Here is a 72,089-nt window from a genome sequence, read left to right as displayed (position 1 = left end):
AGTGAGAAGGGATGAAGTAATTGCAGGCTGCCAGGGGAGCTGTTTTATTGAGCCTACCTGCAGTTAACTTCAGGCATGTGTGATAAACCCTGCATTTTAGTATTCTTACCCTATTCCCCACTGGGACATTTCTGCCTCCAAAACTGTGCTTCAGCTGAAAGCCCAGAAAGCTTCAACCAGCTGGAAATCTCTTGACAAGTACTGAATAATCACACTACAAAATAACTGAATAAATGGAATGCTGTTTTCTTGGCCTCGTTTATCTGGTGCTTTAACAACAATCACATTTTGCCTGCAGCAAATCTTGTGGAGGCTAAGTATTGTTTTATTGTAACCTAGAGAAAAATTAGGCTTAGGTTTTAGAACTGAAGATGATCCTTTTCCACTGCATAGAAGGTAGTTGGTTTTTGCCTTTATTTTTTTTTTCTTTTGGATTCCTTGCTCTGTGTTATTATCACTTCAAACCTCCCATCATCCTCCTAAATGCAGGTGTGTGTTTGATACCAAGGTCTTAGCAGGCCAATTGTTTCACTTAAAACTAGCTTAAAAGAACAAAATACCCTCAGGTAGACCAGCTCCTATCAGCAGCTGAGGTACCAGATCCATCTGTACCATTTCTATTTGGAGCAATAACCTTGCAGGATTATTTTCCCTATCAGCTTTTCCTTCTTCTAGGTAAATCATGTAGCCTATCAAAGCCATTTCTGTGATCTCCCTCAACAATGCATTTGAAGGTGATATCAAAGAATTGCTGCTGGTGTTACACATATTACAGTAAGCCCCTGATAGCAGATGTTAATGCATTTTATGATTGGGAATGTTGTCTCAAGATAAAAACAGGCAGTCCGTGGGAATCAGCGAAAACCCACTTAATTTCACACATGTATGGCCACTGACGTGTGCGCAGTGAGATTAGGCGATGCCCTTGTCGGCGAACTTATCACAACTTTCTCCAAACAGCAAATCCCTAATTAGTTTATCCTGTGGCTTTGCAGAGGGTAAGCATGGCTGGAGAAGAACAAACCAGCTGATTTCACAGGAACATGCTTGCTTAGCCATTGTGAGAAGGTAAATGCTGCGTTAAAGGAAAAAAAGCGCTCGAACGGAGAGATTCATCTGGTTTGTTTCAGCAAGGCTTGCAGATTTATCTAGAAACTTCCCAAATCCCCAGCATCTCAATAAACTGGAGCTGGACTACATCATTGCTAGAGGCTGTCTCTTAATTTAGATGCTATGTTGTTGGAAAACCTATTGGATTTGCTACTTACTGGTCATTTTTCCCATTCAGTGGCATGGTTTTTATTCAAGCAAGTTGATGTTGTTTACATCAAATATCTCTAGCAGCATCCTGCTTCTGAGGGAGCTATGGCAAAGGAAAATGTCAGAAAAGAAAGGCTGAGCTGAGCTCATTTCTACAGACAGCAGAAATTAAAGCGGGGGAAAAAGCATCTTTCAAGACCTTCCAGTGCCATCAAACCTGGGGAGTGAAGTGAAGGACTAATGGGGGATCAAAGTGGTTTGGACAGATTTTCTCAAAGAGAACTCCCTGGAGAGAGGATATAAAGGTTGTGGTGGTTCTGCTAATGAGTTGTTGAGGTCCAGGATCTACTGGTCAGCACAGCACCAGGAGATCAGAGCAGGGCCAGCAGCCTCAGTGACCACAAGAGGATGAGGAGGGCAGGGAGACAACCACTGTGAATTATTGAGTGAATTCCTACACGACAGCCACACTGAGTTGCGTTAAGAATAAGGTATGATTTTGCTTTGATGCAGAAAAAAAAATAAAACTTCTGTTCTAAGTATTCATTTTAAGAGTGAAAACCATCCTGGAATAACTGTTGCATTCAAATGTGAGAAATCCATCCTTCAACATCATGAAATCAGCTCAAAGAGGCCACTCATCTGCCTTCCTTCAATTTCATGTATCAGTTAATATATATCAGATTACTGACTTCTAAATTACTTCTCAGCTCCCTGCATTTTCAGACACAAACTTATTTCCTATGATCTTCCCCTTTTTAATACATACAGAACTCTATAAGAGACATAATAGGGAATTGGAATGGAAACATTAACTGGGCTATTTATAGATTTATCTACAAAATAATGTTCCAAATGTTCTGATTGTCCTAAAACCACCTCTCCAGCCCCAGACCTTCACCTCCATTTGCTGCAGCCTTCTCAGGCCACCTGTGCAATTCCATCCTGACTTTTCTATACAAAATACAATGAAATAAATTTTAATATTTTTTTGAATAGGAACTACATTTTTTTTTTAAATTCACTTCTTTTTTTTCCTCGAATTCCTGTTCCACTTCTGGAAGCATCTCCTGGATAGGTAAAAAGTGTATATCCAAGGAAGTATAATTTCCTCTAGTACCCCTCAGTCTCTGCCTAAAGAATCACTTCTAATCACAGTGAAGCACATGATGGATAAAGGTTAAATTATATTTATTTACTCATTAAAAGATTGTTTGAAAGGTTTATTTTTTTCTTCACCATAAGCAGTGTAATTTTTTTTTATACTGACAAATGTACAATATACTTCTATATAAAGAATTTATAACTCCTCAAGAACAAAGCAGTGTTCAAAAATTTCTATTCTAATTAAGACTGAAAGAGAAAAAGGGAAAAAAAATCACCTTCTGCTAGACTCAAGATCATGAGCAAAACCTTCAGTTGCATCCAACAAAAAGATTTTTTAGCATTCTGGAAGCTTTAGCATAGTACTTGAGAGGAGCTTACATTTGGCATTTTCACCCTCCAAAAATAAGGGGGTTTTAGAGCCATAATGTGTTCCTGCACACCCACTGAATTTAAGGAAAGGCAAGGATAGTGATACAACAAAGTAACATCCACAAACACAATTGAATTGCATTTTAAGTACTGTAGGAATAAATCAAGTTTAACTGTAAGATACTGGAATATTCTTCACATATTGTCTATACCCACATCTCTCATGTAATGGTTCTCTGGAGTAATTTACCTTTTTTTATTATTATTCCAAGTCATATTGTTCAGCACCAAGGGAAAGAATATGTAAATCAGAAACATAAATGCACCAGTTAAAGCTGCCAGATTGAAATAATGAGGATGTTATAGCAATGACACAGCTACATTTTGATATTTTTTAAAGGGCTAATTAAGGCTTCCTAATTACCCCAACCAGTGAGAGTATTACACTCTTGAATTGCTATGAGTAATTAAGTTAAAGCAATTTTCAAAAGAAAAGTAATATAAGCTTCAGATAATCTTTGAATACCCCAACAGCAGCTGATGGATTATGTGGGAGAAGGAGTTATCCTGGCAAGAGCTTCAGTTCCTGAGAGGGACACACAGGAAATGTCAGTTCAACTGCTTGGGGAAGGTGAATGTGCCATTTGAACATAGATTGAGAACTGGGTTTCTATTCAGTTTTCACCAACAGAAAAAAGTAAAAATTCAACAGCATTAAAAATTCAATAGCGTAAAGTCACCTGTGGGTTTCTGTGGAAATATCTGAAGTACAAAGAATATTCTCCATATAAAAGAATTTTAAGATTAAAAGGGCACAATGAACCCCCCTGAAAGACAGCACAAAGGTTTCATAAATACCATCACATTAAATAACAAAATGCTGCAAGCAGAGCATTCAGAGCTGTCACCACGGAACAGAAAATGCCACAAGGAGTTTGGACAAAGCTCTAATCTGAGTTCTGCTGCAGGAATTAGGGTTTGTCTAAGTGTGCCTCACTTGGAGCAGCCAGGTCCCACCTCTACTCTTGCATGAGCCAAAGCACCACATACACCCAAACCATCACTTCATCCAGGGTTAAATACTCATGGTTACAATCCACAGCCCTTCCTGACTCCTACAAACCACAGAAAAAGCCTTCAGAGTCCTTCAGGAAGGGCAATAAATACAGACTATTTTAAATTAGCAACTTCCTAATAAAAGATAGAATCGGCACATTGGTGAGAAACTGCACGACCAGACATTTGGATCCGTGGCTTCTGCCCATTCAGTGCCACCACAGCTCCTCTGTGCCACCACCTGCAGAGCATCTCCAAGTTCTCGTTCTCCCTGCTCACTGTGCACCAGCAGCCAGAGCAGGGCAAGGCTATCACACCATAATTCTCACAGAAAGACTTACCCCAGGTCACACCAGCAGGTCTGTGTGGAGCCAAGCAGGGAGTGCAATGTCACCGTGAAATCATCCTTCTCCAGAGCCTTTCAAATGCCTCTTCCTCTACCAGGGCTGCTGTTTTGTGTCATTCCTGACTCTGCTGCCAGCCCACAGCCCTTGCCATGTGCACAGCACGTAAACCAAAAGGCCTCACCTCTCCTAAAACCATTTCTGTGAAGAGATGCTTTCATCCCTAAAGCAAATTTTACTTGTGAGTGCTTCAGCTCCTGCCCTGAACCAGAGGAACAACCTTCTCCTTTGCTGCTCACAGGTAATTTATAAACCTCCCTGCTGCCCTGATCCCAGCTTTCCTGAGTTACCAGCACATTCACCAGGTGGTTTGAGTTGCTCTGAAGCTCAGGGCAGCAAAGGCTGATGTTTTTGTTTTGGCCAGAGTATCATTTTGAAGGTTCAGTAGAACCTTTTCCCTGCAGCTTTCTTTGAGCACAACCAGAGCTGGTGTGGGAGATGGTCACATTATCACACCCCTGGCTGAGCTTTACTAAAGACTATTTAGAACATGAAAAAGGGCCATCAGCTAACTAGAGGGTATTTCAGGGTATTGACATGGGACTAATCCATGTAGGCCAATTCTGGCAGGAAGAAAGGTTTTAAAATAGAAGATGGAGCTTGGGAGACACTGTGGAATAAGAGTTTATAGACATACACACACAGACCTTTCCCTGGATCTTTAAGAGGAGCTGGGGGCTGTGAAGAGCCCAGCACAGCTCTCTACCAGAGGGATGTCACCAGAATGGTTTGGGTTTGAAAGGCCCTTAAAGATCATCCAGTTCTGGCCCTCCTGCTGTGGGCAGGGATAATCTATAATATAGATTATATTGTATACCTATAATATATAACACCCATGACATCTGTGATAGTGACTGTACACAACTCACATGCCTCGCCCTGCCACCTGCTCATTTTGGCACATCACTGCACACCTCTGAGGCAATCTGGTTAATTGATGGGAAGTTCCACACTACCACTCCTGCTCTGTCCCAATGCTGTCACACCCAGCCCTCATGCTCAAACTAAGCTCCACTGTGTCATGCCAGCTCTGTGCCCAGGTGCTGGATTGCCACAGTGATTAACAGAATGAAAAATCCAAAATCCTGATGTGGAATGGAGAAAACACCCAAAAGTTTGCCCTGTAAGCAAGGAACAACTGCTTTTATTTTTGGGTGCTGCAGCAGACTCCAAAAGGTCCCTTTTAGGCCAGGCCTAAAAGGGTTTAAAGTAAAGGAGTCAGCTGCAAAGAAGGAATTAAATCCAATTATATCCGTCTTTTTTCATATACCTGGGTCCACAACAAACAAATGAGTCAATCTGAGAGGAAAAAACTCAATAAGCAGCCATGCACCAGTGAGTGTGGCTTGTGCATATTGCTGTTCCAGGGGTGTTATCAGCAAAGCCTGAGTGTCCAGTCACTGCAGTGCTCATAATTGTTTTTATCCCCTTGAAAACAACCTGGTTAGGAGCAGAATGAAATTGATTTGTGAGCAATGTTTACCCTTTTTCCTCGCCACCAAGCAGACAACCAATTAATGGCATTAAAGATTAATTAACGGGGAGGGACCGTGCACTACCTGCCAGACTGACAATTGTGTGTGGTGTTATGTGTTCTGTCCTAAGCAAGAAAGACCTGCAGTTCTGCTTGAAGTTTCTCTTTTGAAAAACTAGAGTGCAGCAAAATCGTGGAAAATGGTTTGAAGAAAAAAAAGAAAATTTAAAAAAAAGGAATGAGAGGTTAGGGGATTTTCAGCTGTTATTTGCCAGTGCCTCATTTGCAGGGAAAGGTGCAGAGTGCTCAGTGACTTTGGGAGCATTTGGCCTAAAATGGAGTGGAAATGTGGTCTGAAGAGCTGGGTGTGTTTGTGTAAGTTGGAAGGAGGGAGAAAGTATATATTAGGCATTTCTCACACACACATACCCCACACCTGCTCCTGACAGCTTGTTCCATGTTTCCTATCAAATGTATAAATAAAGTATATACATTTTATATATAAATGGAGTAACGCAAGCCCTGCCAACTCTCCATCTGTATACTCAGACACAAAAGCATAGACAGAGCTAGAAATTCATGTGCACAGGGATATACAGGCACTCAACATTTCAATCCTTCCCATCCTGTGAAGTTGCAAAACAAACCCTTCTTCTCCCCTGAGGTAATAAGTCTCTTAATTATATTTCTTGTCCTGCTTTTCCTTTTTATTTTCAGACTAATCTGGTTTTTCTTTTTCTTCACATGTGTGTGAAGTGGAGGGTTTATTGGTATTGGTTTTGGGTTTGTTTTTTTTTTTTTTTTTTTTTTTTTTTTTTTTTTTTTTGCTGCTGAAGGATGTTGAGAACATTTTGCTTAATTTCTTGTGAAGTACCAAAGGGACTAAAAGCAAAATCAGATTGTGCCTCCTGCATTTTCTATGCTGACTCTGTCCAATCTAACAGGTTGCAGTAGGAATCTTCTGTCTCTCTTCCTCTCTGCTTTGACCCAGTCCACCCTTGCTCAGAGCTGTTCCCCTGAGCACAAAAAGCAAGCACAAAACAATTCCTGCTGTTTGAGGTGAGGGAGAGCAGGCCCTGGCTCCCAGCCCTGCTCGCTGCAGCTGCTTGGCAGAGCCACTGGAGTGGGTAGCAGAAATTATTAAGAAAAAAAAAAAAAGGAGGGGCACAAGAATTTTGGACAGGATGTGAAATAGCTGAGCAGGCAGCCAAAGGCTGGGTAACACACTGCAAGGCAGCAGCCAAGGGGTCTGGGGGCTGGGATCACACAAAGCCAGCTTGACCCACTCCTGCGCACAAGGCCCCAATGGTACAGAGGGTCTTGCAGAGATTCACCAGCTCCAGCTTTGAGCCTGGCTCCAAACCTTCATTCCTCTTTCCCTTCCCCCCTCCATGATGCTCTCTTACTTCCAAACAGGGTAGATTTGGCCCAAGTTCTGCTTTAAACATGATTCCCCCTTACTTTCATGTTTCCCTCCTCTGAAACTTCCCTGCTCTCCCCATTTGCTCATCTGGTTCCTCTCTCTCTCCACCAAGGCCTTGAGGTTCCAGCAGACCCCAGAGTGTATTTTGTGTATATCTTACATGAAATGAAGAAATCAAATATATTACAATCCTGGACTGAAAGTGGCTCTGGGAGATTCTGGAGGAGAGTTAGGACCCAGTGCAGGTGCTTTACAGAGCTTTCACTGACTCAGGCTGGCAAGGTACAGAAGATTCCTCTGTTGGAGCGAGGGCAATGACCTCAGGAGTCAGCAGCAGGTGACTCAGAGGCTGTTTCAACATTTTCCAGGAACACAAAGAGAGAAAAACAGCAGCTGCCATAACAATTTCATTTTTCAATTAAGAAATGCTTGCATTTATCCAGCTGCAAGCCAGAGGACTTGAACAAGGAGTTGGGTGACATCCCATGGCTGGCATGTGCCTCAAGAGAACAGCACAGCAGTCCTCCCTGGCTCTGAAAATCTCAGCACAGACCCAAGGAAAGTGTCTCTGAGTGTCTGACAGGGACTTTAAACAGAGGAATCAACCTCTGTTGATCACAGCCCTTTCCCTTCTCCAGGGGGACACCTTCACCAGCACGAGCACCACCACAGAATGGTTTGGGGTCTTAAAGATCATCCAGGTTTGGGGTCTTGAACATCATCCAGTTCCACCCCTTTGCCATGGGCAGGGACACCTGCCACCAGGGCCAGGTTGCTCAAGCCCCATCCAGCCTGAGCCAATCCAGATTCTCCCCCCACTTTAGTTTTCTGGCTCTGGAATAGAGGAGCCATGCAGGCTTTCTGTCCTCTCTTCATATTCATCAGCTGGAGAGATATAAAGACAGACTGTGATGGTTGCTATTTAATTATCAACAATTTTGTGTTCATTTCTGAGGCATCTTTCAGGTTTGACAAGAACTGCCCACTGCTGGTCTGAATGGTATGAGGGTCACCTGGGCCAAGGGAACATTTATCACTTTCTTCTCCAGGGAGATAATAACAGCCAAGATTTTAGTTTAAGCTTATTAAAGTGCCCAGTTATCTGTTTCAGCACGGATAATTTAATCAGACAATTTAAATATTTATGAGGCTGCACGTTATTGTCGACGAAAGATAAAAATGTGCTTTAAGTGCTATTCAGAATAAGAATTATAATGATGATTAAAAAAGCCATTGGTAATGACACTTGATATTATTATTGTTAGCTCCTAGGATTACTGAAGCATCACAGAGGACTGCAAACAAGAGCCCAGGAGCTGGACTGAAACACGTTCCCTATCTCTGTCCATGCAGGTCTTGTGAAGAGATCCAAGGCTCAGCAGCACCCAGGCATGCAGCCCGGAGCTGTGCTGTGTGTGCTCAAAGGATAAAGTGTTTTTTCCTCAGCCCAGCAGAGGAATAAATCATTTCAGCCCCTCCTGCCATGATTTAAAGACAAAACCCACACAAGTGACCCTGGGAAAGGAGCCACAGCTGTGGCTGCAAGGCACCGGAGCTGCAGTGACAAACCTGAGTCCAGCCATACCTGCAATGCCTCCCACCCCTCACAAAACAGCCAAAACTGGCCAGTTACACACACTTCCCAGCAAGGAATGGCTTCATTCTCACCCTGGGTCCTCAAAAAGGGGTATTTAGCACAGGTTCTCCATTAAATGAGCTTTCCCAAGGTGAGCAGCTTCACTCCTGGGGGTGCAGAGACCTCAGAGCTGCTGCCAGGAGAGGCCTTGATCAGCAGGGTGTTCACACACCCAGCCAGCCCTCAGCACACGGACAATACCCACTGGTTTGAAACAATGGCAGAACACATTATTTATCTGAGGTCAGAGCTTCTGAACCGAATATTTTGCTGGAAGCAGACCCATTTAAAAAAAAAAATTAAATGAAGAAAATGTGTGTGGGGAGAGCCCTGCTTTCTACTTCACTGGATTTTAATTTTTTCTAATCTTTATGACCATTAAAGCTCAAACAATTTGAAGGCATATAAACCCTGCATGCAAGCTGAATACACAGAAAGCAATGCAGCCTGCCAGCTACTTTTGCTCCACCTCACCTAATCTCAACATTTTAAAATTATATTCACTCCCTTTCCTAATGTTCAAACTCTACTGGGTCACTATTTTATTTATGAGTGCCAGCTATATAAGCAGGTGGCAAAAAGATATATTTTATTTATGAAATATAAATAGGCAGCAAATCTGAATTAGCTGAGAGAAAATCTCTCACTTTGGGAATTTTTTTTATATTTGAGCTCTTATTAATGCTACATTGATGTCATGTATCATCTCAGCATATACTTCATGGGCTTGGAAGTGTGACATAAGTGGAAGATGGATATTAAAATTCCTACCATTATTTCTTCCTTCCCTACTCATAGTGAAGACTACCACTTCCACTAGAACAGAACAGACAATAAAGCCATTTGAAAACAGCCTGTCATTTATGTTATTTTCATTATTTTACTTCAGAACCAACAATACAAATTATCTAAAAATTTTGGTGGTATGTCAGGTAATATTCCAGCTGTTCATTAGCTGAGGTTGGATTTTTGGGGAGGGTGTCTGGTGTTAATTTGTTTGACAAAAGACATTATTAAACACTTAGTACAAAAGGTATTTCACCTTTTATTCTCGCTATTCTCTGTCTCAAAAGCAAGCCAGCTAGCTCATCCTGCCTGTCACACACATGCACCAGGTGTCCCATGCATAATTATGCAGTGCTGCTCAGAAACACTGAGCCTGAAGGAACTTTTCATTCTTTGGAGGTGGAGAGGAAAATTCTCTTGTCTTCCTGATCAGATGAGGAATCCACTTTCAAGGAGGAGAGGAAAAAAAAAATCATTTTTTAAGATTTAAAAGCTTTGACTCATTTTCCAATCAATCATTTTCATTAACAAGTGCCTCTAAAATGCTGCTGCTACAGAAAAATATTTCAACCTGTCAAGGGCTTTCTTCCCTTCCTCCCTCCTGCACCCAATTAAGGCTTCTCCTGCAGTTATTCCACTGTCTACAGAAGGCTGAGCCTTTTTCAGACACGTCCTTCCCTGCGGAGAACTGCCATTTACTTGCAGCTCTGAGACACTAAACCACAACAACTCCTATTTAAAAGCTGTGAAAACCCTTTTGGAGGCAGAACTAGGGAAAACACAGCCCAGCAAACCAGTTGATCTGTCACATATTGATGGGATAAAGCTGCATGAAAATTTGTTTAAAAAAAAAATATTACTGGAACCAAATTCATGTAACTTGTTGAATCAAGTGCTAATAAATAGATATTAATACACAACAAGCTCCCAGTAAAGACAATGAGCTAATGTCTTGTTTTCAAGTGAAACTGAGTCCCCAGAAGCACTTTCCTAAATATGTGAAAAGTGAATCAGAGGAGTGTTTTCAATGTAGATTCATTCAAAACTGCCTCCTGAATTCTGCTTTGCTTGTTTATTTACAGGTGCCTCACTATGTGGTTCTTGATCCCTCAGCAATGCCATTATGCTTTTGAAACAACTTGGGAATTAACAAAAGATTTTTTGAAAACTCATGGAGGTTTGCAAAACTTGGTTCCACCAGCTGTCATCTCCCTCCCTCGCCCCCAGCTTACACGGTCAAAATGTTGAATTAATTGAGAATTCATTATTTCAAATTTAACAATTTCAGTGATTCTCTCAAACACTGCAAAGCCACTGAAACCTCACAAACATTCCCTTGGGTCCAACAAATTCTCCTCACACCATCTTTCTTCTGGCTCCTCACCAGACCTTAGCCCCAGTGGGGATATTTGGGGTCAGCATCTCCACACAAATGAGGAGGGAGATGCTGAGGAACAAATCCAGCCTGTCCCTGAGACCAAAAGAGAGCAAACCCAGCCTTGCCCTTTATTCCAGCCTCTGTACAGAGCCAGGGTCTGTCCCAAGCCAGCAAACTTCATGTGGTCTCCTTGTGTGATTTCCCACCCTAGGTGAGGCTCTGTGAATGTGGGGGTGAAGCAATACTGATACAAAACTACTGGAAGATCTGATTTAAATTCCAGATCTGATTCCATTACTGTGAGTGAGATAATAGCTTGCTTCTGGGTAGGGAAAGGAGGAGGAAAAGGCAAAGATGGGGTTGACTCTGTGACTGCTTTGTACATGTTTTAGCAGGCCCTGCTGTGACAGGACAAGGGGCAATTGTTTTTAATTTAAAGGAGGTCAGTTTAGAGCAGATATAAGGAAAAAGTTTTTTACAATGAGGCTGGTGAGGCACTGACTCAGGCTGCCCAGAGAGGTGATGGATGCCCCTTTCCTGGAAGTATTCAGGGTCAGATTGGATGGGGCTCTGAGCAACTTCATCTGGTGGAAGATGCCCCTAGTTACAGCAGAGAGCTTGGACTAAATGTCCTTTAAAGATTTCTTTAGGTCTAAACAATTCTATGATTCTATATTTTTAAAAAATAATTTTAAATTTATATAAGCAGCTCTGGAACTCTTCCTGTCCCATCTCTCATCGTTCACAAAGTACACAAAGTACAGAGCACTGAGAGCAGTGTCCTTATGCATAATGGAAATGAGGCATGAATAGGAAAAAGACAGGTTTGTCTTCTTTGTTAACAATCTGCCTCTCCCCCCTCAGAGGCAAGATGTCAGCTAGATAATTTATTAGAAAATATCACCATAGTGTAATACAGTATGTACTGTCCTTTGGGGGTTGAAAATCAAATATCCACTTGTCACTGGAAGGGCTGATTTAATTGATACACATAACGATTCACCCGATGGCTTTAAATGTTTTAAAGCAATGTGGGCTGGATTTTTCACAGTAAGAAGAGGTGGGGTTTAACCCAGATAACTGGGAGCAATCACCAGAGTGACATACAAAGGTTCATGAGCTTCAGACCCCAAACACCCCAAAACCCACTCAGACAGTCCCTGCAGCCTGTGGCACCTGCTGGCCAGCCCATGGGATGCCCCAAAATCCAGCTGGGAAGTGTCAGGCCCTGAGCAATTCCTCCTCAGCCCCACGGCCAGGGAAACAAGGGCCACACTCCTGAAACCTGAGATTTCAGCGAAACCCAGAGGATTCTGAGCCCAAGCAAGACCTCCCACAGCGGGCTGTGTGCTCTGCGCCAGCAGGGAGTTTGGGTTTGGGGAGGAGGGATGGGGGGTTTTGGGGTTTTAATGAGTTATTTCCTAATTTCCCAATAACTACTTTGTCATTCTGGTGGCAAAGACACAGAGCCAAAAGCAAAGAGCCAATCAGCTCTGCAGGGTAACCAGACCTCCCAAAGCATCTCCAGTGTGCCTGCTTGGTTTGTCCTGTAACCCAGGGAGCATCAAGAGACAGAGAGATCCCAGCAAAGGGTTCCTATTTCCAGGGATCCACTAATTCCCCAGGGACAAGATGGATGGGGGGAGGAAGCTGTGATGAAAAGATTTTCATGGGCAGGTGTCTTCCCACCAGCAAGAAGAGCCTGAACTGGAAAAACTCCTTCCTTTACGCCAATGGCAGGTATAAAATAATCCTGGGTTTCACCTGCAGAGCCAGCACCTTGATTTGGTCTCTGACCAACTCAAAGACTGTATTTGGCAGAGTCAGCCAAACCAATATCTGTAACTTCCTTAAAAATGTGTATTTCAGTTAATCAAAATTAAGCTGCGTGTTTCTGTCAGTGTCAGTACGTTGTTTTGATTGTGGAAATATTTGGTTTTAAAACAAAATTTAAAATCCACACAAGTGGATTTTTAAATAAGCTTTTTTTAAATAAGCTTTTTTTTTCGGATGGAAGTGACCTTCATTTTGTAGTTTGTGCTTAAAACAAAAAAAAAAAAAAATCCCAAATATTTCATTTTGAATATATAAAACATTAGACTTGTTTAAAAACAGTGTAAGGCATTTTTATATAAGGGAAGGAACAGAAAACCCAAACAAATCCATTTCACAGTAACCCACAGTGAAATGTATTGCCAGTTTTTCATTTGGCCAGTGACCTTGAAAATCATAACTCCAGTTTAGGGTCTGTCTGTCTCTCCTCTAAGTGACAGCCAATGAATCAGATATGTGTCCTGGCACAGAATTAGAACTACATCCTTTTGATATTACAACTTTTACAGACATTACTTATACAAATTCACATTCCCATGCTTCTTGAGGTAGTAATTTTTCTGGTGCTGTTGTTTCAAACCCGTTCTGTTACCAGCTCCAGTGTTTAACTGGTGCTCTGTGTTTAAGGAGGGAACCCAGCTGCATTGTTGGGCTTTTTTACAATCCCTTTCCAGGCTGCATCTGCACTGCTAATGAATAGTGACATCAAACACATAAATTAGACTGTAGGCTGAAGATAATTAAATTGAGAAAGTTGACAAAAATAAACTGTATCAACTAAATCCCCATTTGCAAATGATTGCATGCAGTCTTCAAGGTTTCAGGAGAACAATGGATGCAAGGGGAGGAATACAGCAAGGTTTAAATTTCACAGGGATAATTTGATATTCTATCTGCGCTGTGAGCAAGTCATGTTGCATCAGATCAAATCCCGATTTCATTTCATTGTGAAAAAAAATCTATTGTTGCCACTCTTTCCCCTATTTCTTCATTATGAGGATGTAATTTATCGAAGCACCCCTGAGAGCTTGCAGCAGGGAATGGCTGTAGCTTTATATATTTCAAATAGCTTCTTTGTTGCAGAGTGCTGGTTGTTAATAGGAAGATAATGAAAATATGGAAATTAAATTAATTTGGTGCTAGGGCTGAAAAGAATACTCTCTTTAATTTGCAGTACAGCAAGGTTATGAACAAAATTTGAAGAAAGAAAAAGGAAATGTGACTGCTGCATTTTTCCAGGGAAGCTGGTAGGGTGGGGATTATCCTGCATTATCCTGAGCTTGGAGAGAAATCAAGTGTTTTGCATATTGCTTACTAATGGTGAGGATCTAGTTTTGGATAGCATGGGAAAAAATGTTACTTAAACGGCATGATATGGGAAGGCAAGATATTGATCAGTGACACTCCAAGGAGGGAAACCAAAGTTTGAGTCAATAAAAAGCAAAAGAAGTTCATGGATTGCCCTAAACCCCAGCAAGATTTATTACCTCCATGAAACATAAATTCTAATTAAAGGCAAAGTCCTTTCTGGCTTTTTCAGACTACACCTAATTAGCTCAGGGAATTCAAAATTCATTATTGGTGCCAGATACTAGTTTCTGAATTGAGAAGAACTTTGCAAGAGTGCGTGGAGTTTTATTTCTGGGTGTGAGCAGCAGTGAAAGAGAGAGCTCATCCCATGGGATGCACTGGGAGATCAGCAATTCCTGCTGGCCAAGGCCACTGCAGGTGGATGCCAACCTAGACTCAAATGATTCCCTTCACTGGGAAGGGAAGAGCTCAATTCCAGCAAGTCAGCCAAGCCCTGCATGAGCCTGCTCCCATTGCAATGCTTTGGATGCTCTAAGAGTCCAACAAACTCAGATTCACCCCATGATGAAGACCGAAACAAACCAACTCACCCCCACAGACATCAAAGCACGTTCCTGCTTCCCCAGCATGACCACACTGCTCATTGAGGTGCTTAGCACAACATTTCCCTCGCCCTCCGATTAAATAAATATCCTAACGGGTCTTGGAGAGAGATTTGACACACCAGCTTGCATCCTTTATGGATCTGGCAGGCAGTTTAACAGAGTGCTAAGTGAAACACTAATCACTCAGGCAGACAAAACACTACTGCTATCCAAAATCGTGTTTTTATCACTGTAGACACAAACCAGCTATATTAAACCTGTAAATATGATGATGATCAATGGTGCTGTGTCTGCTCCCAGCTGCTGTGAGGAGCCAGCTCCTGCCTGTTGGGGCACCTGAGGGTGCAGCCCCCTCACCTCAGGCTTATTTGGTGTCCTCTGTTGCTGTCACCTGGCAAACCATGGGTCTGAATTCCCCACTTACCTGGATTTATAGCCCTCACATGCACCCATACCTTTTACATAGTCAAACATAAACGTGCCAGGGTTTCTAAAGCTGGATCAGACTGTCCAAACAACTGCCTCGCAAAGATTTCTTCCCACCATTCCAGAAAATGAGAAATGCAGCAGATTAAGCTTGACAGCTTTTTCTTTCAAGTATGATTTCTCTATCTTGTCCTCCCCACAGGCTTCCAAGAAGCAATGCATAAATATGAATAATAAAAAAAATCTCTAAACTATGCCAGCAGAACAAAAGCAATATGGAGATGATAAACCATTGTACTTCAGAAGGAAAGCCAATGACTTCTGGCCAAGTTTTCAACAGGGCAACAAACAGAGCAATTTGTTTCAGAGCTTCAAAGGGGACATGAGCTCATCTCAAAAAGCTGGCCTTGGGGTGAGGGAGAAATCCCCTCTTCCCTCATGGGCACCCAACACCATCCACGAGCACATCTGGGGCTTCCCATGGTTGAGGCAGGATGAAGCAGCAGATGGATCCACGTGAGCACAGATGTGATTATTCCTGTTGGCAGCAGGGGTGGAAGGGCAGGATAGGGAGCTGAGCTGCCTTTCTCCAGAGGGGAAGGACACAGCAGCCCCAGGCAGCAGGGATCTGTCACCACCTTCAGGCACAGACCCAGGCACTCGATGGGACAAGAAGCTGAAAAGTGAAATCAAAGCAATCAGCAATTAGTGACTTTGCTAAACTTGGCCAGGATTGCAGAGCTCGTTGTTTCCTGATCAGCCACAGAAACAGCAGGACCACAAGTGGTAAACATGACTCTGTGGAAAGGGTACAAACAGCTATGAAAATACTGTAGCAGTTTCTTTGTTGTGTTTTTTTTCCTTTCTCTCTTTCCATTATTTTCATCCTCATTTCTCAGAATCTTCCTCAGAATAGTTTTGATGTGAAGCAAGCATTGGCAGGAGCTCCTCTGTACTTTTTCATTCCCTTCATGTGGAAGAGCTGCTTGTACAAACTGCATTACACATTGGTGGAACAATCCCGGGCTTTGCGGACCAGAGAGAACCAGTGAAATCTTGACTCCATCAAAACTAATTGCAAAACACTTGTTGCTGAAATAAATCCTGGGCCTATCTCAAAAGTTAAAATAAATTAAAATTATGGCAGGCAGAAATCTCATGTCTGGGAACATCACATATCAGGAGAAAACCATCCAAGGGTACTATGAACATGAACATTACTGTCACGATCATTATAATGAGAGAAGGAGATTCTGATTTACTGAAATCAGGCAAAGATCTCTATCTGGTTAGCATACTCCTGACTGCAGTACAGTATATTTCAACACTGTGGTTGCAAAATAATCTTTATTTTTTTTCCATGGGAGATTGCTCAAACCGCGATAATGCGTTTTTCCAAATTAAAGAGATAACTTTACAGACTGTTGGGTAATAAAATACGAATAAACACGGAAGACATACCTTATTAAAAAATTAGCTTGTCATTTTTCAGGCTCTTCTTTTGATTTGCAAGTTAATAAAAACCACAGCCAGTTGCCATAGGGAGGATAATTAATTATCCATCTATAAAATTAATGTGGGGGGGTAAGGAGGCTTTAATTTGAAATATTCATAGCACATATATTCAAGCAGTAGAGATGGTGTTAGAAGTCTCCCACACAGTCTGACAACTAAACCTAAACAAGTGTAATTTGAGTGGGTTTTTGACTGAAGAACAGCTCTGATGGTGCTAAAAGGCGGTCAAAAGAATGACTCAATTTACCAGCTCTCCTGCTAAATGTAGCACACGTGTCTTCCTCTGGAAGGACAAAGAATTGCAGGGCTGGATTCAGACAATGAGCTCTGCAAGCTGCAATCCCTGTTCTCCACCAGGAGTTTGAATGGGGCCAGTGCCAGTGCCAGGTCTGCCTGCAGCACATCCAGAGCCATCTGAGAAAGCTCCTGCTGCTCACACGGACACCCCGGCATCAGCTGCACCCAGAAAACCCCTGGGAGCTGACTCCAGACACGGCTGGGTGAGCACAAGGCTCCCAGAGATGGATCTGGGCACCAAGTCAAGCAAATCTCTGAGGTGCATCCCAAAGATCAGCTCAAGAGAGGTCAGTGAGAGAATTCAGTTCCCAGCCCAGTGTAGGGCTTCCCAGCCCAGGAAGCCAGAAAAAAAATTAATAAGAGGAGATAACGTCCCCAAATGCTGTGTGAATATTTTAAAACTGAATATTTATTCCAAAGTGAATTAAGGCAATTTTAACTTTGCATGAATGCTTCCCCCCAGAAGGTTTGAATAATCCACTAATGTAGTTACTTAGTTAATTTGAACCATTTTCTCTGTATCCTTTTCAGAATGTTACCATGTCTTTAAATTTGCTCTGATGCTGCTAGTGAGGAAGAGGATAGCTGTGGAGCAGTTCTTGTGGCTGAATGTACTCCCACATCTCCTAAAAAACTGAATAAAAGACATATATACCTAGCTCATTATCTCATAGGACGGCAAAAATGTGCTAAATAAGTAGCTTATTTCTGAATTCTTATTTGGACCAAATTTATGATGTTAAAATAATGAATATGAATATTCTTTATCTAGAATATAAAATTATTCAGATATTATCATTACTAATTTTTTGTCACCATCACACAATGTACTGACCCCACCCTGGCCTGAATGAGGTCACCATCCAAAGGCAAGAGAAGACAGGAATGTGCAGAAAGAGGAAAAATTGCAAGGAAGTGGTGATATCAAGATGAGGACTGTGGCAGGCACCTTCCACAGACCCAATGATTATCATCAGGCAATGGGGTAAAAAGAATGGACTCCGAGGCTGATAATGGCACTTCTTGAGGAGGGGGCTGATGGTGGCTTTCCTCCAGGAGTGGAGGATTGCCTGAGAGAAAGGAGCAGAAAAGTGTGATTGAAAATGTAATGAGCAGGTGATGGAGGGCAGCATTATGGGCTGATTGGAGGCAGGAACTTTGCTCCTGTTTGATACAGACTGCAAGATAAGTGGGGAAGAGTCTGTGAAAGCTCTGGGAAATGAAGAAAAGCCATTTAGAGGATTAGAGAGGGAGGAATGAGTGCACAGGTAGCACAGTCACTGTGATATATTCAGGTCCTGTAGCTGAGCCACACGGCACCTGTCAAAGCCAGAGGAAAAATGATGTTGCTGAAATGAAATAAAAGCTACCACCTGGACATGAGTTTTATTTAAATCAGCAGACAGAACAGGCTGCTGACTCAAATATTACACAGGACCTAGACAAGAAGTGGATGTAAGACTTCCAGAGTTGCAGGAATCTGAACACTGCCTGGATGGGCGACATCTGCAATGAGCAAAAGCACGGTGGTGATGCTTCAACCATAAAGGCGTTTGGGACCGCGAGTTCAGAAAGCTTCAACAACACTGATCTGATGTCTAGACATTCCCAAGGAGCTGTTGGAGGCCTGTGTTTGAGCTTGGCAGGGAGGGCTGCAGAAGGCATTTGGAGGAGCTGTCACACACAGACAGCAGCACCATCCTGTCCTCGCTTCCCTTGCGTGGCCACAGAGCTGCCTGTGCCCAGACTGAAGCAGCCTGAGCTGCTCCTCTCCCCATCATGTTTTCAAGCTGTCAGGGCTTCACTTTGACAAACATTCCAGTGGGAATAGCATCACGGTGTCTCACAGGAAGAATAACTGCAATCATCTGTGAAGTGCCTTAGAAAAAAAAATGAAATACAAAGCTCCGCTGCAGTGTTTGGGCTCCTTCTGGAGAGGACATCAACTGCAGTAAGAGTGTTATTAATTATGGCTCATAAAAGGAGGAGAACTACGCTGGATGATAAAATGTTGGGTTTTTTTTCCTGGGGTCTAATAATTTCACACTATTTTAAAAGTAAATAAATGAGGCTGCCGTTCTGAGAAAGAAGCCACAGTTTATTGCCCTAATTAAGCCTCTATTTATCACAAAACTCCTGGTTCACCCTCCCCTCAACACTAAAATTATGTTATAAATAAGGATCTGAAGATCCAAATCCCACTTAACTCGGCAATGATTCATTTTGCTAAACTGCTGTTACCTGAGGGTAGACATATTTTAAACCACACTGAAATAACTACTTGGTCCTTGTGGTGTTTCCTGAAGTTGAAAGCAAAATATAAAAGTTGACATTTGCTCTACAGCAGGACAGGTAAGAGCCCACCACTGTTTCTACATGAGTCAGCTTCTTAAGTGAGAAATTCTCATTAATCAGGAGCTGCTTGGGCAGGTTAAGTGAAGCAGAAGAGAAAAATTCTGTGTTCCATCACAGATCCAATGGGTGACAGTGTCCAGCCTAGAAAATACATTGCCCTGGGGATGTTTGCTGTGACAGTCTCCATTTGTGCCTCTATTCATTTACCAAAAACATTTCTGAGCAATACCTCATCCCTGATTGTTAAGGTGGCATTTACAAAATGCCACAAGTCCTGGATGAAATGTGTCAGAATGACAGCTTCACAGATGGAAATCTCCTTTTCTGACCCTTAAGATTCACATAATCTGGAAAACAAAGATATTAAGATGATGAGGATTTGGAAGTTTAAGTACCTGATTTGCAAGCACAATTAAGTATTTACATTTCAGAATATCGCAGAATTTCAGCCTGCAGACGAAGATAGGAGCAAAAAGAAAGGCCTTGTGAAGACAGATAACAGGAGGCTGAAATTTGTGCCACTATTTGGCAAGATTATCAGAATCCTCTGCCCAGAACAGCCCTCACATCATCATTTTCTCCTGCTACCTCTGAAACCCATGGCCAGCTACTTCTATCTATATTTTTCCCAGCTGACAGTTGCTAGATCCAGCTCAGGAAGAAATTCATCACTAATAATGTTGCCTGTGATTGCTCTTTAGTTTCTTGTGCAATAGCTTTTCCCATTTTCCCAGATTCTTCCAGCAATGTTGAGGCTGGAGATGCCCAGCCTGCAGTGACCAGGGCCCTGTGATAGGAACCTGCTCCCCATAGAAATAAAAAGGTGAAAACAATGCAGTTCAGATGGACAGCATCACAAACCACATTGCTCATCTGCTGCTCCTCTCACCACCATGAAAGATCCTCCAGAGACACAGGGAAGGTTCATTACCAAGCACTGCATGGATGGAAAAACCCAGAAGCACACAGTTCGTCAGCTTACACTGGGAGCAAATAGAGGTCTTCCAATATCTGCCTCAGCTACTCAATCAACAAAGGATTTGCTTTAAAAAAAAAAAAAAAAATAATTTGCAGGACACTGTTATATTGTCCTGCAAGGACACAGTTTTGCTCTGCTGGATTGTGGGGTGGCTGTCCTTGCTCACTCACCCCTCACAGCAACACACTCTCACCTTCTCCTGGCAGTAACTCAGCAAGACAGGCCCATATTGAACTCTGGCTAAGCCAGGCAGGAAGAAATGGAAACATTACACTGTGTTTTCTGAACAAATTAAAATTTCACTCCTGTTTCTCCGAAAGCCTGAACACCAACTACTCCATTCACTCTGCCCTGCGTGGGCAATGGGTATGGGTAGATGTGAGCAACAAATCACAGTATCCCTCAAATGGGATGGATGCTCAGCACTGCAGAGCTGAAGGATTTAATTTCTCATCCACAGACAGATCCAACCCTTCCCACCTTCACCTCCTCAGCAGAAGGGACCAAAAGAGTCTCACACTGAACCATGGCTTACTCTTCTGACTGAAGAAACATGGAATGAACCATGCCATTGACTCACAAATATCTACAGGGACTTGCCAAGCAGTGATTTGGCTGGGGTGTATCTCAAAATCTAAGTCCATAATTCAATATTTAACCTGGCCAAGGAACAGCTCAAAAATATTCCTCCCATGGAGGCCCAAAACATACATGCTGTTAAATCTAAAAATGGCATTCCCCTGGGTTTTGTTTCACGACTGACAGATGCTGTTCATCCTTCCAGTTCTAGTAGCCAGAAAGGGTTATAAAAAGATGACTAAAAAAAGATGAGCAATTGGCAGAATAAAGCCTGGTGAGAGTTACCAGTTTGTCTTGCATGGGTGAAGACATGGTTGAATTATTATAAACCTCTCTATTTTTGATATTTCTATATTACATTCTAAAGGCTTTCAATTTCAAACCATTCTTTAAGGTTTTTAATTATTATTAGTAGTAGTAGTAGTATTAAAATAAATAGACCTGTAGTTGAGAAAATCCCTCTAAGAGTAATACCTCCAGCGTTCAATCAGATTTTAAGTTCTGTAATTGGCCAAATGAAAATAAACCACATCTTTATTTCAGCATTGCACTCTCTGAGACAATAATTCATGCATGAGTTTAATCATAAGATAATAGAGTTGTATGTGACCAAAACAGTGTAATTATATATCAAAAAAAACTATGGAGAAAAATGAGATTCCACAGTAAACATGGTTCCCTACATACACCCACCCCACAGGAAATATCCATAAAATAATAACAGTTTTTATATAGAAAAAGAGTACCTTGGATAATCTGGCTAAAAACAAAACATCCTCAGTCCTCAAGACTTCCAGAAATCTTGCAGATTTTTGCTGAAAACTAAATACCCACTTCATTTCATGACAGGCACTAACAAGCTTGATTTCCTTCTTTGTAAGTGTCATCAAACCCAGAAATATTGATTTCCAGTTTGGACAACCGGTGTCAGATACAGCACCGTGCTTTCATGTAAAATTCATCACAGAAATCCTTGCAGCCTTCTCATTAAGGTCTGTATATATCTGCCTGCTAATAAGTGAAATTACTTATCTCCCTCAGAAATATAAATAGTTGTTGACTAAACATCAGCTTTTAGTAATCAAATGCAAATAATCTCTCCTCGATATGAAAATTGTTTCTGACATGAAGTAATGTATGAATCAGGCTCCTCCAAATGAGCATTTCTGCACTCCAGTTCAACATGGAGAGTTATGCTCGTGTGGTTTGCTGCACACACAGTAATTACACGTGCAGTAACTCTCCCATTGGGTCTGAAATTGTCTTTTCTTTGAGGGTTTATGTCCACATCCACATGGAAAAGTCAGATGATCCCAGAGCTTTAGTTTTTTGATCACACATTTTGGGTGCCCCATCCCTGGAAGTGCTCAAGGTCTCCCTGGATGGGGCTCTGAGCAGCCTGGGTTAGTGGAAGATGTCTCTGCTCATGGCAGGGGAGGTAGAACCAGATTATTTTTAATGCCCTCTCCAACCTAATTTTAATTAACTTAATATTTAATGAACCTACTTTAATTATGTTGCAAGGGTTTAAGCCAAAGAGGAGGGAATCAGAGAGGCAGAGTTAGCTTCTGGAGGAATTGCCAAGCCAAAAATGTAACTGTCTCTCTTGCCATCTGCTCTGAGAATGCAAAAAGAGCAGCTCAAGCATGAAAAGAGCAACAAAAATTCCTTTCCAAGAGCAGCAAATATGACACCCTCAAAGCACCCACACCCAGAAAAACATCTGTGTAAACCCTTAATTCTTTGTGAATCTGCATTGCTTTCCACCCCATGTTCTGGCTTTCATGTGCTGCAATGACATCCCAGGCTCTCCCTGTGCATTGTCCTGCAAGTTCAGGTATCTCCTTCAGAGCTGTGCATCCAGAGCATCTCAGCAGGGATTGAAGGGACAGTTCGTTATTTTAGTTCCTTTGGTGACTTGCCCCTTCCATTTACTCAGACTTTTACCTTCCCATGAAGTGTTGAATATTTGACAGATATTTATGAATAATTTTAAGATCTTCCGATAAAAATTACAATACAGGTGCATGTTGTTATTTCTCATAATTAGAGCAAAGGGTTCCAAGAGTTCCTAAGATCTAAAACAGCTGCTAATGACCTCTGGCAAACCACTCATATTTGCTGGTTTCCACACATACAACTTAACATGATCCAGAGTTTTAAGAGAGAGGTAGAAAGTGGAACCAGTAAGTAACAAATAGCTCAGTAAAATCTTCCTGATAGTAGACAAGACATAAGGAAAACTAAATAGTCTGAGACCACGAAATAGCTGGGAAAATTGTGAGATGATTCAAAAAGAGATTTAAAACCTAGATGTAATTCCTGACTGATAGATCCTTTGTTTCGTCATTGGAAAATTCCACAAGGAAAGAGGCTCAGCACTCATGAAGGAATGGGAACACCTCAGTTTGCTACAGAAAGCTGATGTGAAATGGTTCACACAGATGTGTTAGCAGATACAGGTTTGCATCAAGACAACATCTCTGAATGCATGATCTCACTGCTATAAAATGATCTTGCAGTAGAGGGAGGGAGAGGGAACAGGGAGGAAGGATGACTGCAGATTATCTCTTGGAGATGCTCAGAAATACTAATCAGGTTCAGCTGCCTCCCCAACCACTCTGGTTTGCACAAGAGAGTTTGCTCAAGAGAGTTTTTTAAAAAAAAAAAAACTCATATAACCAGAGGGGAATCAAATGAAGAGAAATTAAATCAGAACTGGAGCAAAGGGAGATGTGTCCAGCCACAAGAGAGTCCACAACACAAGACATTTTGCAGAGTCAAAGAGGCTAGTGTACTGTGTGAGATAGCAGGAGACAGGATCATCAGCAATTGTGTGCAGGTGCAGGATTAGGTAACCACCAGCAGTTGCACATAGCTGCAGGGAGAGGCTCTTTGTTCCCTAAATTACCTGTGGTACCCATTATCTTTGGGATGAACTTGGCTAGAGACACAGAGAATGCAGGAGATGCCATCTCAGCTAAATGAAGAGATCCTGTCTGTTTTCCAGTAGCTTGTGTATAAAACAAGTAGTTGCTATTCCATGGACTCGCTCCTCTCAAGACTCTGATCAAACCCTAAAGCAGTTCTGGAAAAGGAAAAGGAGATTAAAAAGCATATATAGTTCAAATAAAATCCCATGCCATCCAAAAATGTACTCGGTAGGTGCCCATTCCCTGCTGGTAGGCTGAGAGTCAATGAGGCAGCTGAGTTAAGGTTTGATGATAAAAACTCTTGTGAGTACCTGGACACGGGACACAGAGAAGATGGATTTAAAAAGGAGTTTCATCCAAGAAGGAACTGGAATTTGTCTTGCAGTTTCTCCCTGAAAATGTTGTTCCTAATCATTATTGAATAACTCAAAGGCCAACAGTGAAATCTGTTTTGTGAGCCCGGAGTTTTTTGCCACAAGCTGAAGTTAAAACAATTTGTGACAGAAGCAGCATTGTTATATCAACAGCCTATCAGGGTTTTATTAACACATACACAACCTCATTACAGCCTGAATCAATCTCAGCTCAATCAGATATTGCATATTTTATAAGACAGACCATCACAGACAGATCACCCAGACAGCCTGAGCAGAGCAAGCAATAGGGCAGGTTTACAGGACTGTCTTGGGATTACTTTCAAAGAAATAACCCTAAAAGCTTGAGGGACTACTTCACACCCAAATCCCAGTGTGGAACACCATAAATTCCTTCTCTCAGCTCCACTTTCAACCTGACCTCATAAGCCAAAGACAGCCAAAGAAGCAGTGTCACACATTCTCTCCCTGCATCACTCCACACTATTCCAGGATTTGGGCATGCAGGTTTTTGTCCAATTACCATTGCTAAATTTTGGCAGGGTTTGTCAGTTTGGGGTTTTCTTTTTTGGTTTTGTGGTGTTGTTTCTTTTTTTTTTTTTTTTTTTTTTAATATTCTTATCTGGAACTTGCTGTCTTAATTACCACTTTAGCTACTGCCTGAGAGGGCCATCTGAATATGCAATTTCCCAAAGCCAGCTCCCTGTTTTGCAGGTCACTCAGCCAAGTGTTGGCCACAAACCCAAGTTCCCTGCATCGTTGGGTTATTCTCCCCTTTTCTGCTCCTCTCTCCAAGCACTTCCCAGATGAGAAGAGAAGCTTATCCAGAAGATCTTTCCACAAGGTCCCTCCACCCAGCTCTTCCCTCCAGCTAGGGCAAACTGCAGTCTGGTGCCAAAACCAGCAAGATGCAGCATGTGTGAAAGCACTGTTTATTTTCTAGGGGAATAACTGCAACCTGTCTCCTCATTTCCACCCTCCTAAAGGCTACAGACACCCCAAGCACCAACTCATGCATTTCCAGCTGCACTGAACTCTGCTGAAGGAGCCCACAAGAGGGTTCTGGGAATGGATGTACACAAGAAGAGCTGGAGTCCACTGAAAATATCTGCAGGGAACTGAAAATTTGATTTTTGTAGTGAACTCTTTAGGAAATAACTATCTAGCACTCACCCATGGCTACGTCAAAAGACAGATGGCCCATACAAGAGCTGCAAAACACTTTCTCTGTGAACATTTATGCTGTAAAGCCTTGGCTGTTTATTGTAGAGGTTAATGAAGCTGTGAAGAGAACATGGTCTTGCTGAGATTATTGCTTCTGGGCAGCACGGAGCACCAGCCATTCTTAACCCAAACGAAAGGCATGACAGATAGACCAATTAAAAGTGTTTCCAAACAAGCTCTGAGACACAGGGCAGCTGTAACGTGACCATTTTTTCTAATCCCCCTATCCTACAAGCACTCTCTAATTGCAGTGCCCAGTAGTCTCTGAATTCAGCACCCTCAAAAAGATTTGCAGTGCATTGCTCGTATATGAACCCAGTCCATTCACATGATCCAGGTTGACAGAGAAGCAAAAAATCCCCATCAGAGCAAATTTGCTGCTTTTTTATTTATTTCTTGCTTCAACAGCCAAAGATTATTTCTGAATGCTGTCTGGGAAAAGCACAAGTATTCAGAAAAGTGCTGCTTATCCAGTCCCCTTGGTAGCTCAATATTTTTCTTAAACCATCACAAAAGCTTTTTACCCTGCAGAGAGAGTCCACATGCACTCATGGCTGAGCACATATATACACACACTGCTTGGGAAACTCTCCCATAAATGTTTTCTCTGCTTTGACATAATATCATACAAATATACATCATAAAATTCTCTCTGAGGGAGAAGTTTTGTTCTCAGGTATGTGGTTTGCCTTAGTCTGTCTGGAATGCACAGAAAATCCATAAAGGAGAGGGACCAGATACAACCTCTGTTTATAACAATCATGGGTTTATGGCTAAACAAGCAGAGAAAAGCAAAAAGAAATAAAAGTTTTTCCTTCTTAAATCCTCAGTAATCATTCCTACTCCTTTACAGATCCTTACCTAGAGGAGTAGAACAGGCACCTTTAGGACTCAGCAGAATAGGGGCCTCTACTAGGTGCAGAAATTGGAGTTATGCCTGAAACTACATCATTCCCACCATCCCAGAATTACAGACTAAACTCGCTAAATAGGTGTTGGTCAGTGAAAGGCAGGAAACTACATTCTCACCCTTGCAGTGGGTTCTACCTACTATTGGTGGACCATTAAGCACAATAAAATGCTTCCAACTCTTGGCTGGCTTTTTTTTTTTTCTTGACTGTTCATTGTTTTGCATCTATTTTGCAAGAATGGGCTGCTCCAGATCTCACTGGAGAAGTGGAGCAGTGTCACAGACATCTTTTATGAAAAATCCTTTCCTTAGCATTTTTCCTCCTGAGAAGCTGAGAGGCCTCAGGAACAAAATGTAAACAATGATTATCTGCTGCTGTGGAATGCAACAGGTGCATCTGTGATTGGTGTCATAGAGTTGTTTGTAATTAATGGCCAATCACAGTCAGCTGGCTTGGGCTCTCTGTCCCAGCCACAAACCTTTTCTATCAATCCTTTCTATTCTATTCTTAGCCAGCCTTCTGATGAAACTTTTTCTTCTATTCTTTCAGTATAGTTTTAATGTAATATATATCACAAAACAATAAATCAAACCTTCTGAAACACGGAGTCAGATGCTCATCTCTTCCCTCATCCAAGAACCCCTGTGAACACCATCACAGAGCAGAGCTCAACACTCCTATTTTCAAACAGATATTAGCACCAAAAGAGGAACAGACCAACTTCACAAGGAGTTCCTGATCCTGCATGACCACACCTGAAAACCTTCAGGAAGGACTTGAGCCCGGGGGTAACAGGCTTCAAGTGAAATCTGTGCCCTGGAACTTCCCTCAGACTCCGTCAGTGTCTTTGAATCCAAATGCTGGGACTTTTTCAGCGATCAGGATGTTCATCAGTGACATCAGTTCAGGATGTCGCAGAGTCTGTCACTGGGATGTGCCTCTGCTCACCTCAGCTCCCCTGCTGCTCTATTTATCTGTGCTGCTGCCACTCATTCAGGTGTCGGTTTGCAGGAACAGGACTGACACAAACTGCAGAGTTGCCATTTTCTTAAAAGAGAAAAGAGTCTTTCTCGAGCTGTGCTTTACATTTTAGCGTTCCTCCAGAGTGGCCTCAAATGATTCTGTTTTGCCACAGACTGGGAGACACTGCTAGGGGAATATCAATAATGTGGAATTTAAACACCTGGTCTCCCCAGTTCACAGATTAACCAGTCACAGAAAAATGAAACTGTAACCCAAAACTCCCTAATCTCATATTCCATTAATAGAATAACAAAGACCATCATTTGAGGAAGCTCCAAAGACCAAAGCTTGCTGGTTCTAGGTGCTGATGGATATTATTTCAATGAGAAAACTGAATGGATATATAGAGAAAACTAAATAAATATATACAGCATTGTATTCATTTTACATGGAGATTTTTCAAGGAAAAAAAGTACCTTTTCTGGAGAGCATGTTGTTTTAGAGGTAGATTTTTCCATGAAAATATATTCCCTCCCTTCTTCCTGGCTCTTCTCAGATTTTCTGGCTTTCTTTGCCCAAAGGTGTTGGCTCCTTTTCTCTGGCTTGGCCCTCTATGGGTTTCAAGATTATTCCAAGTTGTTTTTTACACAGCCTTCTGGATCATGTTAGGAAAAGGTGCTTTAAAAACATGTTAAAATAATGTTATTTTTAAACAGAGTTCAGGACTGACAAAGGCACTGGGCTGACTGATGATCCAATTTGTTTCCATTAGGAATACATTACCAGTGGGCCAGTCAAAAAGCATGTAGAAAATGTTTATTGACACTTCCATGTAAATATCTGTCATTAGCTTTTCTTTAATACAACCAGGCTCCAAACCACGTGCAGTTTTTAGTTCCTTCTCATTCAAGCAGTCATTTACTGTGCACCTTGCAGGTGTGTGGAGGAGCACCAAGGCCAGAGCCAAGCAGGAGAGGCTGCCAAGGACCCCATTCCATTCCTTCCTGCACCAGGGATGGGAGCAAACCTGAGAAAAACCCTCAGAAGAGTCTCCACACACACCTCTGTGCTTTGCCCAAGCTCATTTGGTGAGATTTCACTGAAACAGGAGCTGGATCATCTACAGGTCAAGTAAAGGATGAATTTGTGCCCTGCTGCCTCATGCTCAGGGGACAGCTTCACCTGCTTAGCCTCACATAGTTAAGCCATAATCAAATCTTGACAGGACAGGTTCAGGCATGAAGACACAGAGCAGGAGGAAATCCATCCACAAAAAGGGCAAATGCAAGCAAACAGAACAGCCCTTGCCAGAGCAATGCCAAAGCGTCAACAGAATCCTGCCCAAACCATCCTTGGGTGCTCCTGAAAGCAAACTTGTTCTGCCATGGGTTTGGGCAGAGAGCAGCTCTCATGGCTCACAGCTGGGATGTGACTTCAGCTGCGTTCCAGAGACAAAAAATACTCAAGATTCCCTGAAAGCCAAGTCCAAGAAGGATGTTGGGCAGGTTTTACACACACAATAGCCACAGCGGGACAACGCCTCTCTTGGCCATCAGCTCATCCCTGCAGCAGAGAGAAAAGCACAGAAATCCCCTTCACACCCCTGGGTTGTTCAAGGGTGTGTTTGTTCCTGGTTTGACTCCTCTCCTTTCAGATTACACAGACCTGAACTTCCTGCCTGGCTGTGTGTTCAGTGTGTGTCATTGTGCCTTCATTGTTGTGAATTGTTTGCTGATTTCTGGGCAGCAGCCCCACTTTCCACACCACTGGGATTATGTAAAGGGGGCAGGGATGATGCAGAGCCTTTGGTCATTCATTTCTCAACAGGAGAGCTCATTGATTTAACTACAAAAGTTTGCACTGTGCTGAGAGCTCTGAATTTCTCCATACCACAACTTCAAACTTTTATAAAGATTACTATCAGCATTGCTATTAAAACACCGTTTCTGCTCTCAGAAGAGGAGAAATCTGTCCTAACACAATAAACTACTGATTGTTTTGAAAGCTGGAGTTGAAAGATATAGCACTGCTAGCCCCAGGACAAAACTTAGAGACCTAATAGTCTCTGAATTTCACATGCCTCATACTGAGAAAAAAAAATACACTTTTTCAAATAAAACTGGTCATTTTTTAGAAAACAATTTACAAAGATACCAACAGAGAGGGTAAGATTCAAGCCATGTGCTGAAAAACTGACTTCTTGGTGTTTCCTGAAGTCTCTTCCACTTCCTGATCCAAACTCCATCAGTTCCAGCTCCATCAGAAGGGATCCCCATCTCTCTCATTAAGGGGAAGCCATTGCCATGCCTAGCTCTGAAATGGAGCCTATATAATGCACGGTAAAAAAGGAGAGCGTTCAGAATCTGCACTTCAAAATGTGATGTAAGGAAGGAACAACAAAATATCTGTCGCAGACATTTATTATGAAAAATCCTTTCTTTAGGATTCTTCCTCCTGAGAAGCTGAAAGGCTTCAGGAACAAAATGTAAACATTGATTATCTGCTGCTGTGGAATGCAACAGGCGCATCTGTGATTGGCCCATGTTGGTTGTTTCTAATTAATGGCCAATCACAGTCAGCTGGCTCAGACTCTCTGTCCGGGACAGAAGCTTTTGCTATCATTCTTTCCTATTCTATTCTTAGCCAGCCTTCTGATGAAATCCTTTCTTCTATTCTTTTAGTATAGTTTTAATGTAATATATATCATAAAGTAATAAATCAAGCCTTCTGAAACATGGAGTCAGAGCCTCGTTTCTTCCCCAATCCAAAAACCCCTGTGAACATGGTCACACATATCCAGCTACAATAAACCCAGAAAAATGTAGTCTCACTCCCACAAAACTCCTTTGCATTGTTTCAGCAATTTTAAAAGAGAGTAAAAATTTAAATAATGCAAATTTTAAAATATTAATAACTACTTAGGGTATTTTTGAGTGTGTTTGCCCCATGACATCCAAGGTGCAGCTCTGAGTCCCCATGGCCACAGCCAGCCCCCCTTGCTGTTCACAGAGTGCACAATCCCACACTGTCCAGCCAGCTGAGGACTCCTTTTGGGCTCAGAGGCAGCTGGACTGCCAGAATCTCACACAATGCTTAGCAAGAAAACTTATTCCAGCTAATCAGTGCATCTGACAAACAGGAAAAGGGTCACAGCTCTGAGAAATGGGTTCCCAGTGCATTCCCTTCACACACACAGCCCTGCTCTCCCCAGCTGAACAGCTGGGAGCCAGCTGAAATATAAGAACCTCTCCCCTCCAGACTGGGCTCTCTATCTGGGGTTTAAGACAATTACACAGTTATTTGGTGTAAGAAAAGTCAGTCAAGGGGGAGACAAATTGTTTTATTTCTCACCCAGCTACATTATAGATTTCTAGGAGTGCTAGCTCATCTGTCTTCCCACTATTTTACTTTCATTATAAGGTTGGGAATGGGAAATCATTTTTCACAAGGAGGATCTTTAACTGGTAAGAAATTAAACTGCCCAAACTGGAGTGTCCTGCAGAATGGAACATCTATTATCTGGGGCCCATGGCTTTGGCTGCACCTTATTTATCACCACAGCAGGTCCTGCTCCAGAGCCAGCCTCACTCACCAAGCTCCCAAGACACAAAGACGAGTGAAAGACATGTGACAACGAGACAATAAGGTCCAAAAATCCAAAACCTCATTATAAAGTAAGGCAGTTGTGTGACGGTGTTCACAGGGGTCTCAGGTTGAGGGAAGAGATGAGGATCTGACTCCATGTTTCAGAAGGCTTGATTTATTATTTTATGATATATATTACATTAAAACTATACTAAAAGAATAGAAGAAAGGATTTCATCAGAAGGCTGGCTAAGAATAGAATAGGAAAGAATGATCACAAAGGCTTGTGGCTTGGACTCTCTGACTGTGATTGGCCATTAATTAGAAACAACCAACATGGGCCAATCACAGATGCACCTGTTGCATTCCACAGCAGCAGATAATCAATGTTTACATTTTGTTCCTGAGGCCTCTCAGCTTCTCAGAAGGAAAAATCTTAAAGAAAGGATTTTTCATAAAAGATGCCTGCGACAGCAGTAGAGGATTCAAACTGAGCAGCTGTGCTGAGAGAAACAGGACTGTCTCCCAAAGCAACCCAGGCTCCCAAGCTGAGTGGGCAGATCTGGCTTTCATCATGCCCAGCCTCTCCACCTCAGCACAGCCTCCATTCCATTGCTGCTGCCAAGCTCCTGTCCTGTCAGGAATAAACAACACATGGGCATCATCCCTTGTGACCAGTCCCAAGCAGATCAAAGCCATCAACACTCCCACCACCACGATGGTACATTTCACCATGATGAATGTCCCCATCACTGGTGAATGTCCCAGGCCCTCAGAGGACCTGAGCTGGAATGGGTCTAGCTTCTTCTGCAGTGCAAATCCAAAATGCACAACTTAGTCTTCCCTAATTCTCCTTCTGGGGCAGCCCAGAAGGGACAGAACACCATTACATTTTTACTCCTGGTATGTAGGGAGCATTTCACTTTTTCTTGGCAATTTATCTATCTTTATTTATTTATTTTGCAGCTTGTTACAGCAGGCAGCTGAGCTGTGCTTCATCCTCTCAGATGTTTAAAGCATGAGGTGGCTGCAGTGGGTGTTTCTCATGGGTAACACTTGCTGCCATAATGTTGTGCAGATCCCTGCACTCTGCTCCTGGTTGAAACAGAAAATTAGATTCTTAGGAAAAACAAACACATGAGGTATAAGCAATGTTTCCCTGTGAGGATATTGCCACTGTAACCAATTTGCTCTAATAGCAAACTTCAACCACTGGTAAAAGTTGCAAAAATAATAATGATTTTTAAAACCACCCTCTTCAGCTGCTACCCATGAGTATTTTGGGGCTTTTTACCCTTATAGGCAGTTTTCTGTTATGCTTTCAGACAGATAGCTCTGGTTTATTGATTTTCTTCAAAAAGTTGATGTTAGTAATGATCTCAGATTTCTCACTAGGGGATGAAATTTTAAGACTCATTCTTGTCACTTCCATTTTTTTACTGCCGCAGCTTCCTTTAAAGAGGAGGAAAGCACTTCATCCATGTGTTCCAGAGGCAAACATATTTCCAGTACCTCTTTGTTTACATGTCATGCAAGCACACCTACCCTCTCACCCACCACAGATCGCTTATTTCCAGTCTCAGCTGAACACCCTAAAGAGCCCAATGGTCCAGAGCTGCTTCCTTTGCTGTTTAACAGGAGTTCAGTAACTGCCATCTACTATTTATGAGACTAAAGCTCCAAATTAATTACTTCTAAACACTATCATTTCAATCACCAAGAGTCCTTATAAGTAATTACATGGATTTGAGAGCACATGAAAGAGTAAAAAAAACCCTAGAAGTCAAACCTTTTTGCACCAAAAGTTTGCTTCTTTCTTTTTCCATAGCCAAAAGAATCCCAGAGAGAAACAGGCTGAATTATTGTGACCTTTCTGCCTCCCAACTTTTTAATTAGTAGAATTGCACAGCTATGGCTTAAAATACTGTCACCCTGAGACTGTGGTGATTGACTTTGACTTTACTGAATATGAAAGGTGTATTTACTGTATAAATTGCAGGTCTGTGCACTTCTGAACGACACTTGCATTCATCTGAATGTCACACATCAGACCACCTTATAAACATGTTATTTAAGACTCACAGTATGCCAGCAAGCAGAGGCAAAGGTTGAAAACCTTCTCTACTGAAACTGTTTCAATTGCTGTCTTCATCCTCTATTTTACATCAGGAAAAAGTGGAAATTACAGAGCACCAAAGACTCAGGAGCAGAGTTCAGGGCTGTGAGAACGAAAAAAAGTAATCAAGATAAAAACCAGGATATCTATTGCCAGGAAAATCTCTCGTGGAATAATGAGGAGAATTGTTTTCACAGCCCAAAGACAAACTTCCGAGAACAAATCTCAGCTCAAATAAATTCATTGCTTTGTACAAAGGTTCATAGCTTACACACCTGCACACACCATGACAGCTTTTCTTTCAAAAGGTGCCTCAAATATGAGTAAAACACAGTGCTCAGTAAAACAAGAGGCAGGTCTTGGCTTTGAGCTATGACGGCCTTTTGTCAAAAACCTTTTCACCTGTTAGTGCCCTGCTGAGGGAAGTAAATACCCAAGCACAGAGTTGAACACAATGAAGTTTCCTCAATAATTCTATTTTTCACTCTGTCACCTTTTGGCCATTAAAATCAGTGTATATACACAAACAACCTTAATAAAACCCACAGGAGCAAAGCTCTGTTTCCAGATCCCCTGCCATGGGTGCCACCAGACCAGGCTGCTCCAAGCCCCATCCAACCTGGCCCTGAATGCTTCCAGGGATGAGGCAACCACAGCTTCTTTGGTGTTTCAAGTGTCTATCTAAGCTGTAAAAGTGAATATTCTTCAGGCAGTGCTACTGGGTTCACTGAGAGACTTCACTCACAAACATTTCTCACGCTGCCTCCGGTGCTCAAGCCAGCTTTGAGTTAGTTCATATATCAGCCAAAGCACAGGTATTGCCTTTGCTGGGGGGACTCATAAAATTCATTACCAGGACTGCGAGGATTTATTAGAATTTATTTCATAAGGTCAAATCAATCAGAGAGATTTGTGTGAGTTTCACTGAGCAGCACTGGGGGTGTTGTGGCCCTGGCTCAGCTCCCCTTGCTAACACAACAGAAACCCAGTATCTGATCTTCCTAAAGGAACTGAGTCATGGTTTCAAAAGCCCCATCCAAGCTTTACGGCTCACACCTGCACCGAGCACTCACAGGTGTGCTCTGCACACATACCTTTGCCATCTCCTCAGCATCTTACTCAACACACGTTTCCCAAAAGCACCCAGCTGGCACCAGCACGCTCCTTTGGAAGCCAGACCATGCTGCCACGTGGAATCACTCCAGGGAAGAGCTTGTATCTGCTGAGAGCCTGACCCAGATGTACCAGCTTAACTTTGGGCACCCTATAACTCTGTGTCTTCATTTGCAACAGCCTGATCTGTTAATTGCATCCCTGTGTTCTGCTAGGAAAACTCATTTTTAGTTCTTTCCCACTAAGTGCATAATCAGGTCTTTTCCTCTGCTGTGTATAGGGATGGGTGGAGTGGGAGGAAGACTGAAAGAGGGGATGTAATTTTTTTATTTAATTTTTTTTAAGAGGTGTGATGTGATTTTTATTGTATGACTATTCACCTGCTTTCTGTGACCTCCTAAGCATATTTAAGAGGGAATTTGACACTGTGACTGAACATGAGGCTGGGGGAGAAGTCAGCTAACAAAAACCACATGTGCTCAAGCATTTTGCTTTGCCTTGCTAATATTGAAGAGATTTGTTTTGCTCGGTAAAGCACTTGAATTTCAGCTCAGTCCTGCAGGGGAAAAGCTAATCCTCGAGTTATGGCAATGCAGGCAGCTGATATGGGGAAGGAAGGAGGGGGCCAGAGAAGCAGGGGAAGGAGAAAGGAAGGATTCAGCATTTTAGCCTGACCTGACTCCAGGTTCACACGAGAAGAGGTGAAGCTGCAGCTGTCATGCCGAAGGGAAATGCAGTCATTTTATAAACCCAAGGAAGTCTCCTGGGAAAGAGAAGTAACATAAAAAAAGAAAAAGCATTCCTCAAGACTAGAGCTAAGGGCATGTTTTTCCCACCGTGTGAGAGAGCCAGAGCAACCAGACCAAACTCTGGCACCACTGTCAGAGCAGTTCTGGCCAAGCTTCCTCCCTGCCCCAGCAGGGACAGATGCCACCAGCCTTTTCCACACCATCTCTCCAGAAGGCCTCCTCCAGTGTGAGAAGCTCCACCACCAAAGCACACAATTCCATCCCACTGCTGATGCACAAAGGATCTCATGGGAACAGCTACTGTCCAAAGTGGCTGAGAAAAAAACCCAAATTACATCTCAACTCTCCTTCCCTCCCCCCATCCCAAATATCACTTTTGCTCAAGGTTTGGCTCATATCTGCTTTTGGTGAAAATTGTCTATGCAGCTGAATGCAGAGCAACCACTATGAATATGCATGATCTGATATTGGTACCTCTTCAGGTATTTCAGCACATCTCAGAGGTAAGAGAGAGAAGCAAGACTGAGTACTCAGAAGGTTGACATCCACAGCAAACAGCAAATCATTCAGAAAAGTGTTTGATCAACACAGAGATAGAAGATTGTACAGCAAACTGGTCTGTGACCTTTAGGGCAGAGCAACTCAAATTGCAAGAGGGGCTCAGGGGCTCATGGGGAAAAAGGAAAAAAAATACAGCCAGCAGGATTCCCAGGCTAAAATAAAAACTACAGCTGCCAGCTGGTTCGTTCACATCGAATATCCAAACTGGGCTTTCTGGTTTCTCTAAGACTCATTTTGTGAGGAAAAATAAAATAGGGATAAAAATAAAATTCCTTTCTTATGGCAGCTACTCGGGTTCATGGTTTGTGTGACCTGCCACTGAGAAAGATGTGATGGGAACACTCCTCCTTGTGCTAAGTGCTCTGGCAGCGAGTGCTTAGCCTGGCAGGGGAGCCCAGGGTTTCACCAAAGGGCAAATTATATCCTGCTAATTGAACCAGCATCGTTTTAGAGTCTCCCCATGAGCCTGTCAGGTTTGTGCATGGGCAACTGTGAAGATCTTAATGGACCTGGGAGGCTTGAATCAAATAGAAGGAGCAGGCAAGAGCAGAGAAAATGGGGCACAGCAGGAGGGTATCAAATCCTCTCGGGTTAATAACGCACCTTCCCGGGATGGGAAGCAGATGCCCAGAACTCGGGGCTGTGCTAGTTAATTACCATCCATGAGAAAAACCCAGCAAGGCTCCCAGCACACACAAAGCTTTGGCAGGGAGGAAGGAGGGGCAGGGGAAAGAATCCAGCCCTCCCCAAGCAGTGCAATTAATACATTTGCTGCAGCTCTGTGTCACGTTCCCTCAGCACCACTCAGCTCCAGTTGTCAGCATCTGTCTGGAACGAGCTGCGTGGAGAGGCAAGGGATAAGATTTCAGGAAAGGCTGGACTCCTCTGCTCAGGGATTTGTCCCATATAAATTGCCTGTCAGCTACAGCTGAAGTACGGTGTTGGCTGCCCTTCTCCTGGTGAGTAATAACAGGAGTTTGCTGAGCACAGAGGTACCTGATTCCCATGGAAACCAAAGTTTAGCTCTGCTCTGATGAGTAAAATGCAGCTCACTTCCTTGTGAGAGGAGGTACCAAAGATGAAACATAAAAAAGGGGACTTGAAGGAGTATCTCTGCTTTTGCTCTTGAATCATGTCTGGTCTGCAAGAGTACAAAGGAGAAATGCAACAGCAACACCTGAGCGTTGCTAAAAACCCTGACAAAATCAGGCATGTGCACAAAGACACAATTCCTTTTTCTGAACACGAAGAACCAGAGCAAAAAAAACAGATAAAAAGGATTTCTTTGTTGTCCCAGATGTACTCAGTAGAGGATCTGAGGCCCAGAGAAGCTAAATAACTTGCCCGAGATGAAATAAAGGGTTGGAAGGTGGATCTAGCATATAAATCCACATGTTATTTGAGCCTATTCAGTACTCTGACCCTGCTTTCTCTCTCATATGCTAACTCATAAATAGGCTTGGGTGTATACCTCATAACACCATTTATTACACACATACATCTTCCAGCATAGGCAACCCAGCTCCTTGTGGGATTTGAATTTTGTGTTTAATTGGCAGGCCTGTTTGTGGGACAAACAGGTGCATTAGAAGCGAACAGAGAGCACATTTTCACATCACAAAATATGCTCTGCAAACCATGGTGTGGGAGACTGAGCCAGGGAGCAAACACAAAACCATGCAGCACCATCCAGATGGCCAGGAGCCCTGGGAGGAGCTCCATGCCCTCCCAGCCAGCAGCCTGGGATGCCCTCAGGCTGCCCACACAGGATCTGGGGAGGGCTTGCTCATTTGCACCATCTTTTCCTTGCCTCTCACACCTCTTCTCATCAACGCTTAATCCCAGTGAGTGACAGGGCTTCCGTACTGGATTCACTCTGCCCACAAGAAATAAAACATGCCGGGAGGAAGATTCAAGAGTTTGGAGAGGGCTGTGGCTGATGTGGAGTGTCCGCATCACTGGCCAAACATTGTTCCTCACTCCTTTCTCCTTTCTGGTTGGTTTGTGTGAGGACAAGGAGAATCTGGTGCAGACACACCTATACCTCAGAAGATGCAGGTTTGTGGTAGGGACTGGAGAGAAAATTGTTTTTTAATATCTTCCTCCAGCTCATTTTGTTTCTGCTACCGAGTGCAAAAATCTGGTCTGATTATAGCTGATTCCAAACCCCTTTAAAGGAAGAGCAACAACAAAACAACTGAAAATTTCCCTTATCCTCACCTTACGAAAATAATTTTTTTCTTTTAAAATTTGCTACAAACAAAGAGAATGCTTCAGATGGAAAGAAATTATCTCCATTTTGATTTAAAAAAAAATCACTGAAAACCTTGGGCCAAAGAAAAGGTGACATCTTCAAACTGTGCATGAGACTGACATCTTCTCTTACCAGACCCAGATGGGAGTGATGCCCACAGGAGTGTTTACAATTAATCTGGGTAACAGGACTGCTGCTACTGTTGTTGCAGTCCTATAGCCAAATTTATTTCACTCTCAGTATGTTTTTCCTGATGTTCAGCCAAGGTCTGTCTCTTTGTTTCATTGTTAAGTGTGCCTGTACCTCTCTACCACTCAATGCCTCCCTCCTGGGATGTTTTACCAGCAGTAATGTATAGTTTATTTATTACTGTGACTCTTTTCACAAATTTAATCATGGCAGTAGGTGAAAAGGGTTGGGACAGGAAGATAAAGCTCATCATGTATATCTTAAGCCTCATCTCTCATTCCAACAGAGAGCTACTTTCTCATCTGAAGAATAAAGATCCCCAGCCTGACACAGCAGCTTTTCCACAATCCCAGGAGGCAAAACAACATCTCATGAAACCTGGGACTACATCCCGCTCCAAAGGACAAAATGACACACTCTAACAGGATTTAAGCTGTGCAGGACTCAAGTCAATCGTTTTTCCCTTGAAAACAAGCTGCAAATAATTGGATAAGCAGTCTCCTATTTCCAGGGTATAGACCAACATACTTGGAGTTGCTCCAGCTCTGCTGCTGTGATAAACTCAGTTTATATTCTCCCTTCTGCACACACAGCTCACAAAGAGAAATTGGATTGCTCAAAGCAAAGGTAAACACCAGTTTTGGAAGCTGGCCTTGTGCTATCCAGGATTCCTCTCCACTTAGGGGAGGAGCCTCCAAATGTTCGTTGATTTTTAGTACACATTCTTCTCTTTGCTGAAACATCCAACTGCTGTTCAGGAAGGCCCAATTATGAAAAGGAAAATCTGCCACAAAAATATCCAGTAAATGCACACAGAAACCATTTTACAGTGGCCCCAGGTTAGTCACACCTTCCCAGGATGGAATCATCCCCAGCTGTGTTACAGTTGTCCCAATCACTCTGCTGGTCCCAGCTGGACAGCAAACTCCTCAAGGCTTCAATCCACATCATCTGGGCTTGTGCAGATGCCAGAAGGTTTCTCACATTCAGCAAGCTGTTTCCCTTGGGCAGAAGCCTGGCCATGCTCTTTACCCACCACTGCAGCCCCCAGGGTTGGTTCTTTTCGGGTGGGCACCATTGTCTGTCCCCAGGGACCCTTCATATTGACAAATATTGATTCAGTCCACCAGGCCAGTCTTCCTGACACTGGCTTTCAAGGGGACCCCAAGACAAGGATAACATAGCTGGGCTTGCAAAAAGAATATTATCCAACAATTCAAACCCTTTCTTGAACAAATTCTGGAATTCTTTTTCCCCTGACTCAATTAGAAAGCTGCACTCATTTTTTCCCTGCCTTTAGCATCTCCCTTTGGTTTCTCCTTCCAAGGTAAGTTGCAGCATGAGCTGGCAGCCCCTGTTAACAGGAAAAAGAGCACACTCTGTTATCCTAGAGGGGTTTGGACTTGTGATTTACTCTGAGCACTGCTATGGAGAAGCTCTCTCCAGGTGGGTTGTGCTGGACAGAGATGCTCTCTAAGAGAGGGGGGACAGCTGGTATTTAAAGTGCTTGAAGCCATAGGATGGCACCAACCAGCTGGTCAAACAACCCAAGAGAGGTTTGCAGCAAAGGTGGAAGTCTCCTTGCTGAGTTTTGGGAATAACTACAAATACAGAGTTATGCCTCAAATGCCTCCATCAGCACACAGAAACAGTTGTTTTTTTTTTTAATTTCTGTCTTTCTGAGAGGAATGCAGCTGGTTTGGCTCCTCTGTTCTGTGTGCTGGGCGAGGAACCTGGAGAGGAGCTAAACCCACCCAGTCTGGAGCAGCAGTGTCCCAGCCCCAGAGCTGCCTTCTGCTGGGGCAGGCTGCGTGTCCCATGGAAATCATCCCTGCCAGGCTGCCCCAAAGTTGTCTTCCAAGGCCCATACACACAGAAAAACTCAGGGAAGGTGCCTCAGTCTAGCCAGGCTGTTCTGGATGCCTTTGAGTTCTCTGTGAAGCCCTCAGGGCAGTGGTAGCCCAAGGATTCTCCAGCAAATGGGACCCTTTTATGGGAAAGTCTAGACTTCCTAATGACCTTGGCAAAGCAGCCAAGTGCTCCTCCATGCAGCCAGTGCTGCCTGCAGGCTGCTGTCTCTGTCCCACTGCCTGAGGAACCCTTCTCCTCCCACTGCTTCATATTCTGCAGCTGCTTTTGCTCTTCAATGCGACAAATCACTTTTTTCACAGACTTTCCTCCCCTGATGCTCCTTATCTCCGTGGTTAACATCATAATTCCATATCTCCATCACCAAACAGGTACCCTTGGAGGTACCACACTTCATGCTGTTGACTAAACACATTTATTTTCTTTAAAAAAAATAAATTCAAGTAACTAATACATTTCCTGACTCGTTTCTACCTGCACCTTGCAACATTTCTGTGACAGTGTTCACAGAGGTCCGAGGAAGAAGGAAGAGGTGAGGATCTGACTCCATGTTCTAGAAGGCTTGATTTATTATTTTATATATATATATATATTATATTAAAATTATGCTAAAAGAATAGAAAAAAAGGATTTCATGAGAAGGCTAGCTAAGAATAGAAAAGCAAGAAGATAACAAAAGCTTCTGTCTCAGACAGAGAGTCCAAGCCAGCTGACTGTAATTGGCCATTAATTAGAAACAACCAACATGGGCCAATCACAGATGCACCTGTTGCATTCCACAGCAGCAGATAATCATTGTTTACATTTTGTTCCTGAGGCCTCTCAGCTTCTCAGGAGGAAAAATCCTAAGGAAAGGATTTTTCAGAAAATATCATGGCCACACATTTCCCCTTTGCCAGTATTAGCTACTCAGCCAGCACAGCTTCCACTACTGCTCCCCTCCCCACACAGGCCAACTCCCACCACTCAGCAGGTAGGTTTTAGTCCCATCTCACCTCCTCAACAGCACACCAGATCAGTTTTCTCAGCTCCAACAAGAAAACTGAAGAAACTAGAATGCAACCTTTGCAACCTTCCCCACGGCATCCTTGACCTTCCCTATCCATGGGCTTCTAGGACAAACCACACAGAGCACAACCACAGGATGGTTTGGGTTGGAAGGAACCTTAGAGATCATCTAATTCTGGACAGGGGCATCTTTTTGTAGATCAGCACCTGGAGGAGCTGTGGATGGTCCCTCTGCCATGTCCAGGACACATCCTCACACAAACCCCTCTGCCCCAACTGGTCCTGACCCAGCCCCTAAGGAAGGAGGGAGCTCTCCCTGCCCTGTGAGCTGCAAACCTCCACACCCAGATCCCCTCCCTGCACCTTTAAACCTGCTGAATGGCTCAGTTCAGCCCAGGAGCAGGGTGTTTGACTTCAGCACAATTTAATCAAAGAGGCACAAGTTTCTTTGGCTGCCCTGGCGCTGACGCACGGCTCTCTTGCATTATGCTCCCTAATGAGGGCCACCTGAAACCCAGAACAGTGTCTGAGCACAACACAGAGCTCTCTTTTCATCATGGGCTAACAGAAAAAATAATAATAATACTCTGAGTATTTCTTGCTCACAGATAAACTTGGCCATGGCACTAAGGAAATTAAAGCAAATAGAGCCAGTCTGTCAACTGGAACGCTCTGCCTGCTGCCTGCCCTGGCTGTTACTTTACATGGGTCTTAAATTAAATGTCAAATAGTGTTTGGCACAAGAGCCTTGTGACTGCCCTTAGAGAAAATCTGACACCTTTGCTAACTGTTTCCCACTGCTCTCTACTGCTTGGCAAGGGACAGGGGAAGTACAGACTGTCTTGCTGCTATTTTTTTTTTCCCCTTTATTTTTCTCCACCAAGAATGCATGAAAATAAAGAAACGCCTTGTGTTTATCCAAAGTGACTGCAAGGAGTGCAGTGTTAAGTGACATCAGGCACAATTTGGGGCCTGATTTCATTTCATTTGCCTTCCTGGCACTTCCACCCCAGTTAAGCTGACACAACAAACATCCATCAGCGCTTTCTCATCTCTACCTGCTCCACTTTCAGTACTTTTGACTGAGTTTTAGCAAACAAAAGCCTAACAACTCTACATGTAGAGTGCCAATACACCTGTGCCAACCTGATGAGTCCCCCTGCCACAACTTTAGCACCGCCTGGATGTTCCTTCCTGCTGCACCCCCAGGAGATAATCCATGCTCAGCACACTGGAGACCTCCCAGGAACTGGCATTCCCTAGCCCCAGATTAGAACTGGGCTTTGAGACAGCACTTGGGTTATTATAACGAAACAGCAATGACAACTGAGCCCCAGCAAGTCTCCGTGAGCACACACAGAGCCAGAGGGAAATGGAAATGGGATTGCATCCAGCTGAGACCACCCAGGCTGCCTGCACCATGCCAGTCTTGGTCTGTCCCCTCCTGCCATTCTCCATTCAATGCAAGCAAACCCATCCAACTGCCAGGGTGCAGAATTCCCTCTGTCCCATCAGGAATTACTGAGGAACAGAAAGTGTTTATAGCTACAGTCCATGGAAGCAGAGCACCTGCCATGAAAGGACAAAAGCAAAACAAAGTCATCATTAAGTGTCTGGCTCCTGCTGCCTCCTGTTTGTCTCTTCCACCAGAAATGTGCTTTCCTTCAGGGTCTGGAGGGTTCTGCTGTGCCTCTGGATGATAAAGAGCTAAGTGCCAATGGCCACAGATTATGTAAGTGTATACACATATCTTAAATCCAGCTGAAGACCAAGCGCACTGTTCCTCACAGACACCTGGAATCCAGCTTGGGTTCACACACACTTCATCTCCACCCTGCTGCTTTAATCCCTGCAGAAAGTTCCTGGCAGCATCAGGGAGGGTTTCAGCTCTGCCTCTGTGCTCGGGGAGGCTCACACTGAGCTCAGAGTGCTGCTGCAAGGGCTGTGAGAAGATGAGCCTTTCCCATGGACTTGTTACTACTCCATGTCTGCGCCCAGCTGGAGCTCAGGAGCTGCAGAGAGGAAAAACAGGAACCAATATATTTATTGTTTTAACCCCTCACCTCCCAGGAAAAAAGGGAAAAAATAGAAGAAGCCTGTGGGCTGAGGAGAATTCCAGGCAAAGGCTGAAGGGATGTGAAGGGGAGGTGGTGAGTGGAAAATATGAGGAAACAAGAGAACCAAGAATAGGTATTTTCTGCAGCATTCCAATTAAACGGTACTGTTTTGGATCCTGCATTGATCACACTGGCAGCCAGAACTCATACAGTGATGATGGCACTGGGTCTGTCCTGGATTTGTCCCTGCCCCTGTGGCAGTAGGAAAGATTGCTGGGCACGGGGAGCACAAGGGGCTCCTCCTTTTCTGTGGAAACTCCTTCACTGAGTCCAAACCAGTGCAAAGCTAGTGCAGTCAGAGCTCAGTTCAAGGGATGTGTGAAGCTGAAGGTGCCTGAAGGCAAAAGCATTAAAATGGCTCCAAACTCTGCACTCACCTGCAGCAGGGACGGCTGAGCTCTTGAACTGAGCTGAAATAGTGTACTCAGCAGTGCCTTTCATCTAAGCAACTCGGCTGATGCGCACAGTGTTAAGTGCTACACACTCCAAATCACAAGCCTGATGCAGAAGAACTAAGTGACAATTACCCAAAGGTTCCCCAGCAAGCTCTTGAGGGAGCACAGGCTGGTGGACACCTACACTTGCCAGCACCTCCCTATCAAGGGCAATCTCAAAGCCCATTCCTTCTGCTCAGCAGCTTTTTGCTATTACAGAGAGATGGCACAGGATCATCGAGCAGCACAGTGACAGCTGACTGCAAACACAGTAGAAAATAAGTGTTTTCTTCTCTTTTTTTTTCCCTCCCCCAGGCAGCCTGTAGCTCTCTGTGATATTCTCTGCTGATGGGTCAAGCAGAGCAGGAAAGACCCTCAGTACTTCCTATGCAAAGGGAGGCCTAGTGGGATAAAAGAGATGCTCCTCTTTTTCCTATCCTTACCTCTCCCACCTTATTTTCCAACACATAAAACTCCTTGTTCTGAATGAACTCCTGAACTGCTGCAAGGCTCTGCTTAATTTCCTACGTGCCCCCGAGGCCTCCCAGGGCTTGAAAGAAAAAAAAAAAAAAACCTTTGGAAATGATCAAGTATAGAGCAGGGGAACTTCCATCCTGTGAAGCGCAGTTATTTGTAAACTGGTGTGCAATCAAAGTGCTGCCTGGGCACAGCAGGGGCTGAGGGAAGCCTGCCATGAGCTATGCCTGCTACAGTCACTCTCCTCAGCAGCTGATTGAGCTGCTAGCACTGGGTTGTGTCCCCCAAATGGGAGAGAACAGCCTCATCAAGAAGGGGGTCAGAGGTGTGGGAGTGAGCATAGGGTGGTATGGAGCCCACCTTCCTATCTGGAAAATATCCTCTTAACTTCAGATATTTTGCTCAACCAGTGAGACTTCTGTGAGACACTTCACCTCCAAAAAATCAGTTTCCATCCAAAATGCAACGCAGGAGCAGGAAAGACCCCTCCAGCACCATCCCCTGCAAGCCCCACGGCCCCAGGATCCACAGAAAACACAGAATTTTCATTCCACATTTCCACAACAGCAGGCAGAGGGTCATCATTGGAATGCAAGTGTGGGCAGAAGAAAGTTTGGAAAAAATGGCTCTCCTGCCATCAACGCTGTATCTGACAGGAGAGGAAAACAGGAAGAAGGATGCCAGCTGTTTTGATAGCTGTTCTCAGTCTAATGTTTCCTCCAAGGTAAATATACTCTCCTAAAGGAACAAGATCATAATTGGGCCTGTGAAAATTTGCCTCTCAAAGCACTAGAAAACCCAAAGCACTGTATACCACTCAGCCAGGAAAGAAAGGCAAAGATAAAAAATGCTGCTTGAGGGCTACAATATATTAAGACCTGACAGGAGAAGAGACATCCCACACAGCCAGAGAAGTCATTGGAAGAAGAGCCAACAACAATTACTGAGGTGATGTCTCAGTCTGTGAGAGAGGACTAGAGAAAAGCCTCGAGAGCGAGCTGACTCCTATTTTGCAAGAAAGACCTCAGCCCTGATCGTGTTTCACTTGCTCCACGGGACAGTTGGCAGCCCACAGCTGGGCAAGGCTGGCAGAGCTCCACCAGCATTTATCCAGCCTTGCCCGCTGGCTCTGACCATGGGGACTGCAGGCATTTACTGCTGAGCAGGGCCAGGCTTTACCACTGCAACCACAGAGCACCTCAGAATGCACATTCTCCCCCAGCACCTATGGGCAAGCAGAGGATTTAACTGGAAAATGCTAATCCCTTTTAATAAGATGACCTTTATGGTCTGTACTTTGCTGGTTTTAATGAGCCCGCCTGCAAGGGTTGATTGATTTACTTGCCTGGTGCTCTTAGACTCAAATTTATTATAATTAAGTTGTTAGTTAAAGAAGTTTGCCTTGCTCACCATGCCTGGGACCTCAGGTCATTATTATTAGGCTCTCACATGCATCACCCCCATCGTTCTGCATCTAGAAATTAATGAGAGATTGGCAAGGCAGCTCCCCTCCCTCCACCCCAGCCCTGCCATGGTTACTTTGGCAGCAGAGGGGCATGAGCAAATGGAAAGGCAGGCTGGAATATGGGTTTCTGTGCAAAAGCAAAGAGCCTGACTCACAAAACCACTTGGAGCAGAGCGAGCAGAGGTGAGGGCAGCCCTCCAGCTGCAGGCACTGCTGCTCTCACGGCACTCGGGGGCAAGGAGCTGAGTGGATGGCGATGGTGCACAGAGCCTGGGCAGAGTTCTGCACGCTGGATGAGGGAGGAGGACTGGAGAGCCATGCTTTTATTTACCTAATCAGTAAAAGAGCTGTTTCCCCCTGCCCTTGTCTAGAGAATAATGGGGCATTATGCTCTCGGTGCAGTAACGGGGCCGCGCTGGCAGGATTAGATCACATCGCCAACAGAGCCAGGGACCGAGCTCAGGAAGCCAAGGATCCAGCTCAGGAAGAGGCAGCAACAATTGCTGAGGTGATGTCTGCAAGGCACAGACCTGGGGAAGACACAGGACAGAGATTGCTCTTGTTTTGTGAGCCCCACCAGAGGCCAAGTGTCACAGACATCTTTTATGAAAAATCCTTTCCTTAGGATTTTTTCTCCTGAGAAGCTGAGAGGCCTCAAGAACAAAATTTAAACAATGATTATCTGCTGCTGTGGAATGCAACAGGTGCATCTGTGATTGGCCCATGTTGGATGTTTGTAACTAATGGCCAATCACAGCCCAGCTGGCTGAGACAGAGTCCGAGCCACAAACCCTTAGAATTCTTTCCTATTCTATTCTTAGCTAGCCTTCTAATGAAATCCTTTCTTCTATTCTTTTAGTAGAGTTTTAGCATATAATTTTATTTTAATATAATATATATATATATCTCATAAAATAATAAATCAAGCCTTCTGAAACATAGAGTCAAATCCTCGTCTCTTCCCTCATCCTGAGACCCCTGTGAACACCATCACAGCCAAGGGCTTGCAAACCCAAACCTGCTCGTGCCTCACCACGCTCCAGGGATGCAGTGCCAGAGTCTGTATCCATCAGGGAGCACCTACTGAGTGTCCCAACCGTCTGTGAGCCACAAAATGCCTTCATTTCCCCACTGGCACTGTGTTTCTTTCACAAAGCACACAGATGCATGAGTTTATCACTGCTGGACTCAGCCTAGAGCTCCCTTGCTATTGAGTGTGAATTCCTTTGGACACACACTGTACTTCTGCTGCTCTGTTTGGAGCATCCCTACCCTAGTGCAAGCCTAATCAGTGATTAGATTTCTCAGCCATCACAGCAAGCAAATAACAAGATTTCATTGTTGAGAAATAATAATAAATCATTTTCCAGAGACATTTTACCCATCTTCCAACCTGGCCAGACGCAAGGCCAGCTCCAGAAGCGAAGTTGTGTAACTGGATTATGCAGTGCCCTCTGCGCGCTAATAAATTCTGCTCGAGTTAACTCTGGCCACGTGGCGTTTGGCCAGGTCAGCTCACAGCAGGTCAGCTCCGAGCTTGGGTCCACAGAGCTCTTGCTGGGAGCAACAGGCTGGGTAAACCCTCGGAGCACACTTTGAGGGTGGATTAAGCTGTGCCACAAAAGGGTTTGCACCATTCACCCTATGGGAGGCTGTTGAGGAAAGAGAACAGAACGTACAGAATATACATGAAGTGTGTGCTTCCTTCACTGTCTGGCAGCTCCAACAGGAGTCACCTGGCTCACTATCACCAAAACATCTGGTTGCATCTAGAGAAGAGGATACATCAGCCTATTTTGACACAGAACTGCCAGCAACAAGGTCACCAGATCCAGTACCATCCAGAGAATGAGAGGACCCTTGAAAGCAGGCAGAGCTCAAGAGCAGGCAAACCAAACTGCTCTATAAAACTCCTGAAGGAATCATCTCTGTGAAATTGCCTGCAAAGGTGAGAATCTCAGGAAAAAGCACAAAGCAGAAGTCCCTCGGTGTGCTTTTGGTTTGGACACCCTTCTCTGAATGAAGAAGTCAAGATCTCAGTCCCTCTCCTCTTCTAATCTAGTCATGGGGCTATATAACCTTTTTTCTGACCCTAAGCAAGGCAATGTTTTAATGAGATGCTCTGGGCCATGGTTAAGTCTGCAGACATGTTTATGCACCCTTGGTGAGGAGACGGAAATGATGGGAATGAGTCATGACAGGTGATGGAATGATTCAGCCATCCATCCACCAGCTTTCCATGAACTCTATCACTTCTGACTGCAATAAATTGCCCATATAAAAATAATGGGCTGTTAAATTCCAGGGCATCTCTCAAAGTCAGAGACTCCTATTTCCAGGATGGTATTTTCAATAAGCAGATTTATTTGAGAATTGGAAAAAAATGCTCCCTGGTACACTTAAGCCCAGTGCAAGAACTAGTGCTGCTATTTAATTAATTAGATTTTAGCTTTATGGACTCCCACGTTAGCCCAGCTCAGAGCAGGGAGAGAAATACAGAGAGCCACAGAAATGTGTTGCCAATGAGGTGAAGTTCATAATCAGGCTTAACTATCACATGTGTTAATGGCTGGAAAAGCTGTAACTGTTAGTTCATTTCAGTGCTTTATGAGATGTATTTACATGTTAATGACTATGACAAGTACAGCAATCTCTCTGAAAATTAAAACATTCCTGTAGAGAGGTAGTGAGGTCCAACAAGGCTTGACAATGTGTTAAGGCCAGCAAAGTCATCAGAAAAATATGAAGAAACGTGTTACAGTCACTTATGTGGTGAATATTCTGGATGTCAGTGGCTTTTATGGATGTCTCTCCTGATTCAAGATGAGATTTTGTGAGCATGCTATAAAAAAGTAGTCATGAGTTATTAAATTTATCCTGACTGGTTATTAAGGACTGTGAATGACAATCAGGGAAAGGTACTGGCCCAAAATGTTTTGGACTCAAGGACTCATGCACTTTCAAGGGAAGAAAAAAACCTCCTTGGTGTTTATAAATGGGAAAATAAAATCCAGAACTATGGCAGGTGGTGCTCCAAAATCCTCTACACCACACTGGGCGGATGTTTTTCAAGTCCTTTGTAGTGATGCCCCAGCAAAACTCTAAGTGGTTGCCCACTTTCTAACTCAGCTCCTCATTTTCCTACCAGGAAAAGCCATCCCATAGTGCTGCTGTGTTTCCTTTAACAGCATGTCCTGCCCAAGATAAAATAGCAGAACATGGTGCAGCTCAGTGCCTCCTTTAATGGCTTCAGCACCCCTCCCTCACCAAGTTCACTGAGGGTGTGTCTGTCCAACACCTCTCAAAGCACCTTAAAATCTCCCAGCTCATCTCAGGGTAGAGTTTAGTCCTTACAGTTATTTCCTGGGTGAAAACTTGCCATTTCAGGGGTGGCTTTCCCCTGAAGGTCCATCTAGCTGCTGTCCTCACCATCCACCACTGTCATTTTCAGGTTCAGGTCCAATTCAGCAGCAGAGATTTTTCTGTTGCTTCCACCACTGATGCCAAGGCAATCTTTATCTGCAGCAATGCTTGATTTCCATTCTGGAACACAGTTTCCTCTGCAAGCCTGAACCATCCTCCTTTATAAGATATTTTCAAAGCACACTTGAAATCCCTTTAATCTTACCCTGCTCTGAAATAAAGTCCATGATGTCTTTCACTGCCTCTCTGAAAAGCATCCTCGCCAGGAGAGTCCGTGTGAGTCTCCCACAACACATGTAACTGAATTATGCTTTCAGAAAGTTGCTGCATTGATCTCTCTCTACTGATAAAAGGTGGCATGTTAAAAGACATTTTTTACTGCTGACATGACTGCACAATAAGCAGAATAGGATAAAAAACCCTGTTCTCCCTTGCTAGCAGACAAAGAGAATCCCTGGACTACTCTCACAGTGGAGAAAAGCAGATCCTAATGTAAAACCAATGCATTAATCATGTTTGATTAGGTAAACAGCAACCGTGCTACTGTGGTGGCCACGTGTCATTTGTAATATAGACTCTCTGGTCTGGTTAAATGAAAACTAAATTGGGCTAAACAGCTAACTCCACTGTCTGCTTTCAGGCAGATCCAAGGGGGGAAATTCTGCTAAAGGCACTTGTTTATCTTTCCATCCTGGTTGAAGTTAGTTTATATATTTGTGTTTACACATAGCTAGGTATGTACATTAATGATGGGCTCTGTTGATTAAAATGTGGGGTTGAGCTGACCAACAAAATAAGCATGGGGAGAGGAGGGCAGTCTTGGATCCCAGCCCAGGAAGATCTGTGAGGATCTCCCTTGTGCAAAACAGAGATTGTGCCAACTTTGTGGTCAGCTAAACCATACTCTGCCTTTAATCAAAGCATTTATTTCAAATTCCCCTGACACCTTGAGCTGCCCAATTACAGCTCCAGCTTTGACAGATCAGACAGACTCAGTATCTAAAGCTAACCCAAGGCAGATCCAAACCCAAGGTGTTTCTCAGCCCATGGACACACTCATCCAGCTTTTTCCCCGTCAGCCCCATGCCCACAGCGCCCAGCAGGGCAGTGCATCCCAGCTCACACCCAGGAACACCAGACAGCCCCACCTGCCTCTCCAGCTTCCCACCCTGGCACCCAGGCTTTGGTCAGGGCTGCCACACACATTCTGCCACTGACAACTCCAGCCCCGGGGCAATGCCAGGGACTCCACTGAGGCCAGTGGAAATTTTCCTTTTGGCTTGAAGGAGTCTCCTAATCCTCAGGGGTGGAGGTGGGAAAAGAAGCCAAGCTGGAGAGATGCTGACCAACACAGGACCTTCTCTTCTCCCAGAATCAGCTGCCAGTCCTTCAGAGGCTCACTCATGCCCAGCTTCTCTTTCCCTGCTACTCCATCATTTTTTCCTCCCCAACTATACTGTCAACTAAAAGCTTATAATTTTTAATTCAAAGCCTAAAGAATTCTTCCAGATAAAAAATGTTTACTTCCCTATTTAAAAAAAAAAAAAAAAAGGAACTCTGGAAGACAGACCATTGTTATAATAGAAGATGGAGCTATTAATATTCCAATAAATTCACTTTCCCTTGAAAATATCTACCCTTTCTCTCTATTTTGACACTTGAGCATCATCTTTGGCAGAAAAGGGAAAATGCTGCTGTTCTAATTAGGAATTAAATTGTGACTTCTGTACTCTGATGTAGATAATTACAGATCTAGCAGAGAATTATGAATCAAGAACCCACAGTATAATAGATGAAGGGAGGAAAAGCCTTTCTTCAGAAGCTGGAGAATTTTGTATGCACACATACTGATCTTGATTATTTCTGCTGCAGTGAAGGGAATCCACACTGCCCAACCTGCACAGCAGTTTAGCCAAAGAAATCACTTTCAGCTTCAAAACCATCTGAGCAGAACAACAATCATTATATAAATAAATAAACCTCTTGAGGCAAAAGCTATCCCAGTTTTAGCATCACTGATAGAGAATCCCAGCCTCTCTAATTTTCCACCCTCAATTGCAGGTTTCTGGCAATTTCTCTCATTTTCCTGCGCATTCGGTTAAAGATGCCTTGAGATAAAGTGCGAGATTTCTGTGGAGCATTTGCTCAGCTCCCCCTCCCATCCCTGCCCTGGCAAAGGAGCTCTGCTATCAGGCTGAGAGAAAGTCAATAGCTGACAGCAAGGAAATAATCTGAGCCATTGATCCTCACTTCAGCCTTCAGAGCCAATACAAACCAAAGGGAAGACACATGCTTATAAACACACACAAAAGGGAGTGAATATATTAACTCCCAGCCTGCTGCAAAGACTGGGAATGGCTAATGTGATTAATGAGCACAAGAAGCACTGAAAAAGGCACATCCAGAGAATGAAGGAGCTGCATATCAAGTCACTGAGAATGTATTCCAAAAGGCAAGACTCAGAGAACGAAATATTCTTCCATAAAGGTCAGATTTTCTATGTGAATGTCTAAATCCCTGTGCATAGGGTATAAGAATAAGTGTCTATATACCCTCAGAGATGGCCTATTTCATGTCTGCCTAGGGGCAAAGGTGGCAAAAAGTCAATTTTGACTGATACTCATCCCCTGAGAAAAGCTGAAGTCTCTTAGCAAGTTCCTCACCAAAAAAACATTCAAAAGAAAAGAGTTCAGCACTAAGAAGGGATGTTATTGCACATTCAAGCTTGCCAAGGATGCCCTGATCCTTGGAAACAAATTTTTCCTGGAAAACAACTACATCACTCAAAACAATGTGAGTCACTTTTAAAGTTATTCTTCATTCTATCATCAAACTCATCTTTTACAACTCTGTTTTGCAGATTGGTATCTAATCCAACAGCGAGGCCTTTATTTTGTATAGACCTCATTTCTCTATCAGATATTCACATAGAATTTCAGTGTGCCATCAGAAGATGAACTAGGACACTGAGACTATTAACTATATGAAATATTCTTCATAATTAATTCACAGAGCACTCTGAAAATGAAGAGTCTAAGGATGTGTTATGGTCAGACCATACCCACAACCACTGAAGAGTTTGACAAGAATAAGGCAATATTGGTTAGGTAACACTACCTAGATACACTCATATTTACTGAGAAATAACAACATTTATAATTATTGGAATTATATAAAACAAGCTAAAATCACATCCATAAAACTGATATGCTCAATTATCACACACACAAGCCTTCAGTGTCAGGATCCAGTCCTGCACTGAGTTTCATGGTCAGACATGGCTCATACAACCCTATGTTCTGCTCTTTTTCTTCTTAACCCCAGATTCCCCCCTCCAGGACAGTCTCTAGTGGCTGCACATTGCCAGATAAATCTGGACACAGACTTTCTTTTGGAACAGAGATTCAATTAAATCCCACTTTCCAAACTGCTCTGTGCACTCATCTGTGTGCACCTCACCTGCGCTACAAATAACACCTGAAAATTGGGAGAGATCTTGAGTGATATTCTTGGCAGCATTAATCACACTGCATTATTGACATCAACTTGTATTATACTGATCTACACCATCTGGTCCCAAATTTAATTTGCTTTTCACTGCTGACTTGCCAGGGGTTTACTTTCAATATTTTCCTGAGCTAGTGGAATGAGAAAAGACTGGTCTGCTTCAATTTTAATTTGTAGTCCGGCTGCCTCCTGTCAGCTTCACTTCTGCCATTCCTGCCCAGCATAAAGTTGCAGTATTTCTTATGCCAACAAGCCTTACTTCTCCCAATTAAAAGGAAAGTAATGCTAAAAACAACATGCCAGACCCCCATATTGTGTTTTAGGGAGAAAGATAACATCCCGAAAGTCTGAGCTGGGACACAACTTCCATGTCCCTGACTTTGGCAGCTGTGGGTTGTGTTTAACTTAGACTGTGCTGAGTTCTGGGTATGGCACTGATGTCTTCTGATGCACCCCTCAACACCCCTATTGCTATTTGGGGGTGAACCTTTGGAGCAGATTGGCCATCCAAGCATAATTTCTGAATTGTTGTGCCATTAATCCACCCCTGAAATGGTCTCCAGCAGCAGCACAGTTCCCTGCCTGTTCATTTTCCAGTTGTTTCAGATCTCTGAGTGCAGTACTGGTTGATGGACTCCCAAATTAATGCCTGCCAGTTTGTCAGCCCTGGGGAAATTCTATCCATTTTCTGCTGAATGCAACAGTTTTGAAAATGGTTTGTGTGAAATATTACTATCCCTTACATGTGCAGTTATAGGATTAGGTCTTTCTATGCATATCTGAAGAGATTATAAAATAGTTAAAATACATTAACTCCATTTCCTTCAGCATTTTTTACCAGACAAACAATACACCTTCTATTTACAGATTTTATAACTGCTAAATCCAAAAGTAGACCTGTTTTTCAAGGCTAACTCAATCTCCTTCTTATGAGTCTCCATCTTCCTTTGGCTGCAGTTGTGTGAGATGACAAGTTTATGATCCTCAGTGCATTCCAATTCTCCTTCTCTGGGATATTATTAGCCCCTTTGTTACAGAGTCTTTCCTGTCAAAATGAGCTCATAAGAGTTTGAGCAAACTGGATCATCTTTGTTCAAGTGAGTTAAAAATCAGGAACAGCCCCACGAGAGGCTCTATGGAAAATAGCAGGGGATAGACACATCTTCAGCTCACAGACTCCAGCAGAAAAACATAGAAAATTGGTAGTTTTGTGGAGGTCTTAGAGCATAAAATATGGTTTTATGGGGGTCTTGGAGCATGATTCACCTCCCAGTTCCACCCTCTGCTTGCAGGGGATCTTTCCCATTCCATCACAGCCTCCCAAGCCAACCTCTGCTCCCACCAGCCCATCCTCACAGCAAGACTCATTTAAAGAATGGGTAGGAAAGGGCATGCCCACATAACTCTTAAACCTCTCCAGGACTGGGAAGGGGTGTTAAACCTGGCCCAGCAACGAGCTGGTTCTCCCACCCACTGCTGGGGTGATGCTGTGCAGGCAACACAAGCCACAAGCAACCCTTTCTAAACCCAAATAAAAGCAGGAGATGAAATCAGGGGCTGTGAAATCCTGCCTGAGGGGCCACCTCTCTCTCCAAAAGAGCATTTTCAGGCATTTCAACATGAATGGGCTCCCTGGCTGCTCCCCACCTGCCCTGCTGGCAGCACCTCTTTGAACTGAACACCAGTTGTGTGGAACATGAAAGCCTGAATGATCATATCCCACAGTGACACAACCTGATAAGGGGCATCTCTGAGTTTAGTTTGCCTTCAGCTCAATTATTCATGCCCCAGCTAAAATAACTCCTAATCTTTGGGCCATCTACTAACTAAGCATTACCCAATAAACTCTGACCCTATTACACTGCACTCCAGGGAAATTTATTTCTGACAACAGTTTACAACCATCTATGTATTGCCTTTAGCCTTTTAAGTTTAGAGACCAAACTGAAGCCTTTCCAAGACTACAGGGTATAGGCTGCTGTGATTTGGAGTGAAGACAGAAAAGCAGGTCAAAAATCCCATGTCTGAAAGGGAAAAGAAACACTCCCAGAGAAATCAAAACCCAGCACTGAATAGCAATTAGGTGAAACTGGTCTATCAGTTTTTTCTTGGCCCAGCTAAATCAAGTGTGCCCTGAACAACTATATAGCAACTATTGAGTAAAGCAAACCTCACATTAAAATTGGGTTCTCCAGAATAATTTGCAGCCTGATTAATTATCACCTTCATTCAGCAAGGTACTTAAACAGCTGAGCAATCCCATTAACCTCCCTAGGACTGCACAGAAGATTGATGCTGGGTGAATGTGTGCTGCTAGACCTTGTGAGGGTTTTGCAGCTAAGGAAAAGTCTGCAGGTTATCCATCCATCTCCCCTGGCCCTCCATCTTGTGAATATATGGGCACCCACATATCTCTGTGCTACAGTATTGCCCTTCCAGCCAAGTGGAATGGATGTCCCTCTGTCTGCAGGTGAGGAAGAAAGGAAGGAAAAATGGATAAAGGAAAAACCTGTGGCTGAAAAGATCTCAGCCGCTCAAGAGGTTTATCCAGCAGCAAGGAAGATCTATGGCCTTTACTTGTCTCTCCTAGAGGCAAGATTTCATTTTTAGATTAAAAACTTCAACACCCACTTGTGCTGTGTGTGAACAGCACATTTCTCCCGTGGCTAAAATTGATGGTATGCCATGTGCTGTAAAAGGTTAGCACCAGCACTATTGTAATCCTTGGCCACAACTTTCATTTCCTTAATTTGCTGACACAGGGTAATGGAGGGCTGTGCTATGTGAGAGAATACTAAACAATCTGAGTTACAAATTTTCTCTGAATGTCTAAGCTGACCTTTGAAGCTTTCAATAAAAATATAATTTAAAGAGGGGGAGAAAAATTGTTAACATGGAAATGGAATTACAGGAACAGGACCAAATTCATTCCTTTGACTTGGTATCTGCTCATGTTTGATGTCAGCTATATAATTATACATCACAGCTTGAGTGAAAAAGGCATTTGGTTCCACGCTAAAAGCAGGCCACATATAAATGGTTTATTAACTGGAAAGGAATCAACAGTGCTCAAGTGTTTGGGGACAGCACTTCATTAACAATCTGAGCATCCTCCCTCTCACACAGCCCTGATTTCTCATTTTGGGCTGTTTTACATTATTCTGTGGGAGCACAAAGCAAACTCTGAAGGCCATTTTTTATTTCTATCTACCCTAGAATGCCGTGCATTGCTAGAGAGGTGCAATGTGGCTTTTGTGTACATAACAATGCAGCCTGTGATATTTTAACAAAGAAAACCTTTAAGAGGAGCTGCCAGGTTGAAAGAGAAGAGCTCCTTCATGCTTAGGGACATAGCTTAGTGGTGGACTTGGCAGTGCTGGGTTAACAGTTGGACTGTATGATCTTAAAGGTCTTTTCCAACCTAAACAATTCTGTGATTCCATGATTAATACTCTCCAGAGATCCCAGAGCAGACAGTAGCTGACATGGGTATGCCTCCTCCAAATCCCTGTCAATTAGCACGGCTGCTTCAAGCACAAGGGGACTGTTTTACGTGTGTGTGAAATAAGGTCAAAAAAAACCCAGGGAAAACAAAGCTAGTCTTGTGGCCCTTGTGATAGATGCAACCAAAAAAAAGGGAGCCTCATTTTGGGCAATAGGGAGAAGAAAGTTGATCCTTGATGTGCAGGAAAAGTTGACACCATAAAAGGTTCCTTGGAGTGAAAACCAATTTCTGCTCATTTAGAGAAAACCTGTAAGTCAAGATGATGTTGGATGAACCAAGTAACTGAGAAAAACATCCATCCACTGGCCTTGAGAGGGAATGACAGCTTGAGAGTCAATATCCCAACCCCTTCCCCAAAGCCCTTTTGGTAAAGGCTAACATGATCTCCTTCATTTCCATCACAAGTTTTGCTGCTGTTCTCCAGTAAGAACAGAGCTAGAAAAGGAAAGGAACACATGTAGGACATCACTCAAGCAGAGGTGGAAGCACCAGTGGATTTACTGATCCAAAACAGCAGTTAATAACTGTATTCAGTCATTCCAGCAGAGAAAGGACCCACCTTTGCAGCAAAACTCTGTGTTAGCAAAGCTCAGCTGCTCAAATCCTGCTCTTTGTCAAATAATTCCCCCTTGGATCTCTGGCTACAAGACCCAGCACCACTATCCTAACATTCTGGAATATTTTCTCCCAAATCTAACCTGTTGCAGGAGCAATAGAGAAAACACAGCTCTGGAGAGTTACTCACAGACATCCTTAATATTTGCCTTTTGGAAGTCCACACTCTGTCACCTTTCCCTGGAACACCATGAGATGCACATGGCAGCACTCAGCTACAGCAGGTCAAGGTACTTGATGCAGAGAAAGCTCCCTGAAATCTTTCCAGTCCTGTGACATATGGCAAGGGATTTTAAAGCTCTGCCATAGTACCTAAGCACACCACAGCCCGCTGCAGCAAGGCAGGTTTCCATGGTCCAATGGTAGTTAATTTTCTGAAGGTCAGATTTTACATGTTTATTTTGCCGGGTGCCCTGTGCAGTACAAAGACACAGCTATATTAATGGCTGACAAATTAAAAGCTCAGCTCATTCTGAGAGACTGTGCAGGGTTTTTGCTCTATTTCATCCAGAGTGACATTTCATCCCAGAAAAGGCCAGGGCAGAGTCCCAGCACAGAACATCTGGTTGGCAAACACAATGGAGCACAGCACCTGCAAACACGCTCAGTGTTTGCTTTGCAACTATTTGTTCCCCCATCCGCAGAAAAAATATGGTTTTAGGCTGTCAAAATCCATTCCTTGCCAGGGGAGTCTGGTGTGATAATGCAGCCCGTTTGTCTTGGAAAGTCCTCATTTCTGGGCCGTGCATGGCCAACATTTCTGGAAGGTGAAAGGGAGAAAAGAAGGTTTTCTTCCCTCTTTTTCCTCTCTGTGGTTTTTTTCCCCTAGTTTTTACAGCTTTTTAGACATTCTGCTGAATGTCTAGTGGGATCAGAGCGAGCCAAACAGCACAGTTAAGAAAGAACAGAGATGGATTGCAGCAAGGTCTGTGGTTTAAAATCTATAATCCGGGGGCTAAGGAAGTACAAACAAACTAATAAAAGCAGAAAATTATGAAATCCTGGCCTTAACACCAAGCAAAATTTCTTAATTTAGGGCTCTCCTAATGGCTGAAACCACCACCAAGCTGACTCTGGGGGACAATCCCTCCTCCTGCCAGACCCTTCATTTGGAAAGGAGAGACTCCAGGATCCCAGCCAGCCTAAGGTGTTAGTGGGGAAAGGAGGTTTTCAGGAGGAACAAGGCTGGGGTAATGCAGAAGTCATACAAAAAGTCCTGCCAAAGGGGAGGTGCAGGATTGTAGCTGAAAGTTTGAGGTACATTCTGCAGGCTTTGGTCAGTCGGCCAAATTCTCCACCACTCCACATAGGCTGCAAAAATACAGCAATACTGACCACTGAGAAGGATGCCCAGTGGTCTGGAAGAAGTTTGCAGAGGACCAGACCTAGCTGAAGATGTGGCAGCAGTGTGATGTGTCACAGCCTGGGGAGCAGACCAAGACGGGAGGGAGGGACAGTGAGGGGACATCAACGAGCCCACTGCTGGCAGCCACATCACCAAAGACTGATCCAACCAACCATCTCTTCCTTAATTCTATTTTCTGTGTTGTAAGAAGTGTTTGCTTCCAATGAAGAAATAATGAACAAATAAAACCTCTTTTTTCTTTTCCTTGTAATATAAGACAAGCCACATCTGAAAGGCCATTTCTTCCCCTACCCTACTTCTTTAAACCTGCAGGAGTTGCTGACACTTTGTGCCACTGAACACCTGCCTTGGTGGTGGCACAATATCATTGTTATAAAGGACATTCACAGGAATAAAAAACTATGTAAAACATTCCTCCTGGCACAGCCACTCACTGTGTGGCCTTCAGCAAAACAGTTCACCCCTTCATGGCATAAACTGGAAAACTGAGTGAGAAATATTAATCCCACAAAAAAAAAAAATGCTACATTTTAGCTGAGGTTCTTAATAAGCAGCTTCCCCATGTTAAACAGCACAGAAATTTTAAGGCACACCAATTTTAAGGCACACCAAAAAGGCAAAGCTTGGCAAAGCCTTCACTCAAGAAGAATCCAGCTGATAAGACAGAGCTATTGAACAAGAGCTCAGGTCAAGCCTCAGGTTCAACCAGGTCTCTTCTTTTCTCTTTATTTCACTTTATCTCACCTCAACCACCCCAAGAAGCTGCAGACCACATGGGAATGACAAGTTGTCCTCACTCACACAGGTAACACCTGCCAGCACAAGGGGGTGAGTAGAGTCCCTGCACCCGTCCCATGGTTTTAATCCATGCCATGGCATTGTCTCTGCTTTTTGTTGTCTTCTATGTGAATGGAAGATGAAGCAGAATTAAAAAAAAAAAAAGTTCTTACTGGGGCTGCCAAAATGTCATTTGAAATTAGATTCATACTTCAATTTGCAAAGACTCCCCATCTCAGTAGCCTGTCTTAGGCACTCTTCTAAATAAGTGTAGATTAAACAAGGCACGAGTCAGAGCAGAGTGTCAAATGAGTTGTGACATCTATTTTTAATTAAAAATAGCAGTAATTGAAATGTATTTAGCTCCACTGAAACATTCTGGGCTGGCAGCCTCCGGGAAATATTCAGCACAGGCAACGAAAGAGCTCAGAGTCATTAAATTCTACCTCCTCCCTGGCCTGCTCCAAACCCACCCATAAACCACATTGTTCCAAACAATGAGAAGTTCCATTTAATGCAGTCCTTGGACATCCCTCAGAGGCCAGTGGCCAGAGTGCCCATTAAGGGACAAGGACAGGAGAAATGCCCTTTTAGCCTTCTTTGTAACCTCTCTTTGTCTTGCCCCTGTTCTGCTCCTTTCTTCCCATCCTCTCATCCCCAGAGGCTGGAGGAACTGACTTTTCAATTCCCAGCTCCTTCCTGAGCATATCTGCTGTTTGTCAAGCACAGGCATTAAAGTACAGCTCTCCTTTGTCTTACTCCAGTGAGCGTGTTTTGGAGGTTTTATGTGAAAGGTAGGTACATGTGTGCTTAATACAGTCATTTTTCATAGCAAGAAAGACATCATAAGTGATTAACATAAATCAGATATCATTAATTATGTGGACAGGCTCCCCAAACTACTGCTGAAAGAAAGATGAAGAGGAAAAATAGTCATCTCTGTAACAGAAATGAGTTAATGATGTATATTTCCTTCTTGTAACATTTTTCAAATTAGAAGTTTGCACAGAATTGCTTTTGACCTGTAATTGAACCATCTTCAAATTCCCAGGGACAGAAAACTTAGTTAAATTCTCAATGCTTCTTCCCTGTATCACAAGAAAGTCAAGCAGCCCTGCTCACCCAGAAATTTACATGCTATAACACTGATACAGGGGGAAAAATTGATTTCTCCCAATGCACAGAATTTGCAATTCAAGCAAATTGAAAAATAATAAACCAATTGTAATCAAACTATCTTATCTGAAACACAGTCTGTTGGTGCAATGAGGGACATAAATTTAGGAGCATCTACTCCCATTGGCATCCCTTTGGTGAACTGACTGTATTTAACTCATGAGTCATGCCATAAAGTATAATATAAGGAAAAATCACTAAGCAGATAAAGAAGGACCTACAAACATTCGCAAATGCTGTGATAAATATTTAGATTGTTGACTATAGTCTCATAGCATAATAAACCCACATATTTTAGGTTAAGGTAAATGCTTATCTATCTTTTCTCTACTATCTGCAGGTCCTTGAGCAGAGATGCTATCGGTATTTTCATTTTGTACTTCTGCCAAAGAGTCAACAAGAGCAGTTTTCCAAGTCTCAAAATTCCCCTAACCTGCATTATTTCGACTTGTGATTTTAGCTCTCAGTCTCCCAGCCAGACTGAAATCAGCCAAACATTTAAATGTAAACTCCTCAAGATGCCTCATTTCTGTTATTTTCCAGCGAGGTGTGGAAATTCATAAACTCCTGTTTCTACTGGAGCCATGCAGAGAGAGAAAGCTTTCATATCCCCAGCCTCAGGCAAAGCCACCAGAGCAAGCTGGAATTACTGACAAAATCCATGGGCCAGGAGAAAAGGTGGGGCAAGAAGATCACAGCCCTCAATGCTCACTTTGATCCACACAGGCTAAGGTCAGAATTTATTTCCCCTGCTGTGCTGGACACAAATGTCAGCAGATCCTTTGGCATGGCTGGCACAACAGAATTTCACTGCTCTGCAGCTGCAGGATGGATTCTTGAAATGATTTGTCTCCCAGAGCAAGTGTAATTACCTTAATAGCCTTTAATGCAAATGGGTAGTGAGGAAAGAGTTCATCACCAGCACATATGGTGTTAGGAGATTTCTGCTGAAAAGACTCATTTAGGAGGGTAACAGGAAATGGCATACAAAAATATACATAAATAGCATACAAAACAAAAATAGGGTAAGAATAGAAGATGGAGAAGCAGAAATCCCTGACATCTCTTATCATTTCCCAATGGATTCTTTCTGATAAATCCCTTTGGCCATAATCACCCAAGTGATCAGGGTGCACTTTTTGGGATGACCTCATGTTGGGCAGCCCAGGAGGGGAGAGGAGTGGCCAAAATCCTGCAAGAGCAGCTGAGGCAGCTTCCTTCAGCCAGGAAAAGCACAGTGTGCATTGCCTCTGGCCTCCTCACCCTTGGTTCCTACACTCCCAATCTACACCTCAAGTGTAGACCTGGAAAATTCCTGTGGTGATGCCCAAAAATACTGGGGCATAATCTCTCCACTAATTCCTTCACAGAAGGAAGAAATGGATGCAAACACTGAAGGGTCAGAGACCAGCAGAGGTGATCTCTGATAAGGACATGATCAGCTCCAAGTAATGAGCAAGCCAGCAATGTTAATTCCTCCTCCATTCCTCACTAAAGCAGAACATTTATCACTAAGTGTAATAATAAAGAATAATAATTAATTCCACTGGCTGCAGAAACACTGGAGTAGCACAGATGGTAAGAACATCATCTTTCCCCCCCAGGCTTGTTACACCTGCACACATACCAAGTTTTAAAAACAATGATGGATAACGTTAGGTCCTAAAAGACATTTTTGTGATTCCATCTGCACAAAAATGAGGCATTGAGCAGGAAATTCACAGCTCTCTATTTTCCAATGGCACAGGAAAAAAAAAAGATTAAACAGACCCGGGGGTGAAACGCTACCCAGGCCTGTCATTTGACCAGTAGGGAATTCTGATATTTACAGTGATGCTTCAGGCCTGAGCTTTCCAGCCCACTCAGATCACATTCTTCCTGAGCTGTCTGCCTTGTTCCTCCAGCTCAAAGGGCAGTTGCTAATCTATTTATTTTTTTAATATATATTATTATAAAATATATATTTTATTGTTGTCAGCAGGGCTGACAACCAGAACTGCTCCAAGAGAAAACAGCAAAGGGTTTTTGGACTGCAAGCCCCTCTCTGTGGCACTGCTGGAAGGCATCTGCAGGGCTGGCTGTGCCTGCAGAGCTGCTGAGTGGGGATGGCTGGCTGCCTCCTGAACGGGAGCCAGGCTCCACCACTGTGTCTGCAGCTGAAGAAGGAGCAGAGCATCCTCCTGGGGCTCCTGTCAGGCTGAGCCGAGCACACAATTTACCCCCCTTCCACAGCCTCCCAGGGCGTGCTGGGTGCTGAAAGGCCCTGCTGAGCTGGGGGTGCCCAGAGAAGGGAGGGAAGGGAAAGAGCATCAGGATCTGTTGCACTCCAGGCGCATCCTCCTGTGCCTCCAGATGATGGTAAGGTCAGGATGACACCACTCATTTCAGAGAGGGCCAAGGAACCCAACGTGCAGCTGCCATGAGCTCTTTGGACACCAGGGGCTGAGCAATGCAATCCACCTTCTGCATGGCTTGAAGCCCCTGCACAACATTTCCTTAAGCAATACATTTAATTCATCAATTTGATGTGTTAATACCAAGGAATGGAACCCCAAACAGAACAGTAAAGAAGGGCAGAGCTGATGGATACCTCTGGTTGTCAACAAAACCAAACTGCAGCAGGCCCTTGGAAGCCCAGAAGTAACTTCAGGGCAGAGAACATGAAATATAATTTCCACTTTAGCCAATAACCCAGTCCCTCTGGTCACAGGGGCTGCTCAGCTGCAGCTGCCACGTGTGTGTCCAGTGTACAATTAATTTTGTGTGAGCTGCTGAGGGGCACAAGTGTAAAGAGAGGGGAAAACCCCTCTCAGAACTGGTCCTGTGTTCTTACGACTGGCTAACAATGGCCCTAAAGCCCCAACAGTTGCCTGCAGCTCCACAGATTACTTCCAAACTGCACACCCACATCAGGCTTTTGGCACGGGACCTTAATATTGTTAATATCTCGAGTTCCTCTGAAGAAACTAGGCAAACAGGCAAGTTTAGAAAATTAGTGGTGAATTTTGATCAGTTCTGCAGGTGTGAGGAAAACATAACACGGAAAAAAAAAAACACTAGGAGGTGAATAAACTCCAGGCTGATACAGAGGAAAGCAAAAGGAACTTTCTACCATGTTGAAAAATTTCCTGCAGCTCCAGGAAAAGGCTTTAAATCTCCTAAGAGGAAGTTCTCTCCCCAGCTGTTTCAGACTTCTCAGGTAGTTCTGTTAAATGCTGTTTTAATACTTCCAAGTCCAAGCACAGCCAGAATTTAACAAAACAGGCAGTATTCAAGGCATTAAGAAACAAAGAGGAGGCAAAAAAAAAAGAATCAACACATTGGCTGAGGTTTTCAGAGACCTCAAGAACAAAAGCAGAAGTGAGCAAAAAGCCCCAATTCCTGCTTCCTGAAAGAACTACAATTAATCACTAGTAGTAAGGAATTGAACAAGACCTAGAACATTCTTTAAAAATTGAGCAAGCCAGCAGTGCTAACTTATATCCGCATTAACCCTGCTTTTTCCAGGCAGGGGCAATGTGGATATTCTGGGATTCCTGTGCTGGGAATGGGAACAGGTGAGGTCATTGCCTCCAAGGCCAGCAGGAACGGCCCATGACTGCTGATAGCATTCAGGTTCCTCAGAGTTTCTGCAGCCACACATCTAAACTGCTTTCAGGGACAAAATTCTGCTTCAGCACCTCTTCAGAACTCACTTTGGGTTGGAATCTTTAAGTGTTTAACCAAATCTGTGGGAAACAACTGACTCCAGTTAAAATGGGAGCCCACTCCTTCTTAAGAAGCCTTTTCATGGAATGAAGAATGAGTGAGATATTTGATGTCTCTGTTTCAATCCATTCAGCCATGCCAAATAACAAAGGAGAAAAAGAAAAAAAAAAAAAACAACAAAACTAAAAATATTCTTTATGAAAGAAGTTTGAGTGTTTGAATTACATCTGAAGCCAGTCTCACCTCACTTCCCACTGTGTATTACTGAACCATCCCCAGTTTTATGAGGTATTGACAATCCAGCTCTTCAGTGTTATTGACCACTGCAAAGTCAGCAAGGGCTTTAACACCAGCTCAAACCACAGACCATAAATAAGCAACTAGCAGATCATCTTAAGGGCTGGGTGGAGTCCTTTCCTTTCCATCCCCAGCATCTCTCTATCCAGCATTCCTACAGCCAGGGAAAAGAAATGCTTGGGATGCAGCGCAGACTTGGGGTTTATGCAACAAGAACCCATAACAGGGAACCTTCCTGCCAACTTCTCCTTGTAAATCTCTTCCTTTGTCCCACTGAGCCCCTAACAGAAGCACCAGGAGCCAGAAGCTCCTTGTTCTCTCACAAGTGAAAAAAAAAAAAAATTACTTTTCTGTTTTAAATTTAGTCACTTTTCACTTGTCTTGGCTACTTTTTCCCCCCACTGCAGCCTTTTTACAAATTTGATGTTGGGGTAACCAGAACCAGGCAAGCAGTCACATTTCAGAAGCGCCTTGAAATCCACCTCCTTGGCAACCCAACAGCTCCCACTACTGACCTCCCAGACAGAAAATTGATGCACTTGACCTTACCTGAGGCAGTGCAGAACAGGGAAGGCAAGGGATCATTTCAACCCATCACTTCTTGGCCTCCATTTCATTTCTGGAGTTAATTTTATATCACACAGTATCAACAGGTACTGGGAATTTCTTAATACCACCTTTCTCCACCCAAGCCAAGTGTTCTTGTAGGCAATACATATAAAAAGAGGTACACAGAGGTTTAGAATTACCAGGTCCACTCTATGAGCCCATGCTTTATTTCACCACATGGCTCCAAGCTCCATTAAAGTGCCATTATGGCACTAAGGCAGAGCCACTTGTTTGAATACTAATTTTTTAATACTAAATTTTAAATACTAATTTTTTTTAACCTCATTTTTTTTCTTTTACCTTTTCTCCATATTTTCCCTGAATTCTGAGCTTAATCCCTTTGATCTTCATAAGGGTCTGTGGGCCAATGTCACACCTAACAAGCTGCCTGTGGAGCAACATACCAGCCCAAAAATTTGACATGAGAGAACAGGACCCAGAAAGGCAAACCACTCTTCAGTGCTCAAAACTACCTTATATTTGCACTGTGAAAATAAAAAGAATCAAAGTGTTTGGTACAAGACAAACAGCATCTATAATTCACTAGCTAGGTCAAGGACACACTTGTTAAAGAAAATCATCTCAGAAAAATGTTTATCTCATGCCAGATCTTTTCTATAAGAGGACCAGTAGGTAATTAAGGCTTCTTTTTTTCCAGCAGTCAAAGGGGACATCAGATTTTTTTTTTTCCTTTAGCTCCTAAAGGAATGGTGTTCTTTCACTGATGCTGGACCTGTTTCGCTGTGACACGTTCCATACTCAGCCAACATGTCAACAAATACAACACAGCAGCTGCTAATGTAATTTTATGTTGTCTTTTCCTTCAAGGAAAGGAGAACATAAAATTCTTTGTTTGCCCATCTGCTTAAAAAAGAAACCCAACACAACTAACACCTACGACAAGAGCATCCCAAATGTTGTTAATTTTCCATGTTCCTGAAGGAAGATCTGCCTGGGATTTGAAGGACAAGCTCCACCTTTGCATTGCTACTCCACAATTAACCCTATTCCTTTTTCTGCCTCAAGCAGCAGATCAGAAACAATGGAAAGTCCTTCAATAAGTGATTGAAAAAAGCCACTGGATGTGTCTTCCACCCTACACAGACTTCAACTCCAACAAGGCTTCTCCTGCACGCCTAAAACAGGGTCACTGTTTCCACCAGTGCAAGAAATTGATTATGAGTACCAGTTTGGTCCTGGCCCAAATGCTTCTGTGTCAGAGAAGACAGAATGATCCCAGAACAACTCTATCAGCAGGTTGCAGCTGTGAGAAGGAAGATTTAATCCATTCTGAACCCCACTAGACCTCTCCCAGCTGCACTTGTTTATTTGGGCACCAGTCAGAGATAAGAAGTCAAGTTTAAATCCAGACTATTTCTATATAATGCAGAGGACTGAGGTATTTCCCCATGGGCCAGGCCAGCAATCAGTTCCTAGCCCATTATATTCTCATCCATAACCTCCAGATATTTTATTGGCAGGTTGGTCCCACCTTAGGAATTACAGGAAATGGAAGGGATTGAGAAATGCAATGTAAATGAAAGGCACATGGCAGAGTTTCATGGAATTCATTGGAAAGACTCCAGGAGTGGCCCAGGTTCTCTGAGCTTATTTTCAATGTGGTGAAATGCTGTGTGATTCAGGTTTGGAAAATGGCACCTATGAAACACCAGGATGAAGAGACAGGGGTTACTCACTCTGAAAGACAAACCATTTTATGAGCTTTTTGTCAGGGACTGGAAATTGGAAGTTTGGAGGATAAATCCTTCATGGAGAGAGGCACACACTTCTCTCCAAGCAAGAAGAGCATCATCAAGGATGCACCTGGCTTCTCAAAGGGGATCAGTTAACATTTTATCACTTTCTGCCTCAACTCAGAGACTGAATGTAATATCCATGAAAGAAGAAAAATTTTTGTTGTTGTTGATTAATGTATTCATAGTCTTTTAATCCCACAGTAAAGGTGATCCAGATTTTTGCAAAATAGTCCCAAAAAACAAAAAAAATCCAGCAACAGAGAAAAGAGGAGCAGCATCTTAACACCCACTGCATACCATCTACTCCTAAAAAGATACAACATAGGAAAAATGTGCAAAAAATGTTCTGAGGAAAGATGGATCACAAGTTCAGCTTCACGAGAGATAAGCTGTTCTGCCTGAATTTCACAGTTTGAACATAAGCTTTGCCTGGATTCAGTTCTCCCCCTCCCCACCCCCAAAAAAAGTCATAATCTCAACCAGTTGCTATGATTTCTGCAAAGTTTCACAGCTTTGTACATCAGGAAATGGATTTATAAAAGACCCTCAGATTCCTTTGGCCTCCATAGTTTTGATACCATCAGAGCTGTTGAGAAGCTGCTTGCCCCCTTTGTTTCCTCCCTTTTTCTCTTTGTAGACTCAGAGAAGCATAATCCTGAATTGATAGCTTCTCCCAAAGCTCAGGCCATGATTTATCAGTCCAGGAGGCTGCAGTGGAGAAGTAATTGCATTAGCACTGCCACTGATAAATAGTGCTTCCTCCAGACTTACGAGCCGCTGAGGGCTAATTACTCCTCAGATTCCAGATTCCGTTTGGCTTTAATCACAGGGTGAATCATCTCTTTCCAAACATGGCAGATATTAATGGTGGCACACTTATCCTAATTAATCTTCCATGGGGAAGGCCTTTTCTTTTTAATTAAAGACACGAAAATGTGCAAAAATGACAAAAGAGCACGCGGCCAAGTAAGGACAAGAGTGAAAGCACGGCAGAGGATGGTGAGGATTGTTTTCACAAGGAGATAATGTAATGAGCCATTTTCATCCCTGGCATCTGGATTTGGACATTATTAAGCTGGCACATTGAGACAAATTCATCTTCAGCACTTCAGCCAAGGGAAAGTGGTGTTGATGAAGGAATGGAGGAGCCATTCCAGCATCTTGGGCTCTGTGGCTCAGCCATTTATATTCAACCCCTTCCAAGACCTACAGCTCAATTATGAAGATATGGAAAATCCAGAGAACCAGCAAGTTATTAGGCAGGCTGCAGAAAACTCTTGTTGCCATCTCTCAAAACATAACACAAAAAAACACCAGAGCTTGAGACAAAATCAGAAGAAACACATCAGAATCAAAATTTCCATCAAATCTAAGCAAAAAGTAATGTTTTACTAAATGCTCACTAGTTCTGATGAGACCTACTTTGAAATATCAAACAAGTTAATTGGATATATCATATCAGCTCTGAGAAGTTTGCTTCTGGGAACATTGCTCACAAGCACAAGTTCAGGTGTCAGTCATTGTGCTATGAACTGGCTGCTGAGAGCATGAGTTTCTTTCAAAGGCAAGCTTCACATAGGATTTCTGTGGACAATATCTGAAATGTGTTCTGTGAAATATATGTTTCTGTAAATAATTGAGGATCCTGTCTAGGTGATGATGCTTTCCAGCATCAAGAATTCCTTTGAATTAGGAGTCCAAGGGAATCTATGCTCATGGCACCCCCTTTGGGCAGACACAACTTTCCTGTCCTGTATCTCAGAGACAGGCTGTGGAGAAAAACAGTCAAGAATGGCAAGGACAACTCATCAGTCTGCCTTATTACATTATTTGGAGTCAGTTGTCAGATTGTTTGCCACCCTTGGAGGTTCAGTTGATAAATACTCATCCAGGCTCTGCACAGTGGGGCTACACAATGGGAAGAGAAAAGTATGTGGGATAACATTTTCCTTGAAAATTCTCAGAGCAGATCTACTGAGGAGCTGTTTGGCTCTCAGAACCTCCAGTAATTTCAAGGAGACCCTTGCAAAGCACTGTCCCTGGGGATTTCACCGAAGTCAGTACCTTTTGTCTTCCTTATGCAAAAGGCCATTTGGGCTGCACGTGCTCATGTGCTCTTGCAGCTGCCAAACAGAAGAAAAACAAGTTCAAAGACCCTCTGAAAGGAGACCTAGATGCAAAGCAGTTCTTGCCCTGACCTGGCATATTTCAAATATCAGAGCTTTAATCCAGCCTGAGGTTCATGGTGCTCCCAGGCACTGAGGAAATGCTCCTAGTGGCACATTAAGTGAGACTGCAGTCAATACCTCTAAAGTGCCTGTTTATGCTGCAGCAGAGAGCTGATAAACAGCCTTGCTTCTAGTTTCTCTTAATTTAGAATTCATTACGTCTCTCTTTCAATGAAAGATAAACCAATGGCTGCCCTTGACAGCTGTTTTCTTTGGGGTCATTCTCTCTATCCACCCATCTACTCTTTCTTCAGGGGGTTTTGCTCACTGTAATGCTAGCTCTATCAATTTCATTCAATTCTTCCAACACAATCTACAGGGACTGAGCAGGACAGCAGAGCCAAATGCATTTAACCATTTGGGTGCCAGGCATCAGCATGGATTATGATAGCTGAAGGAACTGTGGCAACAGCAAGAGCTCTATCACAACAAGGAGCATGAGAAAATGAGAAGATGATGCCAAAAGGTGAGACACCCAGCAGGATGCCAGCTGGATTGACTTAAGAGGCTTTATTTTAGCTCAGTTAGTATTGCACCTGGCTGCAAGCTCTGCCAGGGTCTCAGCTGGAAATTCAGTTGTGTTAGTGAGCCAGATATACACACAGGACACATCCAGCCTTTTTAGAGTGATGACTGCCTTCCAGGGCTCCAATTTATGCTCAGAAAAGGACAGATATGACTGCTTGAAGGGCCTGAGAAGTCCCTGTTAGCTCAGTGGTTCATTTCTCCAGCAGCAACCATAGAAGATGCTGTTGACAGAATACAAAGCCTGTGTGATCCCTTCCTCAGCAGATTCCTCCAACACCCACAGGCATTGCACAAGGGACTTGGAAGAAAACATCCCTGCCTACTCCTTTTAGTATCCATTCAGAGAGCAGTTACTTGTGAAATTCAGAGAGCAGCTACTTGTGAAATTATCCTTCTCAAGCCTGCTGAGGTTGTTTAAAAAGCTGCTCAGGTGGGAAGCTTATGAAAGAAGGTAAAGATGAGAACAAAGAGGGCAGTGGAAGATGAGCAGCTTAAACTACACCATCCTCACCACTAACTCAGTAGTACAGTGGAACATTTCCTCATCCCAAAGTCTGGAAAAGCAGAGCGATCTTGTCCCAGGAGCATGCTGAGGATTTAGTGTGTTCATTCCTATGGTGGCACCACAGCAAAGACATTTAGACTTTAAACACCTCAAAGAGGAAGCAGAGGCAGGATCTTCATATTGCCCCCCTGTGAAAAATTCAGTGATAGTCTTGTAGAACTTTTTATGATACTATAAGAATGTAGTGACTCCTCCTTTTAGGAGCAGCCTGTACTATCCAGTTTCTCACATTGGTCCTCAGCCTCTTGTTTAGCATCACAAAAGATGGGATCCAAAAGAAATCCTCAAATTACATTTTTCCTGGTCACAGCTGAGTTTATTTCTGCTCATATGATGTGGTCAGCATTTGCTCACTGAAGCTACAAAACCTTCTATCTGCAAAACTCACAGTTAGCAAAAGGCAAACTACAATAAATTAGTGCAGAATGGCAAGAACAATATTGACAAATCGTAGATGGCCAAAGTCTCAAAATGCTGATAGCAGCAATAGAACTGAATTAGGTTTTTTAAGTAATCAGAAAACAAAGTGACCATCAAAAGGCTTCCAACCACACCAGGACTTAAAAGTAGGCTAGGTCTTACAATTTGTTATTCTTCAAGCTGAAGAGACTTCAATAAAACCACTATAGGCCTTTTAAGCTGTTTTGTCAGGGACATCCCAGCACTCCCTCCTGTCTTTGCTGTAACAGTTTATTCAGGCATTTTTCTCTGTCTGGTTGATTTAGACTGTCTGATACTGGCTCAGTTCCCAGGCCACACAGTTCAGAAGTTTACAGGGACATGGTGGACTCCAAAAAGCCATTCCATGACTTTGCACCAACAATCCCATGAAAAGTCTTCAATGTCAAGGGGTAGTGGCTAAAGAAAACTGTGAGAGCAACCTCTGAGCTAATCCTGGTAAAGTTTCTGTGGCATCTCTGTCCCTGCAAACTGATGTCTGAGCATCAATTGTCTGATCTGGGGCCATCAGCCAGAAATTGTGCCCAGCAGTCAGTGGGAAATAGAAAACAATCATTTCTAACCCTGACCCTACCACTCTCTGTACACCAGTGGATCCACCTATGACATTACCAAATTGGAAATACTGGTTAAAAAAAAAAAAATCTTCCCCCCCTCCTTCCTGTCCCCCAAAAAGCAAAAGAAATGCCACCAAATTTTACAACTGTGTCAAATCCATCTCTGCAAAGCAAAATCCTGCTACCAGGAGGGAACATGGGGGGGAAATGAACCACAAAATGAGCCAAAGGAAGCAGCTACTGTCTCTATGGTGACATCTAGTTCAGCATGGCACTGGAAGGAGCCCACATTCCCTGGCAGCAAATCCTTCCTCTCCCCTCAGCTGTAACAAAAATCCACCTCTCCCTCTCTCCTTACCAGCCTCTCATTAAAGGTTCAAATGATCCCCAAGCAGAGATGTAATTAGGAGCCAGCTCCTGGGGATTGCTATCAGTTTGCTCACACTGGCCGGGAAAGGGCTGAACATTTGCATCCACCTGCAGGGCCACGATGGAATTTCCAGTGGCTTCTGCATGGTGGCTCTGCAGGAGAAATCCTGCCTGCAAGCCCCCAGCACAGCCCAGCTCCCACCGTTCTGCTGATAATGCAAACTGCCAGCCAGCAGTTTTAATTGGAAAAAAAGCAGTTACAGTGGAATAAAGTAGGGATTAACCCATTGAGTCACCCTGCCCCATTTTCCCCACAGAAATAAACTTGTGTAGAACCTCCTTTCATTATCATAGTGCCAAAAACAAACAAAAAATCAGCAAGAAGAAAACAACCAAGATTTCACCCTGTAAACAATCACAATACTATTCCTTTTTTAAAGGCAAGTGGTGAATGGTAGCAAGAATTGTCCAGGATAATTCTTCAGCCCTCCTCAGTCACCCAGATGGAGCAAGCCTGGAGAGCAGGAAGCTTTTCTTCCCTTTAAAGCCAGGCTCTGTGTGACCCCAGTCATGTCCTTTTGCCTTCTGGACCTCTCTCTCCACCCAGTGATTCAGGACTGGTTGTTCAGACAAAGGTCCCAATGTGCTTTCAGAAATACCACATCAAATGCTCAAATCATTAAGGGGGAAAAAAAAAAAGCCCCTGTGCTGTTTGTCAGAGATCTAACCAGTTCACACTGCAGTTCCCTTCTGGTCTGTTAATCTGTTTTTTCTTCCCATTAAAAAAGGAAAATGCATTCACCCATGTGTCTAATGCCGCACCATTGTTGGGAGCTGGGAGCCCTGATGTTCTCCAGCTGTGACATTTTGCTCTCATGGCATGGATTTCATTCTTAGTTTCGTTTATCTTTGAGCCCTTGTGTCAGCTTTATTCCTCATGTTACTCCACGAGCCTGTCCTGTTATTTATATTATCTGTGATCAACTGCTGCTCTGTACCATGCTGATACACAAAGGTTTTTTTGTTTTCAAAGGGTGGGCTGACCTGTCCTGAAATCCACACAATGAGGAATATCCAGAAATAATGATGGCCCTTGCCCTGATTCAAAATAAAGTTCTTTAAAATGCCCAATACTGGGTTTATTATATTAAATCAGAACCCTGGAATTTCCATCAAACCTTAATCTGAAGTGAGAGAAGTGTGTAACATTCTGCCATGGATCCACTTCCAAAATTGTGTAGAAAACTGATCTACAAAGGTTGCAGATTTTTAAAGAAAAGTTCATTTTCTTGGTTAAAAATGAGACAGAATGTGTCCCAGCATTACAGGGGATGAAGAAATGAGAGCACAAGGACGAAATAAAGGTGGGGACATGAGAGTCAGGATTAGGCCACAGTTCAGGATGGGGAGGTCTCCTTGCTTATGGACCAGTGGATTTCCCATCACTATGAACATTTTAAATCAAGCTGCATGAGGTATTAAAGCAAGCAGGATTAGAAAAACCTCAG

The sequence above is a fragment of the Melospiza georgiana genome, chromosome 13 (assembly GCF_028018845.1).
Source record: "Melospiza georgiana isolate bMelGeo1 chromosome 13, bMelGeo1.pri, whole genome shotgun sequence".
NCBI lineage: Eukaryota > Metazoa > Chordata > Aves > Passeriformes > Passerellidae > Melospiza > Melospiza georgiana.
Note: the sequence above shows the minus strand (reverse complement) of the source record.